We start from the raw sequence: 72,089 nt of genomic DNA, 5'->3' as shown, positions 1-72,089 counted from the left end.
TGTGAAGGTCCAAGGAATACATTGAATCTGCAGTGGTAAATCGGAAACTGATACTGGTCTCACAGGAAAGGATCAAAGCACAGACTCTAAGAAGTCACACTCCTATTGCACTTAAGGCGGCATTGTGCCTTTTGTATTTAATTCCGATGACATATCTGTGTTTCATCGTCAATTTGAAGGTCCAAGGAATACATTGAACCTGCAGTGGTGTATCGGAAACTAATACTGGTCTCACAGGAAAGGAACAAATCACAGACTCTAAGAAGTCTCACTCTTCTTGCACTTAAGGCGGCATTGTGCCATTTTAATTTAATTCCTATGCGATTTGTGTGTTTCATCGTCAATATGAAGGTTCAAGGAATACGTTGAATCTGCAGTGGTAAATCGGAAACTGATACTAGTCTAACAAGAAAGGATCATAGCACAGTCTCTAGAAAGTCACAATCCTCTTGCACTTAAGGCGGCATTGTGCGTTTTGTATTTAATTCCGATGGAATTTCTGTTTTTCATCATCAATGTGAATGTCCCAGAAATACATTGAACCTGCAGTGGTGTATCGGAAACTAATACTGGTCTCACAGGAAAGGATCATTGCACAGACTCTAAGAAGTCTCACTCTTCTTGCACTTAAGGCGGCATTGTGCCTTTTGTATTTAATTCCGATGCGATTTCTTAGTTTCATCGTCAATGTGAAGGTCCATGGAATACATTGAACCTGCAGCGGTGTATCAGAAACTAATACTGCTCTCACAGGAAAGGATCAAAGCACTGACTCTAAGAAGTCTCACTCTTCTTGCACTTTAGGCGGCATTATGCCTTTTGTATTTAATTCCGACCTTATTTCAGTGTTTCATCGTCAATGTGTATGTCCATGGAATACATTGAACCTGCAGTGGTGTATCGGAAACTAATACTGGTCTCACAGGGAATGCTCAAAACACAGACTGTGAGATGAGTCTCAAATCTTGTACTTAAGGCTGCATTGTGCCTTTTGTACTTAATTCCGACGCGATTTCTGAGTTTCATCGTCAATGTGAAGGTCCAAGGAAGACATTGAACCTGCAGTGGTGTGTCGGAAACTAATACTGGTCTCACAGGGAATGCTGAAAGCACCGACTGTAAGAAGAGTCTCTGTTCTTGTACTTAAGGTAGCATTGTGCCTTTTGTATTTAATTCCGATGCGATTTCTGTGTTTCATCGTCAATGTGAATGTCCAAGGAATACATTGAACCTGCAGTGGTGTGTCGGACACTAATACTGGTCTCACAGGAAAGGATCAAAGTACAGACTCAAAGAAGTCTCACTCTTCTTGCACTTAAGGTGGCATTGTGAGTTTTGTATTCAATTCCGATTTAATTTCAGTGTTTCATCGTCAATGTGTATGTCCAAGGAATACATTGAACCTGCAGTGGTGTGTCAGAAACTAATACTGGTCTCACAGGGAATGCTCAAAACACCGACTGTAAGAGGAGTCTCTATTCTTATATTTAAGGCGGCATTGTGGCTTTTGTATTTAATTCCGATCTAATTTCAGTATTTCATCCTTAACGTGTATGTCCAAGGAATACAATGAACCTGCAGTGGTGTATCGGAAACTAATACTGGTCACACAGGAAAGGATCAAAACTCAGACTCTTAGAAGTCTCTCTTTTCTTGCACTTAAGTCATATTGTCCTTTTGTATTTAATTCTGGTCTAATTTCAGTGTATCATCGTCAACGTGTATGTCCAAGGAATATATTGAACCTGCAGTGGTGTGTCGGTAACTAATACTGCTCTCACAGGGAATGCTCAAAGCACCGACCCCAAGAAGAGTCTCTATTCCTGTACTTAACGCGGCATTGTGCCTTTTGTATTTAATTGTGATGCGATTTCTGTGTTTCATCGTCAATGTGAAGGTCCAAGGAGTACATTGAACCTGCAGTGGTGTGTCGGAAACTAATACTGGTCTCACAGGAAAGGACCAAAGCACAGACTCTAAGAAGTCACACTCTTCTTGCACTTAATGCGTCATTGTGCCTTTTGTATTTAATACCGATGAGATATCTGTGTCTCATCGTCAATGTTAATGTCCAAGGAATACATTGAACCTGCAGTGGTGTATCGGAAACTAATACTGGTCTCACAGGAAAGGATCAAAGCACAGACTCTTAGAAGTCTCACTCTTCTTGCACTTAAGTCACATTGTGCTTTTGTATTTAATTCCGATCTAATTTCAGTGTTTCATCGTCAACGTGTATGTCCAAGGAATACATTGAACCTGCAGTAGTGTATCGGAAACTAATACTGGCCTCACAGGAAAGGATCAAAGCACAGACTCTAAAAAATCTCACTCTTTTTGCACTTAAGGCGGCATTGTGCCTTTTGTATTTAATTCCGATGCAATTTCTGTGTTTCATCGACAATGTGAAGTTCCAAGGAATACATTGAATCTGCAGTGGTAAATCGTAAACTGATACTAGTCTAACAAGAAAGGATCATAGCACAGTCTCTAGAAAGTCACAATCCTCTTGCACTTAAGGCGGCAGTGTGCGTTTTGTATTTAATTCCGATGCAATTTCTGTTTTTCATCATCAATGTGAATGTCCCAGAAATACATTGAACCTGCAGTGGTGTATCGGAAACTAATACTGGTCTCGCAGGAAAGGATCAAAACACAGACTCCAAGAAGTCTCACTCTTGTTGCACTTAAGGCGACAATGTGCCTTTTGTATATAATACCGATGAGATATCTGTGTTTCATCGTCAATGTTAATGTCCAAGGAATACATTGAACCTGCAGTGGTGTATCGGAAACTAATACTGGTCTCACAGGAAAGGATCAAAGCACAGACACTTAGAAGTCTCACTCTTCTTGCACTTAAGTCGCATTGTGCCTTTTGTATTTAATTCCCATCTAATTTCAGTGTTTCATCATCAACGTGTATGTCCAAGGAATACATTGAACCTGCAGTGGTGTATCGGAAACTAATACTGGTCACACAGGAAAGGATCAAAACTCAGACTCTTAGAAGTCTCTCTTTCCTTGCACTTAAGTCATATTGTCCTTTTGTATTTAATTCTGATCTAATTTCAGTGTTTCATCGTCAACGTGTATGTCCAAGGAATACATTGAACCTGCAGTGGTGTATCGGAAACTAATACTGCTCTCACAGGGAATGCTCAAAGCACCGACCCTAAGAAGAGTCTCTATTCCTGTACTTAACGCGGCATTGTGCCTTTTGTATTTAATTGTGATGCGATTACTGTGTTTCATCGTCAATGTCTAGGTCCAATGAATACATTGAACCTGCAGAGGAGTATCGGAAACTAATACTGGTCTCACAGGAAAGGATCAACGCACAGACTCTAAGAAGTCTCTCTCTTCTTGCACTTAAGGCGGCATTGTGAATTTTGTATTTAATTCCGATGCGATTTCTGTGTTTCATCATCAATATGAAGGTCCAAGGAATACATTGAACCTGCAGTGGTGCATCGGAAACTAATACTGGTTCACAGGAATGGATCAAATCACAGACTATAAGAAGTCCCACTCTTCTTGCACTTAAGGCGGCATTGTGCCTTTTGTATTTAATACCGATCTAATTTCAGTAGTTCATTGTCAGTGTGTATGTCCAAGGAATACATTGAACCTGCAGTGGTGTATCGGAAACTAATACCGGTCTCACAGGGAAAGCTCAAAGCACCGACTGTAAGAAGAATCTCTATTCTTGTACTTAAGGCTGCATTGTGCCTTTTGCATTTAATTCCGATGCGATTTCTGTGTTTCATTGTCAAAGTGAAGGTCCAAGGAATACATTGAACCTGCAGTGGTGTATTGGAAACTAATACTGGTCTCGCAGGAAAGGAACAAAGCACAGACTCTAAGAGGTCTCACTCTTCTTGCACTTAAGTCGCATTGTGCCTTTTGTATTTAATTCCGATCTAATTTCAGTGTTTCATCGTCAACGTGTATGTCCAAGGAATACATTGAACCTGCAGTGGTGTATCGGAAACTAATCCTGGCCTCACAGGACAGGATCAATGCACAGACTCTAAGAAATTTCACTCTTTTTGCACTTAAGGCGGCATTGTGCCTTTTGTATTTAATTCCGATGCGTTTTCTGTGTTTCATCGACAATGTGAAGGTCCAAGGAATACATTGAATCTGCAGTGGTAAATCGGAAACTGATACTGGTCTCACAGGAAAGGATCAAAGCACAGACTCTGAGAAGTCACACTCCTCTTGCTCTTAGGGCGGCATTGTGGCTTTTGTATTTAATTACGATGCGATTTCTGTGTTTCATCGTCTATGTGAGGTCCAACGAAAACATTGAACCTGCAGCGGTGTATCGGAAACTAATGCTGGTCTCACAGGAGAGGAACAAATCACAGACTCTAAGAAGTCTCACTCTTCTTGCACTTAAGTCATATTGTCCTTTTGTATTTAATTCTGATCTAATTTCAGTGTTTCATCGTCAACTAGTATGTCCAAGGAATACATTGAACCTGCAGTGGTGTATCGGAAACTAATACTTTTCACACAGGAAAGGATCAAAGCTCAGACCCTTAGAAGTCTCTCTTTTTATGCACTTAAGTCGTATTGTCCTTTTGTATTTAATTCTGATCTAATTTCAGTGTTTCATCGTCAACGTGTACGTCCAAGGAATACATTGAACCTGCAGTGGTGTATCGGAAACTAATACTGGTCTCACAGGGAATGCTCAAAGCACCGACCGTAAGAAGAGTCTCTATTCTTGTACTTAAGGCTGCATTGTGCCTTTTGTATTTGATTGTGATGCGATTTCTGTGTTTCATCATCAATTTCAAGGTACAAGGAATTCGTTAAACCAGCAGTGGTGAATCGGAAACTAATACTGGTTCACAGGAAAGGATCAAAGCACAGACTATAAGAAGTCCCACTCTTCTTGCACTTAAGGCGGCATTGTGCCTTTTGTATTTAATTACGATCTAATTTCAGTAGTTCATTGTCAGTGTGTAAGTCCAAGGAATACATTGAACCTGCAGTGTTGTATCGGAAACTAATACTGGTCTCACAGGGAAAGCTCAAAGCACCGACTGTAAGAAGAGACTCTAATCTTGTACTTAAGGCTGCATTGTGCCTTTTGCATTTAATTCCGATGCGATTTATGTGTTTCATCGTCAAAGTGAAGGTCCAAGGAATACATTGAACCTGCAGTGGTGTATCGGAAACAAATACTGGTCTCACAGGAAAGGAACAAAGCACAGACTCTAAGAAGTCTCACTCTTCTTGTACTTAAGTCGCATTGTGCCTTTTGTATTTAATTCCGATCTAATTTCAGTGTTTCATCGTCAACGTGTATGTCCAAGGAATACATTGAAACTGCAGTGGTGTATCGGAAACTAATACTGGTCTCACAGGGAATGCTCAAAGCACCGACCGTAAGAAGAGTCTCTATTCTTGTACTTAAAGCTGCATTGTGTCTTTTGTATTTGATTGTGATGCGATTTCTGTGTATCATCATCAATTTCAAGGTACAAGGAATTCGTTGAACCTGCAGTGGTGCATCGGAAACTAATACTGGCCTCACAGGAAAGGATCAAAGCACAGACTCTAAGAAGTCTCACTCTTCTTGCACTTAAGGCGGCATTGTGCCACTTGTATTTAATTCCGATGCGATTTCTGTGTTTCATCGACAATGTGAAGGTCCAAGGAATACATTGAATCAGCAGTGGTATATCGGAAACTGATACTGGTCTCACACGAAAGGATCAAAGCACAGACTCTAAGAAGTCACACTCCTCTTGCACTTAAGGCGGCATTGTGCTTTTGTATTTAATTCCGAAGCGATTTCTGTGTTTCATCGTCAATTTGAAGGTCCAAGAAATACAGTGAATCTGCAGTGGTGTGTCGGAAACTAATACTGGGCTCACAGGAAAGGAACAAATCACAGACTCTAAGGAGTCTCACTCTTCTTGCACTTAAGGCGGCATTGTGCCATTTGTATTTAATTCCGATGCGATTTCTGTGTTTCATCGTCAATGTGAAGTTTCAAGGAATACATTGAACCTGCAGTGGTATATCGGAAATTAATACTGGTCTCACAGGAAAGGATCAATGCACAGACTCGAAGAAGTCACACTCTTCTTGCACTTAAGGCGATATTCTGCCTTTTGTATTAAATTCAGATGCGATTTCTGTGTTTCATCGTCAATGTGATTGTGCAAGGAATACAATGAACCTGCAGTGGTGTGTCGGAAACTAATACTGGTCTCACAGGAAAGGAACATATCACAGACTCTAAGAAGTCTCACTCTTCTTGCACTTAAGGCAGCATTGTGCCTTTTGTATTTAATTCCGATGCGATTTCTTAGTTTCATCGTCAATGAGAAGGTCCATGGAATACATTGAACCTGCAGTGGTGTATCGGAAACTAATACTGCTCTCACAGGAAAGGATGAAAGCACTGACTCTAAGAAGTCTCACTCTTCTTGCACTTAAGGCGGCATTGTGCCTTTTGTATTTAATTCCGATCTAATTTCAGTGTTTCATCGTCAATGTGTATGTCAATGGAATACATTGAACCTGCAGTGGTGTATCGGAAACTAATACTGGTCTCACAGGGAATGCTCAAAACACCGACTGCGAGAAGAGTCTCAAATCTTGTACTTAAGGCTGCATTGTGCCTTTTGTACTTAATTCCGACGCGATTTCTGAGTTTCATCGTCAATGTGAAGGTCCAAGGAATACATTGAACCTGCAGTGGTGTGTCGGAAACTAATACTGGTCTCACAGGGAATGCTGAAAGCACCGACTGTAAGGAGAGTCTCTGTTCTTGTACTTAAGGTAGCATTGTGCCTTTTGTATTTAATTCCGATGCGATTTCTGTGTTTCATCGTCAATGTGTATGTCCAAGGAATACATTGAACCTGCAGTGGTGTATCGGAAACTAATACTGCTCTCACAGGAAAGGATCAAAACACAGACTCTAAGAAGTCTCACTCTTCTTGCACTTATGGCGGCATCGTGCCTTTGGATTCATCTCCGTTGTGATTTCTGTGTTTCATCGTCAATGTGAAGGTCCACGGAAAACAGTGGTGTATAGGAAACTAATACTGGTCACACAGGAAAGGATCAAAACTCAGACTCTTAGAAGTCTCTCTTTTCTTGCACTTAAGTCGTATTGTCCTTTAGTATTTAATTCTGATCTAATTTCAGTGTTTCATCGTCAACGTGTATGTACAAGGAATACATTGAACCTGCAGTGTTGTATCTGAAGCTAATACTGGTATCACAGGGAATGCACAAAGCACCGACTGTAAGAAGAGTCTCAATTACTGTACTTAACGCGGCATTGTTCCTTATGTATTTAATTGTGATGCGATTTCTGTGTTTCATCGTCAATGTGAAGGTCCAAGGAGTACATTGAACCTGCAGTGGTGTGGCGGAAACTAATACTGGTCTCACAGGAAGGACCAAAACTCAGACTCTAAGAAGTCACACTCTTCTTGCACTTAAAGCGGCATTGTGTCTTTTGTATTTATACCGATGAGATATCTGTGGTTCATCGTCAATGTTAATGTCCAAGGAATACATTGAACCTGCAGTGGTGTATCGGAAACTAATACTGGTCTCTCAGGCAAGGATCAAAGCACAGACTCTTAGAAGACTCACTCTTCTTGCACTTAAGTCGCGTTGTGCCTTTTGTATTTAATTCCGATCTAATTTCAGTGTTTCATCGTCAACGTGTATGTCCAAGGAATACATTGATCCTGCAGTGGTGTATCGGAAACTAATACTGGTCTCACAGGGAAAGCTCAAAGCACCGACTGTAAGAAGAGTCTCTATTCTTGTACTTAAGGCTGCATTGTGCCTTTTGCATTTAATTCCGATGCGATTTACGTGTTTCATCGTCAAAGTGAAGGTCCAAGGAACACATTGAACCTGCAGTGGTGTATCGGAAACTAATACTGGTCTCGCAGGAAAGGAACAAAGCACAGACTCTAAGAAGTCTCACTCTTCTTGCACTTAGGGCGGCATTGTGGATTTTGTATTTAATTCCGATGCGATTTCTGTGTTTCATCGTCTATGTGAAGGTCCAAGGAATACATTGAACCTGCAGTGGTGTATCGGAAACTAATACTGGTCTCACAGGAAAGGATCAATGCACAGACTCGAAGAAGTCACACTCTTCTTGCAGTTAAGGCGATAATCTGCCTTTTGTATTAAATTCCGATGCGATTTCTGTGTTTCATCGTCAATGTGATTATCCAAGGAATACAATGAACCTGCAGTGGTGTATCGGAAACAAATACTGGTCTCGCAGGAAAGAATCAAAGCACAGACTCTAAGAAGTCTCACTCTTGTTGCACTTAAGGCGGCATTGTGCCTTTTGTATTTAGTTCCGATGCGATTTCTGTGTTTCATCGTCAATGAGAAGGTCCAAGGAATACATTGAACCTGCAGTGGAGTATCGGAAACTAATACTGGTCTCACAGGAAAGGATCATTGCACAGACTCTAAGAAGTCTCACTCTTCTTGCACTTAAGGCGGCATTGTGCCTTTTGTATTTAATTCCGATGCGATTTCTTAGTTTCATCGTCAATGTGAAGGTCCTTGGAATACATTGAACCTGCAGTGGTGTATCGGAAACTAATACTGCTCTCACAGGACAATGTCAAAGCACTGACTCTAAGAAGTCTCACTCTTCTTGCACTTAAGGCGGCATTGTGCCTTTTGTATTTAATTCCGATCTAATTTCAGTGTTTCATCGTCAACTTGTATGTCCAAGGAATACATTGAACCTGCAGTGGTGTATCGGAAACTAATACTGGTCACACAGGAAAGGATCAAAGCTCAGACCCTTAGAAGTTTCTCTTTTCTTGCACTTAAGTCGTATTGTCCTTTTGTATTTAATTCTGATCTAATTTCAGTGTTTCATCGTCAACGTGTATGTCCAAGGAATACATTGAACCTGCAGTGGTGTATCGGAAACTAATACTGGTCTCACAGGGAATGCTCAAAGCACCGACCGTAAGAAGAGTCTCTATTCTTGTACTTAAGGCTGCATTGTGCCTTTTGTATTTAATTGTGATGCGATTTCTGTGTTTCATCATCAATTTCAAGGTACAAGGAATTCGTTGAACCTGCAGTGGTGCATCGGAAACTAATACTGGTTCACAGGAAAGGATCAAAGCACAGACTATAAGAAGTCCCACTCTTCTTGCACTTAAGGCGGCATTGTGCCTTTTGTATTTAATTACGATCTAATTTCAGTAGTTCATTGTCAGTGTGTAAGTCCAAGGAATACATTGAACCTGCAGTGTTGTATCGGAAACTAATACTGGTCTCACAGGGAAAGCTCAAAGCACCGACTGTAAGAAGAGACTCTAATCTTGTACTTAAGGCTGCATTGTGCCTATTGCATTCAATTCCGATGCGATTTATGTGTTTCATCGTCAAAGTGAAGGTCCAAGGAATACATTGAATCAGCAGTGATATATCGGAAACTGATACTGGTCTCACACGAAAGGAATAAAGCACAGACTCTAAGAAGTCTCACTCCTCTTGCACTTAAGGCGGCATTGTGCGTTTTGTATTTAATTCCGAAGCGATTTCTGTGTTTCATCGTCAATTTGATGGTCCATTGTGCCTTTTGTATTTAATTCCGATCTAATTTCAGTGTTTCATCGTCAACGTGTATGTCCAAGGAATACATTGAAGCTGCAGTGGTGTGTCGGAAACTAATACTGGTCTCACAGGAAAGGAACAAATCACAGACTCTAAGAAGTCTCACTCTTCTTGCACTTAAGGCGGCATTGTGCCATTTGTATTTAATTCCGATGCGATTTCTGTGTTTCAACGTCAATGTGAAGTTTCAAGGAATTAATTGAACCTGCAGTGGTATATCGGAAACTAATACTGGTCTCACAGGAAAGGATCAATGCACAGACTCGAAGAAGTCACACTCTTCTTGCACTTAAGGCGATATTCTGCCTTTTGTATTAAATTCAGATGCGATTTCTGTGTTTCATCGTCAATGTGATTGTGCAAGGAATACAATGAACCTGCAGTGGTGTGTCGGAAACTAATACTGGTCTCACAGGAAAGGAACATATCACAGACTCTAAGAAGTCTCACTCTTCTTGCACTTAAGGCAGCATTGTGCCTTTTGTATTTAATTCCGATGCGATTTCTTAGTTTCATCGTCAATGTGAAGGTCCATTGAATACATTGAACCTGCAGTGGTGTATCGGAAACTAATACTGCTCTCACAGGAAAGGATCAAAGCACTGACTCTAAGAAGTCTCACTCTTCTTGCACTTAAGGCGACATTGTGCCTTTTGTATTTAATTCCGATCTTATTTCAGTGTTTCATCGTCAATGTGTATGTCAATGGAATACATTGAACCTGCAGTGGTGTATCGGAAACTAATTCTGGTCTCACAGGGAATGCTCAAAGCACCGACTGTGAGAAGAGTCTCAAATCTTGTACTTAAGGCTGCATTGTGCCTTTTGTACTTAATTCCGACGCGATTTCTGAGTTTCATCGTCAATGTGAAGGTCCAAGGAGTACATTGAACCTGCAGTGGTGTGTCGGAAACTAATACTGGTCTCACAGGAAGGACCAAAACTCAGACTCTAAGAAGTCACACTCTTCTTGCACTTAAAGAGGCATTGTGCCTTTTGTATTTAATACCGATGAGATATCTGTGTTTCATCGTCAATGTTAATGTCCAAGGAATACATTGAACCTGCAGTGGTGTATCGGAAACTAATACCGGTCTCACAGGGAATGCTGAAAGCACCGACTGTTAGAAGAGTCTCTGTTCTTGTACTTTAGTTAGCATTGTGCCTTTTGTATTTAATTCCGATGCGATTTCTGTGTTTCATCGTCAATGTGTATGTCCAAGGAATACATTGAACCTGCAGTGGTGTATCGGAAACTAATACTGCTCTCACAGGAAAGGATCAAAGCACAGACTCTAAGAAGTCTCACTCTTCTTGCACTTAAGTCGCATTGTGCCTTTTGTATTTAATTACGATATAATTTCAGTGTTTCATCGTCAACGTGTATGTCCAAGGAATACATTGAACCTGCAGTGGTGTATCGGAAACTAATACTGGTCTCACAGGGAAAGCTCAAAGCACCGACTGTAAGAAGAGACTCTATTCTTGTACTTAAGGCTGCATTGTGCCTTTTGCATTTAATTCCGATGCGATTTATGTGTTTCATCGTCAAAGTGAAGGTCCAAGGAATACATTGAACCTGCAGTGGTGTATCGGAAACTAATACTGGTCTCACAGGAAAGGAACAAAGCACAGACTCTAAGAAGTCTCACTCTTCTTGTACTTAAGTTGCATTGTGCCTTTTGTATTTAATTCCGATCTAATTTCAGTGTTTCATCGTCAACGTGAATGTCCAAGGAATACATTGAAACTGCAGTGGTGTATCGGAAACTGATACTGGCCTCACAGGAGAGGATCAAAGCACAGACTCTAAGAAATTACACTCTTTTTGCACTTAAGGCGGCATTTTGCCTTTTGTATTTAATTCCGATGCGATTTCTGTGCTTCATCGACAATGTGAAGTTTCAAGGAATACATTGAACCTGCAGTGGTATATCGGAAACTAATACAGGTCTCACAGGAAAGGATCAATGCACAGACTCGAAGAAGTCACACTCTTCTTGCACTTAAGGCGATATTCTGCCTTTTGTATTAAATTCAGATGCGACTTCTGTGTTTCATCGTCAATGTGATTGTGCAAGGAATACAATGAACCTGCAGTGGTGTGTCGGAAACTAATACTGGTCTCACAGGAAAGGGACATATCACAGACTCTAAGAAGTCTCACTCTTCTTGCACTTAAGGCAGCATTGTGCCTTTTGTATTTAATTCCGATGCGATTTCTTAGTTTCATCGTCAATGTGAAGGTCCATGGAATACATTGAACCTGCAGTGGTGTATCGGAAACTAATACTGCTCTCACAGGAAAGGATCAAAGCACTGACTCTAAGAAGTCTCACTCTTCTTGCACTTAAGGCGGCATTGTGCCTTTTGTATTTAATTCCGATCTTATTTCAGTGTTTCATCGTCAATGTGTATGTCAATGGAATACATTGAACCTGCAGTGGTGTATCGGAAACTAATACTGGTCTCACAGGGAATGCTCAAAACACCGACTATGAGAAGAGTCTCAAATCTTGTACTTAAGGCTGCATTGTGCCTTTTGTACTTAATTCCGACGCGATTTCTGAGTTTCATCGTCAATGTGAAGCTCCAAGGAATACATTGAACCTGCAGTGGTGTGTCGGAAACTAATACTGGTCTCACAGGGAATGCTGAAAGCACCGACTGTAAGAAGAGTCTCAGTTCTTGTACTTAAGGTAGCATTGTGATTTTGTATTTAATTCCGATGCGATTTCTGTGTTTCATCGTCAATGTGTATGTCCAAGGAATACATTGAACCTGCAGTGGTGTATCGGAAACTAATACTGCACTCACAGGAAAGGATCAAAGCACAGACTCTAGGAAGTCTCACTCTTCTTGCACTTAAGGCGGCATCGTGCCTTTGGATTTATCTCCGTTGTGATTTCTGTGTTTCATCGTCAATGTGAAGGTCCAAGGAATACATTGAACCTGCAGTGGGGTATAGGAAACTAATACTGGTCACACAGGAAAGGATCAAAACTCAGACTCTTAGAAGTCTCTCTTTTCTTGCACTTAATTCGTATTGTCCTTTTTTATTTAATTCTGATCTAATTTCAGTGTTTCATCGTCAACGTGTATGTACAAGGAATACATTGAACCTGCAGTGTTGTTTCGGAAGCTAATACTAGTCTCACAGGGAATGCTCAAAGCACCGACTGTAAGAAGAGTCTCAATTACTGTACTTAACGCGGCATTGTGCCTTTTGTATTTAATTGTGATGCGATTTCTGTGTTTCATCGTCAATGTGAAGGTCCAAGGAGTACATTGAATCTGCAGTGGTGTGTCGGAAACTAATACTGGTCTCACAGGAAGGACCAAAACTCAGACTCTAAGAAGTAACACTCTTCTTGCACTTAAAGCGGCATTGTGCCTTTTGTATTTAATACCGATGAGATATCTGTGTTTCATCGTCAATGTTAATGTCCAAGGAATACATTGAACCTGCAGTGGTGTATCGGAAACTAATACTGGTCTCACAGGAAAGGATCAAAGCACAGACTCTTAGAAGACTCACTCTTCTTGCACTTAAGTCGCATTGTGCCTTTTGTATTTAATTCCGATCTAATTTCAGTCTTTCATCGTCAACGTGTATGTCCAAGGAATACATTGAACCTGCAGTGGTGTATCGGAAACTAATACTGGTCTCACAGGGAAAGCTCAAAGCTCCGACTGTAAGAAGAGTCTCTATTCTTGTACATAAGGCTGCATTGTGCCTTTTGCATTTAATTCCGATGCGATTTATGTGTTTCATCGTCAAAGTGAAGGTCCAAGGAATACATTGAACCTGCAGTGGTGTATCGGAAACTAATACTGGTCTCGCAGGAAAGGAACAAAGCACAGACTCTAAGAAGTCTCACTCTTCTTGCACTTAAGTCGCATTGTGCCTTTTGTATTTAATTCCGATCTAATTTCAGTGTTTCATCGTCAACGTGTATGTCCAAGGAATACATTGAAACTGCAGTGGTGTATCGGAAACTAATACTATCCTCACAGGAAAGGATCAAAGCACAGACTCTAAGAAATTTCACTCTTTTTGCACTTAAGGCGGCATTGTGCCTTTTGTATTTAATTCCGATGCGATTTCTGTGTTTCATCGACAATGTGAGGGTCCAAGGAATACATTGAACCTGCAGTGGTGTTTCGGAAACAAATAATGGTCTCACAGGTAAGGAACAAATCACAGACTCTAAGAAGTCTCACTCTTCTTACACTTAAGGCAGCATTTTGCTATTTGTACTTAATTCCGATGGGATTTCTGTGTTTCATCGTCAATGTAAAGGTTCAAGAAATACATTGAACCTGCAGTGGTATATCGGAAACTAATACTGGTCTCACAGGAAAGGATCAATGCACAGACTCGAAGAAGTCACACTCTTCTTGCACTTAAGGCGATATTCTGCCTTTCGTATTAAATTCCGATGCGATTTCTGTGTTTCATCGTCAACGCGATTGTCCAAGGAATACAATGAACCTGCTGTGGTCTATCGGAAACTAATACTGATCTCACAGGAAAGGATCATTGCACAGACTCTAAGATGTCTCACTCTTCTTGCACTTAAGGCGGCATTGTGCCTTTTGTATTTAATTCCGATGCGATTTCTTAATTTCATCGTCAATGTGAAGGTCCATGGAATACATTGAACCTGCAGTGGTGTATCGGAAACTAATACTGCTCTCACAGGAAAGGATCAAAGCACTGACTCTAAGAAGTCTCATTCTTCTTGCACTTAAGGCGGCATTGTGCCTTTTGTATTTAGTTCCGATCTTATTTCAGTGTTGCTTCGTCAATGTGTATGTGCATGGAATACATTGAACCTGCAGTGGTGTATCGGAAACTAATACTGGTCTCACAGGGAATGCTCGAATCACCGACTGTGAGAAGAGGCTCAAATCTTGCACTTGAGGCGGCTTTGTGCCTTTTGTATTTAATTCCGATGTGATTTCTGTGTTTCATCGTCAATGTGAAGGACCAAGGAATACATTGACCCTGCAGTGGAGTATCGGAAACTAATACTGGTCTCACAGAAAGGATCAAAGCACAGACTCTAAGAAGTCTCACTCTTCTTGCACTTAAGGTGGCACTGCGCCTATTGTATTTAATTCCGATGTAATTTCAGTGGTTTATCGTCAATGTGTATGTCCTAGGAATACATTGAACCTGCAGTGGTGTATCGGACACTAATACTGGTCCCACAGGAAAGGATCAAAGCACTGACTCTAAGAAGTATCACTCTTCTTGCACTTAAGGTGGCATTGTGAGTTTTGTATTCAATTCCGATTTAATTTCAGTGTTTCATCGTCAATGTGTATGTCCAAGGAATACATTAAACCTGCAGTGGTGTGTCAGAAACTAATACTGGTCTCACAGGGAATGCTCAAATCACCGACTGTGAGAGGAGTCTCTATTCTTATATTTAATTCAGCTTTGTGGCTTTTGTATTTAATTCCGACGCGATTTCTGTGTTTCATCGTCAATGTGAAAGTCCGAGGAGTACATTGAACCGGCAGTGGTGTATGGGAAACTAATACTGGTCACACAGGAAAGGATCAAACTCAGACTCTTAGAAGTCTCTCTTTTCTTGCACTTAAGTCGCATTGTGCCTTTTGTATTTAATTCCGATCTAATTTCAGTGTTTCATCCTCAACGTGTATGTCCAAGGAATACATTGAACCTGCAGTGGTGTATCGCAAACTAATACTGGTCACACAGGAAAGGATCAAACTCAGACTCTTAGAAGTCTCTCTTTTCTTGCACTTAAGTCGTATTGTCTATTTGTATATAATTCTGATCTAATTTCAGTGTTTCATCGCCAACGCGTATGTCCAAGGAATACATTGAACCTGCAGTGGTGCATCGGAAGCTAATACTGGTTCACAGGAAAGGATCAAAGCACAGACTCTAAGAAGTCTCACTCTTCTTGCACTTAAGGCGGCATTGTGAGTTTTGTATTATATTCCGTTTTTAATTTCAGTGTTTCATCGTCAATGTGTATGTCCAAGGAATACATTGTACCTGCAGTGGTGTGTCAGAAACTGGTACTGGTCTCACAGGGAATGCTCAAAAATCCGACTGTAAGAGAAGTCTCTATGCTTATACTTAAGGCGACATTGTGCCTTTTGTATTTAATTCCGACGAGATTTCGGTGTTTCATCGTCAATGTCAAGGTCCAATGAATACATTGAACCTGCAGTGGAGTATCGGAAACTAATACTGGTCTCACAGGAAAGGATCAACGCACAGACTCTAAGAAGTCTCTCTCTTCTTGCACTTAAGGCGGCATTGTGCCTTTTGTATTTAATTCCGATGCGATTTCTGTGTTTCATCGTCAATGTGAAGGTCCAAGGAATACATTGAACTTGCAGTGGTGTATCGGAAGCTAATACTGGTCTCACAGGAAAGGATCAAAGCACAGACTCTAAGAAGTCTCACTCTTCTTGCACTTAAGGCGGCATTGTGAGTTTTGTATTATATTCCGTTTTTAATTTCAGTGTTTCATCGTCAATGTGTATTTCCAAGGAATACATTGAACCTGCAGTGGTATGTCAGAAACTAATACTGGTCTCACAGGGAATGCTCAAAACACCGACTGTATGAAGAGTCTCTAATCTTATACCTACGGCGGCATTGTGCCTTTTGTATTTATTTCCGATGCGATTTCTGTGTTTTATCGTCAATGTGAAGGTCCAAGGAATACATTGAACCTGTAGTGGTGTATCGGAAACTAATACTGGTCTCACAGGAGAGGATCAAAGCACAGACTCTAAGAAGTCTCATTCTTCTTGCACTTAAGGCGGTAATGTGGCTTTTGTATTTAATTCCGATAAGATTTCTGTGTTTCATCGACAACGTGAAGGTCCAAGGAATACATTGAACCTGCAGTTGTGTATCGGAAACTAATACTGGTCTCACAGGAAAGGATCATAGCACAGACTCTAAGAAGTCTCACTCTTCTTGCACTTAAGGCGGCATTGTGTGATTTGTATTCAATTCCGATTTAATTTCAGTGTTTCATCGTCAATGTGTATGTCCAAGGAATACATTGAACCTGCAGTGGTGTGTCAGAAACCAATACTGGTCTCACAGGGAATGCTCAAAACACCGACTGTGAGAAGAGTCTCTACTCTTATACTTAAGTCGGCATTGTGCCTTTTGTATTTAATTCCGATGCGATTTCTGTGTTTTATCGTCAATGTGATGGTCCAAGGAATACATTGAACCTGCAGTGGTGTATCGGAAACTAATACTGGTCTCACAGGAATGGATCAAAGCACAGACTCTAAGAAGTCTCACTCTTATTGCACCTAAGGCGGCATTGTGCCTTTTGATTTATCTGCGATGTGATTTCTGTGTTTCATCGTCAATATGAAGGTCCAAGGAATACATTGAACCTGCAGTGGTTTATCGGAAACTAATACTGGTCTCACAGTAAAGGATCATAGCACAGACTCTAAGAAGTGTCACTCATCTTGCACTTAATGCGGCATTGTGCCTTTTGTATTTAATTCCGATGCGATTTCTGTGTTTCATCGTCAATGTGAAGGTCTAAGGAATACATTGACCCTGCAGTGGAGTATTGGAAACTAGTACTGGTCTCACAGGAATGGATCAAAGCACAGACTCTAAGAAGTCTCACTCTTCTTGCTCTTAAGACGCATTGTGGCTTTTGTATTTAATTCAGATCTAATTTCATTGTTTCATCGTCACCGTGTATGTCCGAGGAATACATTGAACCTGCAGTGGGGAATCGGAAACAAATACTGGTCTCACAGGAAAGGATCAAAGCACAGACTATAAGAAGTCCCACTCATCTTGCACTTAAGGCGGCATTGTGCCTTTTGTATTTAATTCCGATCTAATTTCAGTAGTTCATCGTCAGTGTGTATGTCCAAGGAATACATTGAACCTGCAGTGGAGTATCGGAAACTAATACTGGTCTCACAGGGAAAGCCCAAATTACCGACTGAAAGAAGAGTCTGTATTCTTGTACTTAAAACGTCATTGTGCCTTTTGTATTTAATTCCAGTGCGATTTCTGTGTTTCATCGTCAATGTGAAGTTCCAAGGAATACATTGAACCTGCAGTGGTGTATCGGAAACTAATACTGGTCTCACACGAAAGGAACAAATCACAGACTCTAAGAAGTCTCACTCTTCTTTCACTTAAGGCGGCATTGTGCCATTTGTATTTAATTCCGATGCGACTTCTGTGTTTCATCGTCAATGTGAAGGTTCAAGGAATACATTGAACTTGCAGTGGTATATCGGAAAGTAATACTGGTCTCACAGGAAAGGATCAATCCACAGACTCGAAGAAGTCACACTCTTCTTGCACTTAAGGCAATATTCTGCCTTTTGTATTAAATTCCGATGCGATTTCTGTGTTTCATCGTCAATGTGATTGTAAAGGAATACAATGAACCTGCAGTGGTGTATCGGAAACTAATACTGCTCTCACAGCAAAGGATTAAAGCACTGACTCTAAGAAGTCTCACTCTTGTTGCACTTAAGGCGGCATTGTGCCTTTTGTATTTCAATCCGATCTAATTGCAGTGTTTCATTGTCAAAGTGTATGTCCATTCAATACATTGAACCAGCAGTGGTGTATCGGAAACTAATACTGGTCTCACAGGGAATGCTCAAAACACCGACTGTAAGAAGAGTCTCTATTCTTGTACTTAAGGCTGCATTGTGCCTTTTGTATTAAATTCCGACGCGATTTCTGAGTTTCATCGTCAATGTGAAGGTCCAAGGAATACATTGAACTTTCAGTGGAGGATTGGAAACTAATACTGGTCGCACAGGATAGGATCAATACACAGACTCTGAGAAGTCTCACTCTTCTTGCACTTAAGGCGGCATTGTGCCTTTTGTATTTAATTCCGTTGCGATTTCTGTGTTTCATCGTCAATGTGAAGGTCCAAGGAATACATTGAACCTGCAGTGGTATATCGGAAACTAATACTGGTCTCACAGGAAAGGATCAAAGCACAGACTCTAATTAGTCAAACTCTTCTTACACTTAAGGCGGCATTGTGCCTTTTGTATTTAATTCCGATGCGATTTCTGTGTTTCATCGTCAATGTGAAGATACAAGGAATACATTGAACCTGCAGTGGAGTATCTGAAACTAATACTGGTCTCACAGGCTCACAGGAAAGGATCAATGCACAGACTCTAAGAAGTCTCACTCTTCTCGCACTTAAGGCGGCATTGTGCCTCTTGTATTTAATACCGATGCGATTTCTGTGTTTCATCGTCAATGTGAAGGCCCAAGGAACACATTGAACCTGCAGTGGTGTATCGGAAACTAATACTGGTCTCACAGAAAAGGATCAAAGCACAGACACTAAGAAGTCACACTCTTCTTGCACTTAAGGCGGCATTCTGCCTTTTGTATTAAATTCCGATGCGATTTCTATGTTTCATCGTCAATGTGAATGTCCAAGGAATACAATGAACCTGCAGTGGTGTATCGGAAACTAATACTGGTCTCGCAGGAAAGGATCAAAGCACAGACTCTAAGAAGTCTCACTCTTGTTGCACTTAAGGCGGCATTGTGCCTTTTGCATTTAATTCCGATGCGATTACTTTGTTTCATCCTCAATGTGAAGGTCCAAGGTATACATTGAACCTGCAGTGGAGTATCGGAAACTAATACTGGTCTCACAGGAGAGGATCAATGCACAGACTCTTAGAAGTCTCACTCTTCTTCCACTTAAGGCGGCATTGTGCCTTTTGAATTTAATTCCGATGCGATTTCTGTGTTTCATCGTCAATGTGAAGGTCCAAGGAATACATTGAACCGGCAGTGGTGAAACTGAAGCTAATACTGCTCTCACAGGAAAGGATCAAAGCACTGACTCTAAGAAGTCTCACAATTGTTGCACTTACGGCGGCATTGTGCCTTTTGTATTTAATTCCGATCTAATTTCAGTGTTTCATCGTCAATGTGAGGGTCCAAGGAATACATTGAACCTGCAGTGGTGTATTGGAAACTAATACTGGTCTCACAGTAAAGGATCAAAGCACAGACTCTAAGAAGTCTCACTCTTCTTGCACTTAAGTCGCATTGTGCCTTTTGTATTTAATTCCGATCTAATTTCAGTGTTTCACCGTCAACGTGTATATCCGAGGAATACATTGAATCTGCAGTGGGGAATCGGAAACTAATACTGGTCTCACAGGAAAAGATCAAAGCACAGACTCTAAGAAGTCTCACTCTTTTTGCACTTAAGTCGTGTTGTGCCTTTTGTATTTAATTCCGATCTAATTTCAGTGTTTCATCGTCAACGTGCATGTCCAAGGAATACATTGAACCTGTAGTGGTGTATCGGATACTAATACTGGTCTCACAGGGAATGCTCAAAGCACCGACTGTAAAAAGAGTATCTATTCCTGTACTTAAGGCGGCATTGTACCTTTTGTATTTGATTGCGATGCGATTTCTGTGTTTCATCATCAATGTGAAGGTCCAAGGAATACATTGAACCTGCAGTGGTGCATCGGAAACTAATACTGGTTCACAGAAAGGATCAAAGCACTAACTCTAAGAAGTCTCACCCTTGTTGCACTTAAGGCGGCATTGTGCCTTTTGTATTTTATTCCGATCTAATTTCACTGTTTCATCGACAAAGTGTATGTCCATCGAACACATTGAACCAGCAGTGGTGTATCGGAAACTAATTCTGGTCTCACAGGGAATGCTCAAAACACCGACTGTAAGAAGAGTCTCTATTCTTGTACTTAAGGCTCCATTGTGCCTTTTGTATTTATTTCCGACGCGATTTCTGAGTTTCACCGTCAATGTGAAGGTCCAAGGAATACATTGAACCTGTAGCGGTGAGTCGGAAACTAATACTGGTCTCACAGGGAATGCTCAAATCACAGACTGTTAGAAGAGTCTCTGTTCTTGAACTTAAGGTGGCATTGTGCTTTTATATTTAATTCCGATGCGATTTCTGTGTTTCATCGTCAATGTGAAGGTCCAAGAAATGCATTGAACCTGCAGTGGTGGATCGGAAACTAATACTGGTCTCACAGGGACGGATCAAAGCACCGACTCTAAGAAGTCTCACTCTTCTTGCACTTAAGGCGGCATTGTTCCTTTTGTATTTAATTCCGATCTTATTTAAGTGTTTCATCGTCAATGTGTATGACCAAGGAATACATTGAACCTGCAGTGGTGTATCGGAAACTAATACTGGTCTCACAGGGAATGCTCAAAACACCGATTGTAAGAAGAGTCTCTATTCTTGTACTAAAGGCGGCATTGTGCCTGTTGTATTTATCTCCGATGTGATATCTATGTTTCATCGTCAATGTGAAGGTCCAAGGAATACATTGAGCCTGCAGTGGAGTATCGGAAATTATTATTGGTCTCACAGGAGAGGATCAACGCACAGACTCTAAGAAGTCTCCCCCTTCTTGCACTTAAGGAGGCATTGTGCCTTTTGTATTTAATTCCGACGCGATTTCTGTGTTTCATCGTCTATGTGAAGGTCCAAGGATTACATTGAACCTGCAATGGTGTATCGGAAACTAATACTGGTCTCACAGGGAATGCTCAAAACAATAACTGTAAGAAGAGTGTCCATTCTTGTACTAAAGGCTGCATTGTGCCTTTTGTATTTAATTCTGACGCGATTTCTGAATTTCATCGTCACTATGAAGGTCCAAGGAATACATTGAACCTGCAGTGGTGTGTCGGTAACTAATACTGGTCTCACACGGAAAGCTCAAAACACCGACTGTAAGAAGAGTCTTTGTTCTTGCACTTAAGTCGGCATTGTGCCTTTTGTATTTAATTCCGATGCGATATCTGTGTTTCATCATAAATGTGAAGGTCCAAGGAATACATTAAACCTGCAGGGGAGTATCGGAAACTAATACTGGTCTCACAGGAAAGGATCAACGCACAGACTCTAAGAAGTCTCACTCTTCTTGCACTTAAGGCGGCATTGTGCCTTTTGTATTTAAATCCGATCTAATTTCTGTGTTTCATCGTCGATCTGAAGGTCCAAGGAATACATTGAACCTGCAGTGGTGTATCGCAAACTAATATTGGTCTCACAGGGAGTGCTCAAAACACCGACTGTAAGAAGAGTCTCTATTCTTGTACTTATGGAGGCATTGTGCCTTTTGTATTTAATTCCGACGCGATTTCTGTGTTTCATCGTCAATCTGAAGGTCCAAGGATTACATTGAACCTGCAGTGGTGTATCGCAAACTAATACTGGTCTCACAGGGAGTGCTCAAAACACCGACTGTAAGAAGAGTCTCTATTCTTGTACTTATGGAGGCATTGTGCCTTTTGTATTTAATTCCGACGCGATTTCTGTGTTTCATCGTCAATGTGAAGGTCCAAGGAATACATTAAACCTGCAGTGGAGTATCGGAAACTAATAATGGTCTCACAGGAAAGGATCAACGCACAGACTCTAAGAAGTCTCACTCTTCTTGCACTTAAGGCGGCATTGTGCCTTTTGTATTTAATTCCGATGTGATTTCTGTGTTTCATCGTCAATCTGAAGGTCCAAGGAATACATTAAACCTGCAGTGGAGTATCGGAAACTAATACTGGTCTCACAGGTAAGGATCAACGCACAGACTCTAAGAAGTCTCACTCTTCTTGCACTTAAGGCGGCATTGTGCCTTTTGTATTTAATTCCGATGTGATTTCTGTGTTTCATCGTCAATCTGAAGGTCCAAGGAATACATTGAACCTGCAGTGGTGTATCGCAAACTAATACTGGTCTCACAGGGAGTGCCCAAAACACCGACTGTAAGAAGAGTCTCTATTCTTGTACTTATGGATGTATTGTGCCTTTTGTATTTAATTCCGACGCGATTTCTGTGTTTCATCGTCAATCTGAAGGTCCAAGGAATACATTGAACCTGCAGTGGTGTATCGGAAACTAATACTGGTCTCACAGGGAGTGCTCAAAACACCGACTGTAAGAAGAGTCTCTATTCTTGTACTTATGGAGGCATTGTGCCTTTTGTATTTAATTCCGACGCGATTTCTGTGTTTCATCGTCAATCTGAAGGTCCAAGAAATACATTGAACCTGCAGTGGTGTATCGCAAACTAATACTGGTATCACAGGGAGTGCTCAAAACACTGACTGTAAGAAGAGTCTCTATTCTTGTACTTATGGAGGCATTGTGCCTTTTGTATTTAATTCCAATGCGATTTCTGTGTTTCATCGTCAACCTGAAGGTCCAAGGAATACACTGAACCTGCAGTGGTGTATCGGAAACTAATACAGGTCTCACAGGAAAGGATCAAAGCACAGACTATAAGAAGACTCACTCTTCTTGCACTTAAGTCGGCATTGTGCCTTTTGTATTTAATTCCGATGCGATTTCTGTGTTTCATCGTCAATCTGAAGGTCCAAGGAATACATTATACCTGCAGTGGTGTATCGGAAAATAATACTGGTCTCACAGGAAAGGATCATCGCACAGACTCTAAGAAGTCTCACTCATCTTGCACTTAAGGCGGCATTGTACCTTTTGTATTTAATTCCGATGTGATTTCTGTGTTTCATCGTCAATCTGAAGGTCCAAGGAATACATTGAGCCTGCAGTGGTGTATAGCAAATTAATACTGGTCTCACAGGGAGTGTTCAAAACACCGACTGTAAGAAGAGTCTCTATTCTAGTACTTATGGAGGCATTGTGCCTTTTGTATTTAATTCTGACGCGATTTCTGTGTTTCATCGCCAATGTGAAGGTCCAAGGAATACATTAAACCTGCAGTCGAGTATTGGAAACTAATACTGGTCTCACAGGAAAGGATCAACGCACAGACTCTAAGAAGTCTCACTCTTCTTGCACTTAAGGCGGCATTGTGCCCTTTGTATTTAATTCCAATGTGATTTCTGTGTTTCATCGTCAATCTGAAGGACCAAGGAATACATTGAACCTGCAGTGGTGTATCGCAAACTATTACTGGTCTCACAGGGAGTGCTCAAAACACCGACTGTAAGAAGAGTCTCTATTCTTGTACTTATGGAGGCATTGTGCCTTTTGTATTTAATTCCGACGCGATTTCTGTGTATCATCGTCAATCTGAAGGTCCAAGGAATACATTGAACCTGCAGTGGTGTATCGCAAACTATTACTGGTCTCACAGGGAGTGCTCAAAACACCTACTGTAAGAAGAGTCTCTATTCTTGTACTTATGGAGGCATTGTGCCTTTTGTATTTAATTCCGATGCGATTTCTGTGTTTCATCGTCAATGTGAAGGTCCAAGAATTACATTGAACCGGCAGTGGTGTATCGGAAACTAATACTGGTCTCACAGGAAAGGATCAAAGCACAGACTAAAAGAAGTCTCACTCTTCTTGCACTTAAGTCAGCATTTTGCCTTTTGTATTTAATTCCTATGTGATTTCTGTGTTTCATCGTCAATGTGTACGTCCAAGGAATACATTGAACCAGCAGTGGTGTATCTGAAACTGATACTGGTCTCACAGGAAAGGATCAAAGCACAGACTCTATGAAGTCTCACTCTTCTTTCACTTAAGGCGGCATTGTGCCTTTTGTATTTAATACCGATCTAATTTCAGTGTTTCATCGTCAATGTGTATGTCCAAGGAATACATTGAACCTGCAGTGGTGTATCGGAAACTAATACTAGTCTTACAGGGAATGCTCAAAACAATAAAAGTAAGAAGAGAGTCTATTCTTGTACTTACAGCTGCATTGTTCCTTTTGTATTTAATTCTGACGCGAATTCTGAGTTTCATCGTCAATGTGAAGGTCCACGGAATACAGTGAACCTGCAGTGGTGTGTTGGAAACTAATACTGGTCTCACAGGAAATGCTCAAAGCACCGACTGTAAGAAGAGTCCCTGTTCTTGTACTTAAGGTGGCATTGTGCCTTTTGTATTTAATTCCGATGCGATTCCTGTGTTTCATCGTCATTGTGAAGGTTCAAGGAATACATTGAGCCGGCAGTGGAGTATCGGAAACTAATACTAGTCTCACAAGAAAGGATCAATGCACAGACTCAAAGAAGTCTCTCTCTTCTTGCACTTAAGGCGGTATTGTGCCTTTTGAATTTAATTCCGATGCGATTTCTGTGTTTCATCGTCAATGTGACGGTCCAAGGAATACATTGAACCTGCTGTGGTGTATCGGAAACTAATACTGGTCTCACAGAAAAGGAACAAAGCACAGACTCTAAGAAGGCTCACTCTTCTTGCACTTAAGGCGGTATTGCGCCTTTTGTATTTAATTCCGATGTAATTTCAGTGTTTCTTCGTCAATGTGTATGTCCAAGGAATACATTGAAACAGCTGTGGTGTATCAGAAACTAATACTGGTCTCACAGGGAATGCTCATAACACCGACTTTAAAAAGAGTCTTTATTCTTGTACTTAAGGCGGCACTGTGCCTTTTGTATTTAATTCCGATGCGATTTCTGTCTTTTATCGTAAATGTGAAAGTCCAAGGAATACATTGAACCTGCAGTGGTGATTCGGAAACTAATACTGGTCCCACAGGAAAGGATCAAAGAACAGACACTAAGAAGTTCCACTCTTCTTGCCCTTAAGGCGGCATTGCGCCATTTGTATTTAATTCCGATGTAATTTCAGTGTTTCATCGTCAATGTGTATGTCCAAGGATTACATTAAACCTGCAGTGGTGTATCGGAAACCAATACTGGTCTCACAGGAAAGGATCAAAGCAGACACTCTAAGAAGTGTCACTCTTCTTGCACTTAAGGCGGCATTGTGCCTTTTGTATTTAATTCCGATGCAATTTTTGTGTTTCATCGTCAACGTGAAGGTCCAAGGAATACATAGATCCTGAAGAGGTGTATCGGAAACTAATACTGGTCCCACAGGAAAGGATCAAAGCACAGACTCTAAGAAGTGCCAGTCTTCTTGCACTTAAGGTGGCATTGTGCATTTGTATTTAATTCCGATGCGATTTCTGTGTTTCATCGTCAATGTGAAGGTCCAAGGAATACATTGAACCTGCAGTGGAGTATCGGAAACTAATTCTGGTCCCACAGGAAAGGATCAATGCACAGACTCTAAGAAGTCTCACTCTTCTTGCACTTAAGGCGGCATTGTGCCTTTTGTATTTAATTCCGACGCGATTTCTGTGTTTCATCGTCAATGCGAAGGTCATAGGAGTACATTGAACCTGCAGTGGTGTATCAAAAACTAATACTGGTCTCACATTGAATGCTCAAAGCACCGACTGTAAGAAGAGTCTCTATTCTTGTACTTAAGGCGGCTTCGTGCCTTTTGTATTTAATTCCGATGCGCTTTCTGTGTTTCATCGTCAATGTGAAGGTCCAAGGAATACATTGAACCTGCAGTGTAGTATTGGAAACTAATACTGGTCTCACAGGAAAGGATCAAAGGACAGACTCTAAGAAGTCTCACTCTTCTTGCACTTAAGGCAGCATTGTCCCTTTTGTATTTAATTCCGATGCGATTTCTGTATATCATGGCCAATTTGAAGGTCCAAGGAATACATTGAACCTGCAGTGGTGTATCGGATGCTAATACTGGTCTCGCAGGAAAGGATCAAAGCACACACTCTAAGAAGGCTCACTCTTCTTGCACTTAAAGCGGCATTGTGCCTTTTGTATTTAATTCCGATCTAATTTCAGTGTTTCTTCGTCAATGTGAATGTCGAAGGAATACATTGAACATGCAGTGGTGTATCGGAATCTAATACTGGTCTCACAGATAATGCTCAAAGCACCGACTGTAAGAAGAGTCTCTATTCTTATACTTAAGGCACCATTGTGGCTTTTGTATTTAATTCCGACGCGATTTCTGTGTTTCATCGTCAATGTGAGGGTCCAAGGAATACATTGCACCTGCAGTGGTGTATCGGAAACTAATACTGGTCTCACAGGGATTGCTCAAAACACCGACTGTAAGAAGAGTCTCTAAACTTATACTTAAGGCAGCATTGTGCCTTTTGTATTTAATTCCGATGCGATTTCTGTGTTTCATCGTCAATGTGAAGGTCCTAGGAATACATTGAACCATCAGTGGTGTATCGGAAACTAATACTGGTCTCACAGGAAAAAATCAAAGCACAGACTCTAAGAAGTATTACTCTTCTTGCACTTAAGCCGGCGTTGTGAGTTTTGTATTTAATTCCGATCTAATTTCAGTGTTTCATCGTCAATGTGTATGTCCAAGGAATACATTGAACCGGCAGTGGTGTATCGGAAACTAATACTGGTCTCACAGGGAATGCTAAAAAACCGACTGTAAGAAGAGTCTCTATTCTTATACTTAAGGCAGCATTGTGCCTTTTGTATTTAATTCCGACGCGATTTCTGTGTTTCATCGTCAATGTGAAGGTCCAAGGAAGACAATGAACCTGCCGTGGTGTATCGGAAACTAATACTGGTCTCACAGGAAAGGATCAAAGCACAGACTCTAAGAAGAGTCTCTCTTCTTGAACTTAAGGCGGCACTGTGCCTTTTGTATTTAATTCCGATGCGACTTCTGTGTTTCATCGTCAATTTGAAGGTCCAAGGAATACATTGAACCTGCAGTGGTGTATCGGAAACTAATACAGGTATTAGAAGGAAAGGATCAATGCACAGACTCTAAGAAGTCTCTCTCTTCTTGCACCTAAGCTGGCATTGTGCCCTTTGTATGTCATTCCGATGTAATTTCAGTGTTTCATCGTCAATGTGTATGTCCAAGGAATACATTAAACCTGCAGTGGTGTATCGGAAACTACGAATACTGGTCTCACAGGAAAGGATCAAAGCACAGACCCTAAGAAGTCTCACTCTTCTTGCACTTAAGGCGGCATTGTGCCTTTTGTATTTAATTCCGATGTAATGTCAGTGTTTCATCGTCAATGTGTATGTCCAAGGAACACACTGAACATGCAGTGGTGTATCGGAAACTAATACTGGTCTCACAGGGAATGCTCAAAACACCGACTTTAAGAGGAGTCTCTATTCTTGTACTTAAGGCGGCATTGTGCCTTATGTATTTAATTCCGATGCGATTTCTGTGTTACATCGCCAATGTGAAGGTCCAAGGAATACATTGAACCTGCAGTGGAGTATCGGAAACTAATACTGGTCCCACAGGAAAGGATCAATGCACAGACTAGATGATGTCTCAATCATCTTGTACTTAAGGCGGCATTGTGCCTTTTGTATTTAATTCCGATGCGATTTCTGTATTTCATCGTCAATGTGTATGTCCAAGGAATACATTGAACCAGCAGTGGTGTATCGGAAACTAATACTGGTCTCACAGGGAATGCTCAAAGCACCGACTGTAAGAAAAGTCTCTATTCTTATACTTAAGGCGCAATTCTGCCTTTTGTATTTAATTCCGACGCGATTTCTGTGTTTCATCGTCAATGTGTATGTCCAAGGAATACATTGAACCTGCAGTGGTGTATGGGAAACTAATACTGGTCTTACAGGGAATGCTCAAAACAATAACTGTAAGAAGAGTGTCTAATCTTGTACATACAGCTGCATTGTTCCTTTTGTATTTAAATCTGACGCGAATTCTGAATTTCATCGTCAATGTGAAGGTCCACGGAATACAGTGAACCTGCAGTGGTGTATCGGAAACTAATACTGGTCTCACAGGGAATGCTCAAAACACCGACTTTAAGAAGAGTCTTTATTCTTGTACTTAAGGCGGCACTGTGCCTTTTGTATTTAATTCCGATGCGATTTCTGTGTTTTATCGTAGATGTGAAGGTCCAAGGAATACATTGAACCTGCAGTGGTGTTTCGGAAACTAATACTGGTCCGACAGGAAAGGATCAAAGCACAGACACTAAGAAGTTCCACTCTTCTTGCACTTAAGGCGGCATTGCGCCTTTTGTATTTAATTCCGATGTAATTTCAGTGTTTCATCGTCAATGTGTATGTCCAAGGATTACATTAAACCTGAAGTTGTGTATCGGAATCCAATACTGGTCTCACAGGAAAGGATCGAAGCAGACACTCTAAGAAGTGTCACTCTTCTTGCACTTAAGGCGGCATTGTGCCTTTTTTATTTAATTCCGATGCAATTTCTGTGTTTCATCGTCAACGTGAAGGTCCAAGGAATACATAGATCCTGAAGAGGTGTATCGGAAACTAAGACTGGTCTCACAGGAAAGGATCAATGCACAGACTCTAAGAAGTCTCACTCTTCTTGCACTTAAGGCGGCATTGTGCCTTTTGTATTTAATTCCGACGCGATTTCTGTGTTTCATCGCAATGTGAAGGTCATAGGAGTACATTGAACCTGCAGTGGTGTATCGGAAACTAATACTGGTCTCACATTGAATGCTCAAAGCACCGACTGTAAGAAGAGTCTCTATTCTTGTACTTAAGGCGGCTTTGTGCCTTTTCTATTTAATTCCGATGCGCTTTCTGTGTTTCACCGTCAATGTGAAGGTCCAAGGAATACATTGAACCTGCAGTGTAGTATTGGAAACTAATACTGGTCTCACAGGAAAGGATCAAAGGACAGACTCTAAGAAGTCTCACTCTTCTTGCACTTAAGGCAGCATTGTCCCTTTTGTATTTAATTCCGATGCGATTTCTGTATATCATGGTCAATTTGAAGGTCCAAGGAATACATTGAACTTGCAGAGGTGTATCGGAAGCTAATACTGGTCTCGCAGGAAAGGATCAAAGCACACACTCTAAGAAGTCGCACTCTTCTTGCACTTAACGCGGCATTGTGCCTTTTGTATTTAATTCCGATCTAATTTCAGTGTTTCTTCGTCAATGTGTATGTCGAAGAAATACATTGAACCTGCAGTGGTGTATCGGAATCCAATACTGGTCTCACAGATAATGCTCAAAGCACCGACTGTAAGAAGAGTCTCTATTCTTATACTTAAGGCGCCATTGTGCCTTTTGTATGTAATTCCGACGCGATTTCTGTGTTTCATCGTCAATGTGAGGATCCAAAGAATACATTGCACCTGCAGTGGTGTATCGGAAACTAATACTGGTCTCACAGGGATTGCTCAAAGCACCGACTGTAAGAAGAGTCTCTAATCTTATACATAAGGCAGCATTGTGCCTTTTGTATTTAATTCCGATGCGATTTCTGTGTTTCATCGTCAATGTGAAGGTCCTAGGAATTCATTGAACCTGCAGTTGTGTATCGGAAACTAATACTGGTCTCACAGGAAAAAATCAAAGCACAGACTCTAAGAAGGCTCACTCTTCTTGTACTTAAGGCGGCATTGTGCCTTTTGTATTTAAATCCGATCTGATTTCAGTATTTCATCGTCAATGTGTATGTCCAAGGAATACATTGAACCTGCAGTGGTGTATCGGAAACTAATACTGGTCTCACAGGGAATGCTCAAATCACCGACTGTAAGAGGAGTCTCTATTCTTGTACTTAAGGCGGCCTTGTGCCTTTTGTATTTAATTCCGATGCGCTGTCTGTGTTTCATCGTCAATGTGAAGATCCAAGGAATACATTGAACCTGCAGTGTAGTATTGGAAACTAATACTGGTCTCACAGGAAAGGATCAAAGGACAGACTCTAACAAGTCTCACTCTTCTTGCACTTAAGGCAGCATTGTCCCTTTTGTACTTAATTCCGATGCAATTTCTGTATATCATGGTCAATTTGAAGGTGCAAGGAATACATTGAACCTGCAGTGGTGTATCGGAAACTAATACTGGTCTCACAGGAAAGGATCAAAGCACAGACTATAAGAAGGCTCACTCTTCTTGCACTTAAGGCGGCATTGTGAATTTTGTATTTAATTCCGATCTAATTTCAGTGTTTCATCGTCAATGTGTATGTCCAAGGAATAGATTGAACCTGCAGTGGTGTATTGTAATCTAATACTGGTCTCACAGGGAATGGTCGAAGCACCGACTTTAAGAATAGTCTCTATTCTTATACTTAAAGCGCCATTGTGCCTTTTGTATTTAATTCCGAGGCGATTTCTGTGTTTCATCGTCTATGTGAAGGTCCAAGGAATACATTGAACCTGCAGTGGGGTATCGGAAACTAATACTGGTCCCACAGGAATGGATCAATGCACAGACTCTAAGAAGTCTCACTCTTCTTGCACCTAAGGCAGCATTGTCCCTTTTGTATTTAATTCCGATGCGATTTCTGTGTATCGTGGTCAATTTGATGGTCCAAGGAATAAATTGAGCCTGCAGTGGTGTATCGGAAACTAATACTGGTCTCATAGGAAAGGATCAAAGCACACACTTTAAGAAGGCTCACTCTTCTTGCACTTAATGCGGCATTGTGCCTTTGTATTTAATTCCGATCTAATTTCAGTGTTTCATCGTCAATGTGTATGTCCAAGGAATACAACGAACCTGCAGTGGTGTATCGGAATCTAATACTGGTCTCACAGATAATGCTCAAAGCACCGACTGTAAGAAGAGACTCTATTCTTATACTTAAGGCGCCATTGTGACTTTTGTATTTAATTCCGACGCGATTTCTGTGTTTCATCGTCAATGTGAAGGTCCAAGGAATACATTACACCTGCAGTGGTTTATCGGAAACTAATACTGGTCTCACTGGGATTGCTCAAAACACCGACTGTAAGATGAGTCTCTAATCTTATGCTTAAGGCAGCATTGTGCCTTTTGTATTTAATTCCGATGCGATTTCTGTGTTTCATCGTCAATGTGAAGGTCCAAGAAATACATTGAACCTGCAGTTGTGTATCGGAAACTAATACTGGTCTCACAGGAAAAAATTAAAGCACAGACTCTAAGAAGTATCACTCTTCTTGCACTTAAGGCGGTGTTGTGAGTTTTGTATTTAATTCCGATCTAATTTCAGTGTTTCATCGTCAATGTGTATGTCCAAGGAATACATTGAACCGGCGGTGGTGTATCGGAAACTAATACTGGTCTCACAGGGAATGCTAAAAAACCGACTATAAGAAGAGTCTCTATTCTTACACTTAGGGCAGCATTGTGCCTTTTGTATTTAATTCTGACGCGATTTCTGTGTTTCATCGTCAATGTGAAGGTCCAAGGAAGACATTGAACCTGCCGTGGTGTATCGGAAACTAATACTGGTCTCACAGGAAAGGATCAAAGCACAGACTCTAAGAGGAGTCTCTCTTCTTGAACTTAAGGCGGCACTGTGCCTATTGTATTTAATTCCGATGCGATTTCTGTGTTTCATCGTCAATTTGAAGGTCCAAGGAATACATTGAACCTGCAATGGTGTATCGGAACTAATACAGGTCTCACAGGAAAAGATCAATGCACAGACTCTAAGAAGTCTCTCTCTTCTTGCACCTAAGCTGGCATTGTGCCCTTTGTATATCATTCCGATGTAATTTCAGTGTTTCATCGTTAATGTGTATGTCCAAGGAATACATTAAACCTGCAGTGGTGTATCGGAAACTACGAATACTGGTCTCACAGGAAAGGATCAAAGCACAGACTCTAAGAAGTCTCACTCTTCTTTCACTTAAGGCGGCATTGTGCCTTTTGTATTTAATTCCGATGCAATCTAGTGATTCATCGTCAATGTGTATGTCCAAGGAACACACTGAACATGCAGTGGTGTATCGGAAACTAATACTGGTATCACAGGGAATCCTCAAAGCACCGACTTTAAGAGGAGTCTCTATTCTTATACTTAAGGCAGCATTATTGCTTTTGTATTTAATTCCGACGCGATATCTATGTTTCATCGTCAATGTGAAGGTCCAAGGAATACATTGAACCTGCCGTGGTGTATCGGAAAGTAATACTGGTCTCACAGGGAATGCTCAAAGCACCGACCTTAAGAGGAGTCTCTATTCTTGTACTTAAGGCGGCATTGTGCCTAATGTATTTATTTCCGATGCGATTTCTGTGTTACATCGTCAATGTGAAGGTCCAAGGAATACATTGAACCTGCAGTGGAGTATCGGAAACTAATACTGGTCTCACAGGAAAAAATCAAAGCACAGGCTCTAAGAAGTCTCACTCTTCTTGCACTTAAGGCGGCGTTGTGAGTTTTGTGTTTAATTCCGATCTAATTTCAGTGTTTCATCGTCGATGTGTATGTCCAACGAATACATTAAACTGGCAGTGGTGTATCGGAAACTAATACTGGTCTCACAGGGAATGCTCAAAACACCGACTGTAAGAAGAGTCTCTATTATTATATTTAAGGCAGCATTGTGCCTTTTGTATTTAATTCTGACGCGATTTCTGTGTTTCATCGTCAATGTGAAGGTCCAAGGAAGACATTGAACCTGCCGTGGTGTATCGGAAACTAATACTGGTCTCACAGGAAAGGATCAAAGCACAGACTCTAAGAGGAGTCTCTCATCTTGAACTTAAGGCGGCACTGTGCCTATTGTATTTAATTCCGATGCGCTGTCTGTGTTTCATCGTCAATGTGAAGATCCAAGGAATACATTGAACCTGCAGTGTAGTATTGGAAACTAATACTGGTCTCACAGGAAAGGATCAAAGGACAGACTCTAACAAGTCTCACTCTTCTTGCACTTAAGGCAGCATTGTCCCTTTTGTACTTAATTCCGATGCAATTTCTGTTTATCATGGTCAATTTGAAGGTGCAAGGAATACATTGAACCTGCAGTGGTGTATCGGATACTAATACTGGTCTCACAGGGAATGCTCAAAACACCGACTGTAAGAAGAGTCTCTATTCTTGTACTTAAGGCAGCATTGTTGCTTTTGTATTTAATTCCGACGCGATTTCTGTGTTTCATCGTCAATGTGAAGGTCCAAGGAATACATTGAACCTGCCGTGGTGTATCGGAAACTAATACTGGTCTCACAGGGAACGCTCAAAGCACCGACCTTAAGAGGAGTCTCTATTCTTGTACTTAAGGCGGCATTGTGCCTTATGTATTTGTTTCCGATGCGATTTCTGTGTTACATCGTCAATGTGAAGGTCCAAGGAATACATTGAACCTGCAGTGGGGTATCGGAAACTAATACTGGTCTCACAGGAAAAAATCAAAGCACAGACTCTAAGAAGTCTCACTCTTCTTGCACTTAAGGCGGCGTTGTGAGTTTTGTGTTTAATTCCGATCTAATTTCAGTGTTTCATCGTCGATGTGTATGTCCAACGAATACATTGAACCTGCAGTGGTGTATCGGATACTAATACTGGTCTCACAGGGAATGCTCAAAACACCGACTGTAAGAAGAGTCTCTATTCTTGTACTTAAGGCAGCATTGTTGCTTTTGTATTTAATTCCGACGCGATTTCTGTGTTTCATCGTCAATGTGAAGGTCCAAGGAATAAATTGAAATTGCCGTGGTGTATCGGAAACTAATACTGGTCTCACAGGAAAGGATCAAAGCACAGACTCTAAGAAGTGTCTCTCTTCTTGAACTTAAGGCGGCATTGTGCCTTTTGTATTTAATTCGGAGGCGATTTCTGTATTTCATCGTCAATGTGAAGGTCCAAGGAATACATTGAACCTGCAGTGGTGTCTCGAAAACTAATACTGGTCCCACAGGAAAGGATCAATGCACAGACTCTAAGAAGTCTCTCTCTGCTTGCACCTAAGCCGGCATTGTGCCCTTTGTATTTCATTCCGATGTAATTTCAGTGTTTCATCGTCAATGTGTATGTCCAAGGAATACATTGAACCTGCAGTGGAGTATCGGAAACTAATACTGGTCCCACAGGAAAGGATCAATGCACAGACTCTAAGAAGTCTCACTCTTCTTGCACTTAAGGCAGCATTGTCCCTTTTGTATTTAATTCCGATGCGATTTCCGTATATCATGGTCAATTTGAAGGTCCAAGGAATACATTGAACCTGCAATGGTGTATCGGAAACTAATACTGGTCTCACAGGAAAGGATCAAAGCACACACTCTAAGAAGGCTCACTCTTCTTGCACTTAAGGCGGCATTGTGCCTTTTGTATTTAATTCCTATGTGATTTCTGTGTTTCATCGTCAATGTGTATGTCCAAGGAATACATTGAACCAGTAGTGGTGTATCTGAAACTGATACTGGTCTCACAGGAAAGGATCAAAGCACAGACTCTATGAAGTCTCACTCTTCTTTCACTTAAGGCGGCATTGTGCTTTTTGTATTTAATACCGATCTAATTTCAGTGTTTCATCGTCAATGTGTATGTCCAAGAAATACATTGAACCTGCAGTGGTGTATGGGAAACTAATACTGGTCTTTCAGGGAATGCTCAAAACAATAACTGTAAGAAGAGTGTCTATTCTTGTACTTACAGCTGCATTGTTCTTTTTGTATTTAATTCTGACGCGAATTCTGAATTTCATCGTCAATGTGATGGTCCACGGAATACAGTGAACCTGCAGTGGTGTATCGGAAACTAATACTGGTCCCACAGGAAAGGATCAAAGCACAGACACTAAGAAGTTCCACTCTTCTTGCACTTAAGGCGGCATTGCGCCTTTTGTATTTAATTCCGATGTAATTTCAATGTTTCATCGTCAATGTGTATGTCCAAGGATTACATTAAACCTGCAGTGGGGTATCGGAAACCAATACTGGTCTCACAGGAAAGGATCAAAGCAGACACTCTAAGAAGTGTCACTCTTCTTGCACTTAAGGCGGCATTGTGCCTTTTGTATTTAATTCCGATGCAATTTCTTTGTTTCATCGTCAACGTGAAGGTCCAAGGTGTACAAAGATCCTGAAGAGGTGTATCGGAAACTAATACTGGTCTCACAGGAAAGGATCAAAGCACAGACTCTAAGAAGTCTCACTCTTCTTGCACTTAAGGCAGCATTGTCCCTTTTGTATTTAATTCCGATGCGATTTCCGTATATCATGGTCAATTTGAAGGTCCAAGGAATACATTGAACCTGCAATGGTGTATCGGAAGCTAATACTGGTCTCGCAGGAAAGGATCAAAGCACACACTCTAAGAAGTCTCACTCTTCTTGCACTTAACGCGGCATTGTGCCTTTTGTATTTAATACCGATCTAATTTCAGTGTTTCTTCGTCAATGTGTATGTCGAAGGAATACATTGAACCTGCAGTGGTGTATCGGAATCTAATACTGGTCTCACAGATAATGCTCAAAGCACCGACTGTAAGAAGAGTCTCTATTCTTATACTTAAGGCGCCATTGTGCCTTTCGTATTTAATTCCGACGCGATTTCTGTGTTTCATCGTCAATGTGAGGGTCCAAGGAATACATTGCACCTGCAGTGGTGTATCGGAAACTAATACTGGTCTCACAGGGATTGCTCAAAACACCGACTGTAAGAAGAGTCTCTAATCTTATACTTAAGGCAGCATTGTGCCTTTTGTATTTAATTCCGATGCGATTTCTGTGTTTCATCGTCAATGTAAAGGTCCTAGGAATACATTGAACCTGCAGTTGTGTATCGGAAACTAATACTGGTCTCACAGGAAAAAATCAAAGCACAGACTCTAAGAAGGCTCACTCTTCTTGTACTTAAGGCGGCATTGTGCCTTTTGTATTTAATTCCGATCTAATTTCAGTGTTTCATCGTCAATGTGTATGTCCAAGGAATACATTGAACCTGCAGTGGTGTATCGGAAACTAATACTGGTCTCACAGAAAAGGATCAAAGCACAGACTATAAGAAGGCTCACTCTTCTTGCACTTAAGGCGGCATTGTGAATTTTGTACTTAATTCCGATCTAATTTCAGTGTTTCATCGTCAATGTGTATGTCCAAGGAATACATTGAACCTGCAGTGGTGTATTGTAATCTAATACTGGTCTCACAGGGAATGCTCAAAATACCGACTGTAAGAAGAGTCTCTAATCTTATACTTAAGGCAGCATTGTGCCTTTTGTATTTAATTCCGATGCGATTTCTGTGTTTCATCGTCAATGTGAAGGTCCAAGAAATACATTGAACCTGCAGTTGTGTATCGGAAACTAATACTGGTCTCACAGGAAAAAATCAAAGCACAGACTCTAAGAAGTATCTGCACTTATGGCGGCGTTGTGAGTTTTGTATTTGATTCCGATCTAATTTCAGTGTTTCATCGTCAATGTGTATGTCCAAGGAATACATTGAACCGGCAGTGGTGTACCGGAAACTAATACTGGTCTCACAGGGAATGCTAAAATACCGACTATAAGAAGAGTCTCTATTCTTATACTTAAGGCAGCATTGTGCCTTTTGTATTTAATTCCGACGCGATTTCTGTGTTTCATCGTCAATGTGAAGGTCCAAGGAAGACATTGAACCTGCCGTGGTGTATCGGAAACTAATACTGGTCTCACAGGAAAGGATCAAAGCACAGACTCTAAGAAGAGTCTCTCTTCTTGAACTTAAGGCGGCACTGTGCCTTTTGTATTTCATTCCGATGCGATTTCTGTGTTTCATCGTCAATTTGAAGGTCCAAGGAATACATTGAACCTGCAGTGGTGTATCGGAAACTAATACAGGTCTCACAGGAAAGGATCAATGCACAGACTCTAAGAAGTCTCTCTCTTCTTGCACCTAAGCTGGCATTGTGCACTTTGTATTTCATTCCGATGTAATTTCAGTGTTTCATCGTCAATGTGTATGTCCAAGGAATACATTAAACCTGCAGTGGTGTATCGGAAACTACGAATACTGGTCTCACAGGAAAGGATCAAAGCACAGACTCTAAGAAGTCTCACTCTTCTTTCACTTAAGGCGGCATTGTGCCTTTTGTATTTAATTCCGATGTAATGTCAGTGTTTCATCGTCAATGTGTATGTCCAAGGAACACACTGAACATGCAGTGGTGTATCGGAAACTAATACTGGTCTCACAGGGAATGCTCAAAGCACCGACTTTAAGTGGAGTCTCTATTCTTGTACTTAAGGCGGCATTGTGCCTTATGTATTTAACTCCGATGCGATTTCTGTGTTACATCGTCAATGTGAAGGTCCAAGGAATACATTGAACCTGCAGTGGAGTATCGGAAACTAATACTGGTCCCACAGGAAAGGATCAATGCACAGACTCTATGAAGTCTCACTCTTCTTGTACTTAAGGCGGCATTGTGCCTTTTGTATTTAATTCCGATGCGATTTCTGTGTTTCATCGTCAATGTGTATGTCCAAGGAATACACTGAACCAGCAGTGGTGTATCGGAAACTAATACTGGTCTCACAGGAAATGCTCAAAACACCGACTGTAAGAAGAGTCTCTATTCTTATACTTAAGGCAGCATTGTTGCTTTTGTATTTAATTCCGACGCGATTTCTGTGTTTCATCGTCAATGTGAAGGTCCAAGGAATACATTGAACCTGCCGTGGTGTATCGGAAACTAATACTGGTCCCACAGGGAATGCTCAAAGCACCGACCTTAAGAGGAGTCTCTATTCTTGTACTTAAGGCGGCATTGTGCTTTATGTATTTATTTCCGATGCGATTTCTGTGTTACATCGTCAATGTGAAGGTCCAAGGAATACATTGAACCTGCAGTGGAGTATCGGAAACTAATACTGGTCTCACAGGAAAAAATCAAAGCACAGACTCTAAGAAGTCTCACTCTTCTTGCACTTAAGGCGGCGTTGTGAGTTTTGTGTTTAATTCCGATCTAATTTCAGTGTTTCATCGTCGATGTGTATGTCCAACGAATACATTAAACCGGCAGTGGTGTATCGGAAACTAATACTGGTCTCACAGGGAATGCACAAAACACCGACAGTAAGAAGAGTCTCTATTCTTATACTTAAGGCAGCATTGTTGCTTTTGTATTTAATTCCGACGCGATTTCTGTGTTTCATCGTCAATGTGAAGGTCCAAGGAATACATTGAACCTGCCGTGGTGTATCGGAAACTAATACTGGTCTCACAGGAAAGGATCAAAGCACAGACTCTAAGAAGTGTCTCTCTTCTTGAACTTAAGGCGGCATTGTGCCTTTTGTATTTAATTCGGATGCGATTTCTGTGTTTCATCGTCAATGTGAAGGTCCAAGGAATACATTGAACCTGCAGTGGTGTCTCGAAAACTAATACTGGTCTCACAGGAAAGGATCAATGCACAGACTCTAAGAAGTCTCTCTCTGCTTGCACCTAAGCCGGCATTGTGCCCTTTGTATTTCATTCCGATGTAATTTCAGTGTTTCATCGTCAATGTGTATGTCCAAGGAATACATTGAACCTGCAGTGGAGTATCGGAAACTAATACTGGTCCCACAGGAAAGGATCAATGCACAGACTCTAAGAAGTCTCACTCTTCTTGCACTTAAGGCAGCATTGTCCCTTTTGTATTTAATTCCGATGCGATTTCTGTATATCATGGTCAATTTGAAGGTCCAAGGAATACATTGAACCTGCAGTGGTGTATCGGAATATAATACTGGTCTCACAGGGAATGCTCAAAGCACCGACAGTAAGAAGAGTCTCTATTCTTATCCTTAAGGCGCCATTGTGCCTTTTGTATTTAATCCGACGCGATTTCTGTGTTTCATCGTAAATGTGAAGGTCCTAGGAATACATTGAACCAGCAGTGGTGTATCGGAAACTAATACTGGTCTCACAGGGATTGCTCAAAGCACCGACTGTAAGAAGAGTCTCTATTCTTGTACTTAAGGCGGCCTTGTGCCTTTTGTATTTAATTCCGATGCGCTTTCTGTGTTTCATCGTCAATGTGAAGGTCCAAGGAATACATTGAACCTGCAGTGTAGCATTGGAAAATAATACTGGTCTCACAGGAAAGGATCAAAGGACAGACTCTAAGAAGTCTCACTCTTCTTGCACTTAAGGCAGAATTGTCCCTTTTGTATTTAATTCCGATGCGATTTCTGTATATCATGGTCAATTTGAAGGTCCAAGGAATACATTGAACCTGCTGTGGTGTATCGGAAACTAATACTGGTCTCACAGGAAAGGATCAAAGCACACACTCTAAGAAGGCTCACTCTTCTTGCACTTAAGGCGGCGATGTGAGTTTTGTATTTAATTCCGATCTAATTTCAGTGTTTCATCGTCAATGTGTATGTCCCACGATTACATTGTTTAGGCAGTGGTGTATCGGAAACTAATACTGGTCTCACAGGGAATGCTCAAAACACCGACTGTAAGAAGAGTCTCTATTCTTATACTTACGGCAGCATTGCTGCTTTTGTATTTAATTCCGACGCGATTTCTGTGTTTCCTCGTCAATGTGAAGGTCCAAGGAGTACATTGAACCTGCAGTGGTGTATCGGAAACTAATACTGGTCTCGCAGAAAAGGGTCAAAGCACAGACTCTAAGAAGTCTCACTCTTCATGCACTTAAGGCGGCATTGTGAGTTTTGTATTTAATTCCGATGTAATTTCAGTGTTTCATCGTCAATGTGTATGTCCAAGGAATACATTGAACCAGCAGTGGTGTATCGGAAACTAAGACTGGTCTCACAGGGAATGCTCAAAGCACCGACTGTAGGAAGAGTCTCTGTTCTTGTACTTAAGGCGGCCTTGTGCCTTTTGTATTTAATTCCGATGCGCTTTATGTGTTTCATCGTCAATGTGAATGTCCAAGGAGTACATTGAACCTGCAGTGTAGTATTGGAAACTAATACTGGTCTCACAGGAAAGGATCAAAGCACAGACTCCAAGAAGTCTTACTCTTCTTGCACTTAATGCGGCTTTGTGCCTTCTGTATTTAATTCCGATGCTATTTCTGTGTTTCATCGTCAATGTGAAGGTCTAAGGAATACATTGAAACGGCAGTGGTGTATCGGAAACTAATACTGGTCTCACGGGAAAGGATCAAAGCACCGACTGTAAGAAGAGTCCCTATTCTTGTACTTAAGGCGGCATTGTGCCTTTTGTATTTAATTGCGATGGGATTTCTGTGTTTCATCGTCAATGTGAAGGTCCAAGGAATGCATTGAACCTGCAGTGTAGTATTGGAAACTAATACTGGTCTCACAGGAAAGGATCAAAGCACAGACTCCAAGAAGTCTTACTCTTCTTGCACTTAATGCGGCTTTGTGCCTTTTGTATTTAATTCTGACGCGATTTCTGTGTTTCATCGTCAATGTGAAGGTCCAAGGAATACATTGAACCAGCAGTGGTGTATCGGAAACTAATACTGGTCTCACAGGGATTGCTCAAAACACCGACTGTAAGAAGAGTCTCTATTCTTGTACTTAAGGCGGCCTTGTGCCTTTTGTGTTTAATTCCGATGCGCTTTCTGTGTTTCATCGTCAACGTGAAGGTCCAAGGAATACGTTGAACCTGCAGTGGAGTATTGGAAACTAATACTGGTCTCACAGGAAAGGATCAAAGCACAGACTACAAGAAGTCTTACTCTTCTTGCACTTAATGCGGCTTTGTGCCTTTTGTATTTAAATCCGATGCGATTTCTGTGTTTCATCGTGAATGTGGATGTCCAAGGAACACATTGAACCTGCAGTGGTGTATCGGAAACTAATACTGGTCTCACAGGGAATGCTCAAAGCACCGACTGTAAGAAGAGTCTAAATTCCTGTACTTAAGGCGGCTTTGTGCTTTATGTATTTAATTCCGATGCGATTTCTGTGTTACATTGTCGATGTGAAGGTCCAAAAAATACATTGAACCTGCAGTGGTGTATCGGAAACTAATACTGGTCGCACAGGAGGGGATCAAACCACAGACTCTAAGAAGTCTCACTCTTCTTACACTTAAGGCGGCGTTGTGCCTTTTGTTTTTAATTCCGATGTAACTTCAGTGTTTCCTTGTCAATGTGTATGTCCAAGGAATTCTTTGAACCTGCAGTGGTGAATCGGAAACTAATACTGGTCTCACAGGAAAGGATCAAAGCACAGACAATAAGAAGTCTCACTCTTCTTGCACTTAAGTCGGCATTGTGCCTTTTGTATTTAATACCGATGCGGTATCTGTGTTTCATCGTCAATGTGTATGTCCAAGAAATACACTGAACCTGCAGTGCTGTATCGGAAACTAATACTGGTGTCATAGGAAAGGATCAAGGCACCGATTGTAAGAAGAGTCTCTATTCTTGTACTTAAGGTGGCATTGTGCCATTTGTATTTAGTTCCGATGCCATTTCTGTGTTTCATCGTCTATGTGAAAGTCCAAGGAATACATTAGACCTGCAGTGGTGTATCGGAAACAAATACTGGTGTCATAGGAAAGGATCAAAGCACCGACTGTAAGAAGAGTCTCAATTCTTTTACTTAAGGCGACATTGTGCCTTTTGTATTTAATTCCGATGCGATTTCTGTGTCTCATCGTCAATGTGAATGTCCAAGGAATACATTGATCCTGCAATGGTGTATCGGAAACTAACACTGGTCTCATAGGAAAGGATTAAATCACCGACTGTAAGAAGAGTCTCTATTCTTTTACTTAAAACGGCATTGTTCCTTTTGTGTTTAATTCCGATGCGATTTCTGTGTTTCATCGTCAATGTGAAGGTCCAAGGAATACATTGAACCTGCAGTGGTGTATCGGATACTAATAATGGTCTCACAGGAAAAGATGAAAGCACAGACTCTAAGTAGTCTCACTCCTCTTGCTGTTAAGAGTGCATTGTGCCTTTTGTATTTAATTCCGATGTAATTTAAGTGTTTCATCGTCAATGTGTATGTCCAAGGAATACATTGAACCAGCAGTGGTGTATCGGAAACTAAGACTGGTCTCACAGGAAAGGATCACAGCACAGACTCTAAGAAGTCTTACTCTTCTTGCACTTAATGCGGCTTTGTGCCTTTTGTATTTAATTCCGATGCGATTTCTGTGTTTCATCGTCAATGTGAAGGTGTAAGGAATACATTGAACCGGCAGTGGTGTATCGGAAACTATTACTGGTCTCACAGGAAAGGATCAAAGCACCGACTGTAAGAAGAGTCCCTATTCTTGTACTTAAGGCGGCATTGTGCCTTTTGTATTTATTTGCGATGGGATTTCTGTGTTTCATCGTCAATGTGAAGGTCCAAGGAATACATTGAACCAGCAGTGGTGTATCGGAAACTAATACTGGTCTCACAGGAAAGGATCAAAGCACAGACTCTAAGAAGTGTCTCTCTTCTTGCACCTAAGCCGGCATTGTGCCCTTTGTATTTAATTGCGATGTAATTTCAGAGTTTCATCGTCAATGTGTACGTTCAAGGAATACATTGAACCTGCAGTGGTGTATCGGAAACTAATACTGGTCTCACAGGAAAGGATCAAAGCACAGACTCTAAGAAGTCACACTCTTCTTGCACTTAAGGCGGCATTGTGCCTTTTGTATTTAATTCCGATGTAATGTCAGTGCTTCATCGTCAATGTGTATGTCCAAGGAACACATTGAACCTGCAATGGTGTATCGGAAACAAATACTGGTCTCACAGGGAATGCTCAAAGCACCGACTGTAAGAAGAGTCTATATTCCTGTACTTAAGGCGGCATTGTGCTTTATGTATTTAATTCCGATGCGATTTCTGTGTTACATTGTCAATGTGAAAGTCCAAGAAATACATTGAACCTGCAGTGGTGTATCGGAAACTAATACTGGTCGCACAGGAGGGGTTCAAACCACAGACTCTAAGAAGTCTCACTCTTCTTGCACTTAAGTCGGCATTGTGCCTTTTGTATTTAATACCGATGCGATATCTGTGTTTCATCGTCAATGTGAAGGTCCACGGAATACATTAGAATTGCAGTGGTGTATCGGAAACAGGTACTGGTCTCACAGGAAAGGATCAAAGCACCGACAGTAAGAAGAGCCTCTATTCTTGTACTTAAGGCGGCATTGTGCCTTTTGTATTTAATTCCGATGCGATTTCTGTGTTTCATCGTCAATGTGAAGGTCCAAGGAATACATTGAACCTGCAGTGGTGTATCGGAAACTAATACTGGTGTCATAGGAAAGGATCAAAGCACCGACTGTAAGAAGAGTTTCAATTCTTTTACTTAAGGCGACATTGTGCCTTTTGTATTTAATTCCGATGCGATTTCTGTGTTTCCTCGTCAATGTGAATGTCCAAGGAATACATTGAACCTGCAATGGTGTATCGGAAACTAACACTGGTCACATAGGAAAGGATTTAATCAGCGACTGTAAGAAGAGTCTCTATTCTTGTACTTAAAACGGCATTGTTCCTTTTGTGTTTAATTCCGATGCGATTTCTGTGTTTCATCGTCAATGGGAAGGTCCAAGGAATACATTGAACCTGCAGTGGTGTATCGGAAACTAATACTGGTGTCAAAGGAAAGGATCAAGGCACCGACTGTAAGAAGAGTCTCTATTCTTGTACTTAAGGCGGCATTGTGCCATTTGTATTTAGTTCCGATGAGATTTCTGTGTTTCATCGTCTATGTGAAGGTCCATGAAATACATTAGACCTGCAGTGGTGTATCGGAAACAAATGGTCTCACAGGAAAGGATCAAAGCACCGAGAGTAAGAAGAGTCTCTATTCTTGTACCTAAGGCGGCATTGTGCCTTTTGTATTTAATTCCGAAGCGATTTCTGTGTTTCATCGTCAATGTGAAGGTCCAAGGAATACATTGAACCTGCAGTGGTGTATCGGAAACTAATAATGGTCTCACAGGAAAAGATGAAAGCACAGACTATAAGAAATCTTACTGTTCTTGCACTTCATGCGGCATTGTGCCTGTTGTATTTATCTCCGATGTGATTTCAATGTTTCTTTGCCAATGTGAAGGTCCAAGGATTACATTGAACCTGCAGTGGTGTATCAGAAACTAATACTGGTCTCACAGGAAAGGATCAAAGCACAGACTCTAAGAGGTGTCACTCTTCTTGCACTTAAGGCGGCATTGTGCATTTCGTATTTAATTCCGATGCGATTTCTGTGTTTCATCGTCAACGTGTATGTCCAGGGAATACATTGAACCAGCAGTGGTGTATCGGAAACTAATACTGGTCTCACAGTTAAGGATCAAAACACAGACTCTAAGAACTCTCACTCCTCTTGCACTTAAGGCGGCATTGTGCCTGTTGTATTTATCTCCGATGTGATTTCTGTGTTTCATCGTCAATGTGAAGGTCCAAGGAATACATTGAACCTGCAGTGGTGTATCGGAAACTAATACTGGTCTCACGGTTAAGGATCAAAGCACAGATCCTAAGAAGTCTCACTCTTCTTGCACTTAAGGCGGCATTGTGCCTTTTGAATTTAATTCCGATGTAAATTCAGTGTTTCAGCGTCTATGTGTATGTAAAAGGAATACATTGAACCTGCGGTGGTGTATCGGAAACTAAAACTGGTCTCATAGGAAAGGATCAAAGCACCGACTGTAAGAAGAGTCTCTATTCTTGTACTTAAGGCGGCATTGTGCAATTTGTATTTAATTCCGATGCGATTTCTGTGTCTCATCGTCAACGTGAAGGTCCAAGGAATACATTGAACCTGCAGTGGTGTGTCGGAAACTAATACTGGTGTCATAGGAAAGGATCAAAGCACCGACTGTAAGAAGAGTCTCTATTCTTGTACTTAAGGCGGCATTGTGCCTTTTGTATTTAATTCCGATGCGATTTCTATGTTTCATCGTCAATGTGAAGGTCGAAGGAATACATTGAACCTGCAGTGGTGTATCGGAAACTAATACTGGTCTCACAGGAAAGGATCAAAGCACCGACTGAAAGAGGAGTCTCTATTCTTGTACTTAAGGCGGCATTGTGCCTTTTGTATTTAATTTCGATGCGATTTCTGTGTTTCATCGTCAAATTGAAGGGCGAAGGAATACATTGAACCTGCAGAGGTGTATCGGAAACTATTACTGGTCTCACAGGAAAGGATCAAAGCACAGACTCTAAGAAGTCTCACTCTTCTTGCAGTTAAGGCGGCATTGTGCCTTTTGTATTTAATTCCGATGCGATTTCTGTGTTTCATCGTCGATGTGAAGGTCCAAGGAATACATTGAACCTGCAGTGGTGTATCGGCAACTAAAACTGGTCTCATAGGAAAATTATTAAGTCACCGACTGTAAGAAAAGACTCTATTCTTGTACTTAAAGCGGCATTGTTCATTTTGTATTTAATTCCGATGCGATTTCTGTGTTTCATCGTCAACGTGAAGGTCCAAGGAATACATTTAACCTGCAGTGGTGTGTCGGAAACTAATACTGGTGTCATAGGAAAGGATCAAAGCACCGACTGTAAGGAGAGTCTCTATTCTTGTACTTAAGGCTGCATTGTGCCTTTTGTATTTAATTCCGATGCGATTTCTGTGTCTCATCGTCAATGTGAAGGTCCAAGGAATACATTGAACCTGCAGTGGTGTATCGGGAACTAATACTGGTCTCACATGAAAGGATCAAACCACAGACTCTAAGAAGTCTCTCTCTTCTTGCACCTAAGCCGGCATTGTGCACTTTGTATTTAATTCCGATGTAATTTCAGTGTTTCATCGTCAATGTGTATGTTCAAGGAATACATTGAACCTGCAGTGGTGTATCGGAAACTAATACTGGCCTCACAGGAAAGGATCAAAGCACAGACTCTAAGAAGTCTCATTCTTCTTGTACTTAAGGCGGCATTGTTGCTTTTGTATTTAATTCCGATGTAATGTCAGTGTTTCATCGTCAATATGTATGTCTAAGGAACACATTGAACCTGCAGTGGTGTATCGGAAACTAATACTGGTCTCACAGGAAAGGATCAAAGCACAGACTCTAAGAAGTCTCACTCTTCTTGCACTTAAGGCGGCATTGTGCCTATTGTATTTAATTCCGATGTAAAGTCAGTGTTTCATCGTCAATGTGTATGTCCAAGGAACACATTGAACCAGCAGTGGAGTATCGCAAACTAATACTGGTCTCACAGGGAATGCTCAAAGCACCGACTGTAAGAAGAGTCTCTATTCCTGTACTTAAGGCGGCATTGTGCTTTATGGATTTAATTCCGATGCGATTTCTGTGTTACATCGTCAATGTGAAGGTCCAAGGAATACATTGAACCTGCAGTGGTGTATCGGAAACTAATACTGGTCGCACAGGAGGGGATCAAACCACAGACTCTAAGAAGTCTCACTCTTCTTACACTTAAGGCGGCAGTGTGCCTTTTGTATTTAATTCCGATGTAACTTCAGTGTTTCCATGTCAATGTGTATGTCCAAGGAATTCATTGAACCTGCAGTGGTGTATCGGAAACTAATACTGGTCTCACAGGAAAGGATCAAAGCACAGACTATAAGAAGTCTCACTCTTCTTGCACTTAAGTCGGCATTGTGCCTTTTGTATTTAATACCGATGCCATATCTGTGTTTCATCGTCAATGTGTATGTCCAAGGAATACATTGAACCTGCAGTGTTGTATCGGAAACTAATACTGGTGTCATAGGAAAGGAGCAAAGCACCGACTGTAAGAAGAGTCTCTACTCTTGTACTTAAGGCGGCATTGAGCCATTTGTATTTAGTTTCGATGCGATTTCTGTGTTTCATCGTCAATGTGAAGGTCCACGGAATATATTAGACTTGCAGTGGTGAATCGGAAACAAATACTGGTCTCACAGGAAAGGATAAAAGCACCGACAGTAAGAAGAGTCTCTATTCTTGTACTTAAGGCGGCATTGTGCCTTTTGTATTTAATTCCGATGCGATTTCTGTGTTTCATCGTCAATGTGAAGGTCCAAGGAATACATTGAACCTGCAGTGGTGTATCGGAAACTAATACTGGTCTCATAGGAAAGGATTAAATCACCGACTGAATGAAAAGTCTCTATTCTTGAACTTAAAGCGGCATTCTTCCTTTTGTGTTTAATTCCGATGCGATTTCTGTGTTTCATCGTCAATGTGAAAGTCCAAGGAACACATTGAACCTGCAGTTGTGTATCGGAAACTAATACTGGTGTCATAGGAAAGGATCAAAGCACCGACTGTAAGAAGAGTCTCTATTCTTGTACTTAAGGCGGCATTGTGCAATTTGTATTTAGTTCCGATGCGATTTCTGTGTTTCATCGTCTATGTGAAGGTCCAAGGAATACATTAGAACTGCAGTGGTGTATCGGAAACAAATACTGGTCTCACAGGAAAGATCAAAGTACCGAGAGTAAGAAGAGTCTCTATTCTTGTACCTAAGGCGGCATTCTGCCTTTTGTATTGAATTCCGAAGCGATTTCTGTGTTTCGTCGTCAATGTGAAGGTATAAGGAATACATTGAACATGCAGTGGTGTATCGGAATCTAATACTGGTGTCATAGGAAAGGATCAAACCACCGACTGTAAGCAGTGTATCTATTCTTTTACTTAAGGCGGCATTGTGACTTTTGAATTTAATTCCGATGCGATTTCTGTGTTTCATCGTCAATGTGAATGTCCAAGGAATACATTGAACCTGCATTGGTGTATCAGAAACTAAAACTGGTCTCATTGGAAAGGATTAAATCACCGACTGTAAGAAGAGTCTCTATTCTTGTGCATAAAGCAACATTGTTCCTTTTGTACTTAATTCCGATGCGATTACTGTGTTTCATCGTCAATGTGAAGGTCCAAGGAATACATTGAACATGCAGTGGTGTATCGGAAACTAATAATGGTCTCACAGGAAAAGATGAAAGCACAGACTCAAAGAAGTCTCACTCTTCTTGCTGTTAAGAATGCATTGTGCCTTTTGTATTTAATTCCGATGTAATTTCAGTGTTTCATCGTCAATGTGTATGTCCAAGGAATACATTGAACCAGCAGTGGTGTATCGGAAACTAAGACTGGTCTCACAGGGAATGCTCAAAGCACCGAGTGTAAGAAGAGTCTCTAATCTTGTACTTAAGGCGGCCTTGTGCGTTTTGTATTTAATTCCGATGCGCTTTCTGTGTTTCATTGTCAATGTGAAGGTCCAAGGAATACATTGAACCTGCAGTGTAGTATTGGAAACTAATACAAGTCTCACAGGAAAGGATCAAAGCACAAACTGTAAGAAGTCTCACTCTTCTTGCACCTAAGGCGGCATTGTGAGTTTTGTATTTAATTCCGATCTAATTTCAGTGTTTCATCGTCAATGTGTATGGCCAAGGAATACATTGAACCTGCAGTGGTGTATCGGAAACTAATACTGGTCTCACAGGGAATGCTCAAATCACCGACTGTAAGAATAGTCTCTAATCTTATACCTAAGGCAGCATTGTGGCTTTTGTATTTAATTCCGACGCGATTTCTGTGTTTCAGCGTCAATGTGAAGGTCCAAGGAATACATTGAACCTGCAGTCGTGTATCGGAAACTAATACTGGTCTAACAGGAAAGGATCAAAGCACAGACTATAAGAAGTCGTACTGTTCTTGCACTTAATGCGGCATTGTGCTTTTTGTATTTAATTCCGATGTGATTTCTGTGTTTCATCGTCAATGTGAAGGTCGAAGGAATACATTGAACCTCCAGTGGTGTATCGGAAACTAATACTGGACTCTCAGGAAAGGATCAAAGCACAGACTCGAAGAAGTCTTCCTCTTCTTGAACTTAAGGCGGCATTGTGCCTTGTGTATTTATCTCCGATGTGATTTCAATGTTTCATAGCCAATGTGAAGGTCCAAGGAATACATTGAACCAGCAGTGGTGTATCGGAAACTAATACTGGTCTCACAGGAAAGGATCAAAGCACAGACTCCAAGAGGTGTCACTCTTCTTGCACTTATGGCGGCATTGTGCCTTTCGTATTTAATTCCGATGCGATTTCTGTGTTTCATCGTCAACGTGTATGTCCAAGGAATACATTGAACCAGCAGTGGTGTATCGGAAACTAATACTGGTCTCACAGTTAAGGATCAAAGCACAGACTCTTAGAACTCTCACTCCTCTTGCACTTATGGCTTCATTGAGCCTGTTGTATTTATCTCCGATGTGATTTCTGTGTTTCATCGTCAATGTGAAGGTCCAAGGAATACATTGAACCTGCAGTGGTGTATCGGAAACTAATACTGGTCTCACAGGAAAGGATCACAGCACAGACTCTAAGAGGTGTCACTCTTCTTGCACTTAAGGCGGCATTGTGCCTTTCGTATTTAATTCCGTTGTAAATTCAGTGTTTCATCGTCAATGTGTATGTAAAAGGAATACATTGTACCTGCAGTGGTGTATCGGAAACTAATACTGGTCTCACAGGAAAGGATCAAAGCAGAGACACTAAGAAGCATTACGCTTCTTGCACTTAAGAAATCATTGTGCCTGTTGTATTTATCTATGATGTTATTTCTTTGTTTCATCGTCAATGTGGAGGTCCAAGGAATACATTGAACCTGCAGTGGTGTATCGGAAACTAATACTGGTCTCACAGTTAAGGATCAAAGCACAGACCCTAAGAAGTCACACACTTCTTGCACATAAGGCGGCATTGTGCCTTTTGTATTTAATTCCGATGTAAATTCAGTGTTTCATCGTCTAAGTGTATGTAAAAGGAATACATTGAACCTGCGGTGGTGTATCGGAAACTAAAACTGGTCTCATAGGAAAGGATCAAAGCACCGACTGTAAGAAGAGTCTCTATTCTTGTACTTAAGGCGGCATTGTGCCTTTTGTATTTAATTCCGATGCGATTTCTGTGTTTCATCGTCAACGTGAAGGTCCAAGGAATACATTGAACCTGTAGTGGTGTGTCGGAAACTAATACTGGTGTCATAGGAAAGGATCAAAGCACCGACTGTTGAAGAGTCTCTATTCTTGTACTTAAGGGGAGTTGGAATGCCGGAAAATGGAAAAAATTCACATTTTCAGTTTTTAACCTTATAACTTAATTTGAAATTTTCTGCTTAAAATGGTGCAAAATTTGTTAAGAAATTCCAATTGGAAGTATTTTTATTTAATTTTTCAAAATTACATGTGCGCCCAGCAAAGTTACCCATCTTGTGATTTGTACACATTTAAATCTTCGCATTTCCGAAAACATTACATATAGAAGGCTGTGGATTTCACTCTTCAGTTGTAGAATCTTTGATCCTTCCATAGGTACCATTGTTTTTACGACTAGCTGTGTTTATTGTTCAGTTTTTGATCTGTGAGTGTTTGTTTTGAGCCTCGAGTTTAGTTTGTCGCTCATTTGGAGTTTGTTATCTGTCTTGTTTTGACTTTCAGTGGTGAGTGCGTAGTTTCTACGATGCCTAGGAGTGCATCATTATTTAAAAAGCGAAAGTTTCGCGGTAATAGATTTACAAATAACGTTTGTTCAAGTGATTCTGCTTCAGCACCTGTTGATGCTGGTGAAAGTTCTGACGTTTGTACAGCTGAGATGTGTGAAGGAGACACGCCCACCAGTGCATCAAAAAAGAAGTTATCAAACTGTGCAAGTGAAATTACAGATGAAGCTTCTAATGAACAATATGTTTTAGTCGACTTTCCTGTTTTTACTGAGTTTATGAAGAAATGTTTGTGTTGTAATCTTTGTGGAGGTTCTTTTGATATGAACATAACAAAATCTATAGGACTTTCCTGCAAAATTGCTATAGTTTGTGCCAGTTGTGAAAATGAGACCTGTTTTTGGAGCTCTAAAACATGCAGTAGCAATTTGTTTGAGAGTAATATCAGGCTAATGTATGCAATGAGAGCAATTGGTAAAGGACATACTGCTGCTCAAACATTTTGTGCCATAATGAATCTTCCACCTCCACCTGCTAAAATTGACAATTACACTGAAGTGATAGGAGATGCTGTTCAGTCTGTAGCAGATTTATCAATGAAAGCTGCTGCCAGTGAAGCAAAATATATAAATGAAGGAAACCCAGATATCCCTGTTGCTTTTGATGGAACCTGGCAGAAAAGGGGTCACACATCCAAAAATGCTGTTGCTACTGTTACTAGTGTGGACAGCGGTAAAGTTTTGGACTATGAAGTGCTCACTAAACATTGTTACCATTGTGCATCCGGTAAGATAGAAGCAGCTCACATATGTAGCAAGAATTATGAAGGTACGAGTGGAGGCATGGAGGCTGCCGCTGCTGTGAAAATGTTTAGCAGATCAGAAAAAGAACGGGGAGTATTTTACACAAAATTCCTTGGAGATGGGGACTCCAAGGCATACAAAAGTGTTACAGAATCCATGCCATATGTCAATAAGACAATAACTAAACTAGAATGTGTCGGTCATGTTCAGAAACGAATGGGCACTCGTCTAAGGAAACTGAAACAGAATCTGAAGGACAAAATTTTGTCAGATGGTAAAACCATTAGAGGTCGCCTGTCAGATAAAATTATAAATGAATTACAACAATACTATGGTATGGCAATAAGAAATAATGCAAATAATTTGCAGGAAATGAGACAAGCTGTATGGGCCACATATTTACATCGATCATCAACTGATGATAATCCTCAACATTTTGCTTGTCCAGATGGTCCTCAGTCATGGTGCAATTATAGAAAATCTCAAGCTACTGGGGATCCTTATCACCATAAAAATTATATTCCATTGGCTGTTATGGAAGTAATTAAACCAATATATAGAGACTTGGGGCATCCTGATCTTCTGCGAAAATGTCTTCATGGTTGTACCCAGAATCAAAACGAGTCGTTCAACAACCTCATTTGGACTCGTGTACCTAAGAATGTATTTGTTGGGATAAAAACATTGAAATGGGGAGTCAGTGATGCTGTTATTTCATTCAATGATGGTCATATGGGTAGGCTAAAGGTCATGGCAAGGCTCGGCATTGCTCCTGGTATCAACACCATCAGAGGTCTTCAGCTTCTGGACAGCGTGCGAGTAAGGAAGGCTCAGTATGCAGCTGAATTTAATACAAAAAAAGCAAGGGCAGCAAGGAGAAGAAAGCTTCTAGGTGAAGAAGAAGAACTAGAAGATGACCCTGATTACTCTGCTGGACACTTTTGATAATAGAATAAAAGGTATTTGTGAATTTTCATAATAAATTACTTTAATCGCATTTTCTGGCATTTGACATTTTTAGTGTTACATGTACCTTTATCTCATAAACCACTCAACCAACAACATTCAAATTTTCAGAAATGCTGCAAAACAGTTCAAAGAGGCCACTGAACTAGAATCATGACAAGAACTGGCTTATTCTCTGAACTAGGGAAGTTTATGTTATACTTTTTCCAATAAAAAATGGCTTAATGGTAAAAAATTCATAAATACTATACCAACAAAAAGAAAACATTGGTTCTAGTTCAGTGGGCTCACAATATATGCTGAAAACCTCTGCCAGAATTTCAAAGTTCTGAAGATAATAGTTCCAAAGAAAAAGGTACACAAAGTTAGCAAATTTAACATTGGCGAGATAGGGCATTCCAACTCCCCTTAAGGCGGCATCGTGCCTTTTGTATTTAATTCCGATGCGATTTCTGCGTTTCATCGTCAATGTGAAGGTCAAAGGAATACATTGAACCTGCAGTGGTGTATCGGAAACTAATACTGGTCTCACAGGAAAGGATCAAAGCACCGACTGAAAGAAGAGTCTCTATTCTTGTACTTAAGGCGGCATTGTGCCTTTTGTATTTAATTCCAATGCGATTTCTGTGTTTCATCGTCAATGTGAAAGTCGAAGGAATACATTGAACCTGCACTGGTGTATCGGAAACTAATACTGGTCTCACAGGAAAGGATCAAAGCACAGACTCTAAGAAGTCTCACTATTCTTGCACCTAAGGCGGCGTTGTGCCTTTTGTATTTAATTCTGATGTAATTTCAGTGTTTCATCGTCAATGTGTATGTAAAAGGAATACATTGAACCTGCAGTTGGGTATCGGAAACTAAAACTGGTCTCATAGGAAAGGATCAAAGCACCGAGTGTAAGAAGAGTCTCTATTCTTGTACTTAAGGCGGCATTGTGCCTTTTGTATTCAATTCCGATGCGATTTCTGTGTTTCATCGTCAATGTGAAGGTCCAAGGAATACATTGAACCTGCTGTGGTGTATCGGCAACTAAAACTGGTCTCATAGGAAAATTATTAAGTCACCGACTGTAAGAAGAGTCTCTATTCTTGTACTTAAAGCGGCATTGTTCCTTTTGTATTTAATTCCGATGCGATTTCTGTGTTTCATCGTAAATGTGAAGATCCAAGGAATACATTGAACCTGCAGTGGTGTATCGGAAACTAATACTGGCCTCATAGGAAAGGATCAAAGCACCGACTGTAAGAAGAGTCTCAATTCTTGTACTTAAGGTGGCATTGTGCCTTTTGTATTTAATTCCGATGCGATTTCTGTGTTTCATGGTCAATGTGAAGGTCCAAGGAATTCATTAGAACTGCAGTGGTGTATCTGAAACAAATACTGGTCTCACAGGAAAGGATCATAGCACCGACTGTAAGAAGAGTCTCTATTCTTTTACTTAAGGCGGCAGTGTGCCTTCTGTATTTAGTTCCGATGTAAATTCAGTGTTTCATCGTCAATGTGTATGTAAAAGGAATACATTGAACCTGCGGTCGTGTATCGGAAACTAAAACTGGTCTCATAGGAAAGGATCAAAGCACCGACTGTAAGAAGAGTCTCAATTCTTGTACTTAAGGTGGCATTGTGCCTTTTGTATTTAATTCCGATGCGATTTCTGTGTTTCATGGTCAATGTGAAGGTCCAAGGAATTCATTAGAACTGCAGTGGTGTATCTGAAACAAATACTGGTCTCACAGGAAAGGATCATAGCACCGACTGTAAGAAGAGTCTCTATTCTTTTACTTAAGGCGGCAGTGTGCCTTCTGTATTTAGTTCCGATGTAAATTCAGTGTTTCATCGTCAATGTGTATGTAAAAGGAATACATTGAACCTGCGGTCGTGTATCGGAAACTAAAACTGGTCTCATAGGAAAGGATCAAAGCACCGACTGAAAGAGGAGTCTCTATTCTTGTACTTAAGGCGGCATTGTGCCTTTTGTATTTAATTTCGATGCGATTTCTGTGTTTCATCGTCAAATTGAAGGGCGAAGGAATACATTGAACCTGCAGAGGTGTATCGGAAACTAATACTGGTCTCACAGGAAAGGATCAAAGCACAGACTCTAAGAAGTCTCACTCTTCTTGCAGTTAAGGCGGCATTGTGCCTTTTGTATTTAATTCTGATGTAATTTCAGTGTTTCATCGTCATGTGTATGTAAAAGGAATACATTGAACCTGCAGTGGTGTATCGGAAACTAATACTGGCCGCATAGGAAAGGATCAAAGCACCGAGTGTAAGAAGAGTCTCTATTCTTGTACTTAAGGCGGCATTGTGCCTTTTGTATTTAATTCCGATGCGATTTCTATGTTTCATCGTCAATGTGAAGGTCGAAGGAATACATTGAACCTGCAGTGGTGTATCGGAAACTAATACTGGTCTCACAGGAAAGGATCAAAGCACCGACTGAAAGAGGAGTCTCTATTCTTGTACTTAAGGCGGCATTGTGCCTTTTGTATTTAATTTCGATGCGATTTCTGTGTTTCATCGTCAAATTGAAGGGCGAAGGAATACATTGAACCTGCAGAGGTGTATCGGAAACTAATACTGGTCTCACAGGAAAGGATCAAAGCACAGACTCTAAGAAGTCTCACTCTTCTTGCAGTTAAGGCGGCATTGTGCCTTTTGTATTTAATTCTGATGTAATTTCAGTGTTTCATCGTCATGTGTATGTAAAAGGAATACATTGAACCTGCAGTGGTGTATCGGAAACTAATACTGGCCGCATAGGAAAGGATCAAAGCACCGAGTGTAAGAAGAGTCTCTATTCTTGTACTTAAGGCGGCATTGTGCCTTTTGTATTTAATTCCGATGCGATTTCTGTGTTTCATCGTCGATGTGAAGGTCCAAGGAATACATTGAACCTGCAGTGGTGTATCGGCAACTAAAACTGGTCTCATAGGAAAATTATTAAGTCACCGACTGTAAGAAAAGACTCTATTCTTGTACTTAAAGCGGCATTGTTCATTTTGTATTTAATTCCGATGCGATTTCTGTGTTTCATCGTCAACGTGAAGGTCCAAGGAATACATTTAACCTGCAGTGGTGTGTCGGAAACTAATACTGGTGTCATAGGAAAGGATCAAAGCACCGACTGTAAGGAGAGTCTCTATTCTTGTACTTAAGGCTGCATTGTGCCTTTTGTATTTAATTCCGATGCGATTTCTGTGTCTCATCGTCAATGTGAAGGTCCAAGGAATACATTGAACGTGCAGTGGTGTATCGGAAACTAATACTGGTCTCACATGAAAGGATCAAACCACAGACTCTAAGAAGTCTCTCTCTTCTTGCACCTAAGCCGGCATTGTGCCCTTTGTATTTAATTCCGATGTAATTTCAGTGTTTCATCGTCAATGTGTATGTTCAAGGAATACATTGAACCTGCAGTGGTGTATCGGAAACTAATACTGGCCTCACAGGAAAGGATCAAAGCACAGACTCTAAGAAGTCTCATTCTTCTTGTACTTAAGGCGGCATTGTTGCTTTTGTATTTAATTCCGATGTAATGTCAGTGTTTCATCGTCAATATGTATGTCTAAGGAACACATTGAACCTGCAGTGGTGTATCGGAAACTAATACTGGTCTCACAGGGAAGGATCAAAGCACAGACTCTAAGAAGTCTCACTCTTCTTGCACTTAAGGCGGCATTGTGCCTTTTGTATTTAATTCCGATGTAAAGTCAGTGTTTCATCGTCAATGTGTATGTCCAAGGAACACATTGAACCAGCAGTGGAGTATCGCAAACTAATACTGGTCTCACAGGGAATGCTCAAAGCACCGACTGTAAGAAGAGTCTCTATTCCTGTACTTAAGGCGGCATTGTGCTTTATGGATTTAATTCCGATGCGATTTCTGTGTTACATCGTCAATGTGAAGGTCCAAGGAATACATTGAACCTGCAGTGGTGTATCGGAAACTAATACTGGTCGCACAGGAGGGGATCAAACCACAGACTCTAAGAAGTCTCACTCTTCTTACACCTAAGGCGGCAGTGTGCCTTTTGTATTTAATTCCGATGTAACTTCAGTGTTTCCATGACAATGTGTATGTCCAAGGAATTCATTGAACCTGCAGTGGTGTATCGGAAACTAATACTGGTCTCACAGGAAAGGATCAAAGCACAGACTCTAAGAAGTCTCACTCTTCTTGCAGTTAAGGCGGCATTGTGCCTTTTGTATTTAATTCTGATGTAATTTCAGTGTTTCATCGTCATGTGTATGTAAAAGGAATACATTGAACCTGCAGTGGTGTATCGGAAACTAATACTGGCCGCATAGGAAAGGATCAAAGCACCGAGTGTAAGAAGAGTCTCTATTCTTGTACTTAAGGCGGCATTGTGCCTTTTGTATTTAATTCCGATGCGATTTCTATGTTTCATCGTCAATGTGAAGGTCGAAGGAATACATTGAACCTGCAGTGGTGTATCGGAAACTAATACTGGTCTCACAGGAAAGGATCAAAGCACCGACTGAAAGAGGAGTCTCTATTCTTGTACTTAAGGCGGCATTGTGCCTTTTGTATTTAATTTCGATGCGATTTCTGTGTTTCATCGTCAAATTGAAGGGCGAAGGAATACATTGAACCTGCAGAGGTGTATCGGAAACTAATACTGGTCTCACAGGAAAGGATCAAAGCACAGACTCTAAGAAGTCTCACTCTTCTTGCAGTTAAGGCGGCATTGTGCCTTTTGTATTTAATTCTGATGTAATTTCAGTGTTTCATCGTCATGTGTATGTAAAAGGAATACATTGAACCTGCAGTGGTGTATCGGAAACTAATACTGGCCGCATAGGAAAGGATCAAAGCACTGAGTGTAAGAAGAGTCTCTATTCTTGTACTTAAGGCGGCATTGTGCCTTTTGTATTTAATTCCGATGCGATTTCTGTGTTTCATCGTCGATGTGAAGGTCCAAGGAATACATTGAACCTGCAGTGGTGTATCGGCAACTAAAACTGGTCTCATAGGAAAATTATTAAGTCACCGACTGTAAGAAAAGACTCTATTCTTGTACTTAAAGCGGCATTGTTCATTTTGTATTTAATTCCGATGCGATTTCTGTGTTTCATCGTCAACGTGAAGGTCCAAGGAATACATTTAACCTGCAGTGGTGTGTCGGAAACTAATACTGGTGTCATAGGAAAGGATCAAAGCACCGACTGTAAGGAGAGTCTCTATTCTTGTACTTAAGGCTGCATTGTGCCTTTTGTATTTAATTCCGATGCGATTTCTGTGTCTCATCGTCAATGTGAAGGTCCAAGGAATACATTGAACGTGCAGTGGTGTATCGGAAACTAATACTGGTCTCACATGAAAGGATCAAACCACAGACTCTAAGAAGTCTCTCTCTTCTTGCACCTAAGCCGGCATTGTGCCCTTTGTATTTAATTCCGATGTAATTTCAGTGTTTCATCGTCAATGTGTATGTTCAAGGAATACATTGAACCTGCAGTGGTGTATCGGAAACTAATACTGGCCTCACAGGAAAGGATCAAAGCACAGACTCTAAGAAGTCTCATTCTTCTTGTACTTAAGGCGGCATTGTTGCTTTTGTATTTAATTCCGATGTAATGTCAGTGTTTCATCGTCAATATGTATGTCTAAGGAACACATTGAACCTGCAGTGGTGTATCGGAAACTAATACTGGTCTCACAGGAAAGGATCAAAGCACAGACTCTAAGAAGTCTCACTCTTCTTGCACTTAAGGCGGCATTGTGCCTTTTGTATTTAATTCCGATGTAAAGTCAGTGTTTCATCGTCAATGTGTATGTCCAAGGAACACATTGAACCAGCAGTGGAGTATCGCAAACTAATACTGGTCTCACAGGGAATGCTCAAAGCACCGACTGTAAGAAGAGTCTCTATTCCTGTACTTAAGGCGGCATTGTGCTTTATGGATTTAATTCCGATGCGATTTCTGTGTTACATCGTCAATGTGAAGGTCCAAGGAATACATTGAACCTGCAGTGGTGTATCGGAAACTAATACTGGTCGCACAGGAGGGGATCAAACCACAGACTCTAAGAAGTCTCACTCTTCTTACACCTAAGGCGGCAGTGTGCCTTTTGTATTTAATTCCGATGTAACTTCAGTGTTTCCATGACAATGTGTATGTCCAAGGAATTCATTGAACCTGCAGTGGTGTATCGGAAACTAATACTGGTCTCACAGGAAAGGATCAAAGCACAGACTATAAGAAGTCTCACTCTTCTTGCACTTAAGTCGGCATTGTGCCTTTTGTATTTAATACCGATGCCATATCTGTGTTTCATCGTCAATGTGTATGTCCAAGGAATACATTGAACCTGCAGTGTTGTATCGGAAACTAATACTGGTGTCATAGGAAAGGAGCAAAGCACCGACTGTAAGAAGAGTCTCTACTCTTGTACTTAAGGCGGCATTGAGCCATTTGTATTTAGTTTCGATGCGATTTCTGTGTTTCATCGTCAATGTGAAGGTCCACGGAATATATTAGACTTGCAGTGGTGAATCGGAAACAAATACTGGTCTCACAGGAAAGGAAAAAAGCACCGACAGTAAGAAGAGTCTCTATTCTTGTACTTAAGGCGGCATTGTGCGTTTTGTATTTAATTCCGATGCGATTTCTGTGTTTCATCGTCAATGTGAAGGTCCAAGGAATACATTGAACCTGCAGTGGTGTATCGGAAACTAATACTGGTCTCATAGGAAAGGATTAAATCACCGACTGAATGAAAAGTCTCTATTCTTGAACTTAAAGCGGCATTCTTCCTTTTGTGTTTAATTCCGATGCGATTTCTGTGTTTCATCGTCAATGTGAAAGTCCAAGGAACACATTGAACCTGCAGTTGTGTATCGGAAACTAATACTGGTGTCATAGGAAAGGATCAAAGCACCGACTGTAAGAAGAGTCTCTATTCTTGTACTTAAGGCGGCATTGTGCAATTTGTATTTAGTTCCGATGCCATTTCTGTGTTTCATCGTCTATGTGAAGGTCCAAGGAATACATTAGACCTGCAGTGGTGTATCGGAAACAAATACTGGTCTCACAGGAAAGATCAAAGTACCGAGAGTAAGAAGAGTCTCTATTCTTGTACCTAAGGCGGCATTGTGCCTTTTGTATTGAATTCCGAAGCGATTTCTGTGTTTCGTCGTCAATGTGAAGGTATAAGGAATACATTGAACATGCAGTGGTGTATCGGAATCTAATACTGGTGTCATAGGAAAGGATCAAACCACCGACTGTAAGCAGTGTATCTATTCTTTTACTTAAGGCGGCATTGTGACTTTTGAATTTAATTCCGATGCGATTTCTGTGTTCCATCGTCAATGTGAATGTCCAAGGAATACATTGAACCTGCATTGGTGTATCAGAAACTAAAACTGGTCTCATTGGAAAGGATTAAATCACCGACTGTAAGAAGAGTCTCTATTCTTGTGCATAAAGCAACATTGTTCCTTTTGTATTTAATTCCGATGCGATTACTGTGTTTCATCGTCAATGTGAAGGTCCAAGGAATACATTGAACATGCAGTGGTGTATCGGAAACTAATAATGGTCTCACAGGAAAAGATGAAAGCACAGACTCAAAGAAGTCTCACTCTTCTTGCTGTTAAGAATGCATTGTGCCTTTTGTATTTAATTCCGATGTAATTTCAGTGTTTCATCGTCAATGTGTATGTCCAAGGAATACATTGAACCAGCAGTGGTGTATCGGAAACTAAGACTGGTCTCACAGGGAATGCTCAAAGCACCGAGTGTAAGAATAGTCTCTAATCTTATACCTAAGGCAGCATTGTGGCTTTTGTATTTAATTCCGACGCGATTTCTGTGTTTCAGCGTCAATGTGAAGGTCCAAGGAATACATTGAACCTGCAGTCGTGTATCGGAAACTAATACTGGTCTAACAGGAAAGGATCAAAGCACAGACTATAAGAAGTCGTACTGTTCTTGCACTTAATGCGGCATTGTGCTTTTTGTATTTAATTCCGATGTGATTTCTGTGTTTCATCGTCAATGTGAAGGTCGAAGGAATACATTGAACCTCCAGTGGTGTATCGGAAACTAATACTGGACTCTCAGGAAAGGATCAAAGCACAGACTCTAAGAAGTCTTACTCTTCTTGAACTTAAGGCGGCATTGTGCCTTGTGTATTTATCTCCGATGTGATTTCAATGTTTCATAGCCAATGTGAAGGTCCAAGGAATACATTGAACCAGCAGTGGTGTATCGGAAACTAATACTGGTCTCACAGGAAAGGATCAAAGCACAGACTCCAAGAGGTGTCACTCTTCTTGCACTTATGGCGGCATTGTGCCTTTCGTATTTAATTCCGATGCGATTTCTGTGTTTCATCGTCAACGTGTATGTCCAAGGAATACATTGAACCAGCAGTGGTGTATCGGAAACTAATACTGGTCTCACAGTTAAGGATCAAAGCACAGACTCTTAGAACTCTCACTCCTCTAGTACTTATGGCTTCATTGAGCCTGTTGTATTTATCTCCGATGTGATTTCTGTGTTTCATCGTCAATGTGAAGGTCCAAGGAATACATTGAACCTGCAGTGGTGTATCGGAAACTAATACTGGACTCACAGGAAAGGATCACAGCACAGACTCTAAGAGGTGTCACTCTTCTTGCACTTAAGGCGGCATTGTGCCTTTCGTATTTAATTCCGTTGTAAATTCAGTGTTTCATCGTCAATGTGTATGTAAAAGGAATACATTGTACCTGCAGTGGTGTATCGGAAACTAATACTGGTCTCACAGGAAAGGATCAAAGCAGAGACACTAAGAAGCATTACGCTTCTTGCACTTAAGAAATCATTGTGCCTGTTGTATTTATCTATGATGTTATTTCTTTGTTTCATCGTCAATGTGGAGGTCCAAGGAATACATTGAACCTGCAGTATTGTATCGGAAACTAATACTGGTCTCACAGTTAAGGATCAAAGCACAGACCCTAAGAAGTCACACACTTCTTGCACATAAGGCGGCATTGTGCCTTTTGTATTTAATTCCGATGTAAATTCAGTGTTTCATCGTCTAAGTGTATGTAAAAGGAATACATTGAACCTGCGGTGGTGTATCGGAAACTAAAACTGGTCTCATAGGAAAGGATCAAAGCACCGACTGTAAGAAGAGTCTCTATTCTTGTACTTAAGGCGGCATTGTGCCTTTTGTATTTAATTCCGATGCGATTTCTGTGTTTCATCGTCAACGTGAAGGTCCAAGGAATACATTGAACCTGTAGTGGTGTGTCGGAAACTAATACTGGTGTCATAGGAAAGGATCAAAGCACCGACTGTTGAAGAGTCTCTATTCTTGTACTTAAGGCGGCATCGTGCCTTTTGTATTTAATTCCGATGCGATTTCTGCGTTTCATCGTCAATGTGAAGGTCAAAGGAATACATTGAACCTGCAGTGGTGTATCGGAAACTAATACTGGTCTCACAGGAAAGGATCAAAGCACCGACTGAAAGAAGAGTCTCTATTCTTGTACTTAAGGCGGCATTGTGCCTTTTGTATTTAATTCCAATGCGATTTCTGTGTTTCATCGTCAATGTGAAAGTCGAAGGAATACATTGAACCTGCACTGGTGTATCGGAAACTAATACTGGTCTCACAGGAAAGGATCAAAGCACAGACTCTAAGAAGTCTCACTCTTCTTGCAGTTAAGGCGGCATTGTGCCTTTTGTATTTAATTCTGATGTAATTTCAGTGTTTCATCGTCATGTGTATGTAAAAGGAATACATTGAACCTGCAGTGGTGTATCGGAAACTAATACTGGCCGCATAGGAAAGGATCAAAGCACCGAGTGTAAGAAGAGTCTCTATTCTTGTACTTAAGGCGGCATTGTGCCTTTTGTATTTAATTCCGATGCGATTTCTATGTTTCATCGTCAATGTGAAGGTCGAAGGAATACATTGAACCTGCAGTGGTGTATCGGAAACTAATACTGGTCTCACAGGAAAGGATCAAAGCACCGACTGAAAGAGGAGTCTCTATTCTTGTACTTAAGGCGGCATTGTGCCTTTTGTATTTAATTTCGATGCGATTTCTGTGTTTCATCGTCAAATTGAAGGGCGAAGGAATACATTGAACCTGCAGAGGTGTATCGGAAACTAATACTGGTCTCACAGGAAAGGATCAAAGCACAGACTCTAAGAAGTCTCACTCTTCTTGCAGTTAAGGCGGCATTGTGCCTTTTGTATTTAATTCTGATGTAATTTCAGTGTTTCATCGTCATGTGTATGTAAAAGGAATACATTGAACCTGCAGTGGTGTATCGGAAACTAATACTGGCCGCATAGGAAAGGATCAAAGCACCGAGTGTAAGAAGAGTCTCTATTCTTGTACTTAAGGCGGCATTGTGCCTTTTGTATTTAATTCCGATGCGATTTCTGTGTTTCATCGTCGATGTGAAGGTCCAAGGAATACATTGAACCTGCAGTGGTGTATCGGCAACTAAAACTGGTCTCATAGGAAAATTATTAAGTCACCGACTGTAAGAAAAGACTCTATTCTTGTACTTAAAGCGGCATTGTTCATTTTGTATTTAATTCCGATGCGATTTCTGTGTTTCATCGTCAACGTGAAGGTCCAAGGAATACATTTAACCTGCAGTGGTGTGTCGGAAACTAATACTGGTGTCATAGGAAAGGATCAAAGCACCGACTGTAAGGAGAGTCTCTATTCTTGTACTTAAGGCTGCATTGTGCCTTTTGTATTTAATTCCGATGCGATTTCTGTGTCTCATCGTCAATGTGAAGGTCCAAGGAATACATTGAACCTGCAGTGGTGTATCGGAAACTAATACTGGTCTCACATGAAAGGATCAAACCACAGACTCTAAGAAGTCTCTCTCTTCTTGCACCTAAGCCGGCATTGTGCCCTTTGTATTTAATTCCGATGTAATTTCAGTGTTTCATCGTCAATGTGTATGTTCAAGGAATACATTGAACCTGCAGTGGTGTATCGGAAACTAATACTGGCCTCACAGGAAAGGATCAAAGCACAGACTCTAAGAAGTCTCATTCTTCTTGTACTTAAGGCGGCATTGTTGCTTTTGTATTTAATTCCGATGTAATGTCAGTGTTTCATCGTCAATATGTATGTCTAAGGAACACATTGAACCTGCAGTGGTGTATCGGAAACTAATACTGGTCTCACAGGAAAGGATCAAAGCACAGACTCTAAGAAGTCTCACTCTTCTTGCACTTAAGGCGGCATTGTGCCTTTTGTATTTAATTCCGATGTAAAGTCAGTGTTTCATCGTCAATGTGTATGTCCAAGGAACACATTGAACCAGCAGTGGAGTATCGCAAACTAATACTGGTCTCACAGGGAATGCTCAAAGCACCGACTGTAAGAAGAGTCTCTATTCCTGTACTTAAGGCGGCATTGTGCTTTATGGATTTAATTCCGATGCGATTTCTGTGTTACATCGTCAATGTGAAGGTCCAAGGAATACATTGAACCTGCAGTGGTGTATCGGAAACTAATACTGGTCGCACAGGAGGGGATCAAACCACAGACTCTAAGAAGTCTCACTCTTCTTACACCTAAGGCGGCAGTGTGCCTTTTGTATTTAATTCCGATGTAACTTCAGTGTTTCCATGACAATGTGTATGTCCAAGGAATTCATTGAACCTGCAGTGGTGTATCGGAAACTAATACTGGTCTCACAGGAAAGGATCAAAGCACAGACTATAAGAAGTCTCACTCTTCTTGCACTTAAGTCGGCATTGTGCCTTTTGTATTTAATACCGATGCCATATCTGTGTTTCATCGTCAATGTGTATGTCCAAGGAATACATTGAACCTGCAGTGTTGTATCGGAAACTAATACTGGTGTCATAGGAAAGGAGCAAAGCACCGACTGTAAGAAGAGTCTCTACTCTTGTACTTAAGGCGGCATTGAGCCATTTGTATTTAGTTTCGATGCGATTTCTGTGTTTCATCGTCAATGTGAAGGTCCACGGAATATATTAGACTTGCAGTGGTGAATCGGAAACAAATACTGGTCTCACAGGAAAGGAAAAAAGCACCGACAGTAAGAAGAGTCTCTATTCTTGTACTTAAGGCGGCATTGTGCGTTTTGTATTTAATTCCGATGCGATTTCTGTGTTTCATCGTCAATGTGAAGGTCCAAGGAATACATTGAACCTGCAGTGGTGTATCGGAAACTAATACTGGTCTCATAGGAAAGGATTAAATCACCGACTGAATGAAAAGTCTCTATTCTTGAACTTAAAGCGGCATTCTTCCTTTTGTGTTTAATTCCGATGCGATTTCTGTGTTTCATCGTCAATGTGAAAGTCCAAGGAACACATTGAACCTGCAGTTGTGTATCGGAAACTAATACTGGTGTCATAGGAAAGGATCAAAGCACCGACTGTAAGAAGAGTCTCTATTCTTGTACTTAAGGCGGCATTGTGCAATTTGTATTTAGTTCCGATGCCATTTCTGTGTTTCATCGTCTATGTGAAGGTCCAAGGAATACATTAGACCTGCAGTGGTGTATCGGAAACAAATACTGGTCTCACAGGAAAGATCAAAGTACCGAGAGTAAGAAGAGTCTCTATTCTTGTACCTAAGGCGGCATTGTGCCTTTTGTATTGAATTCCGAAGCGATTTCTGTGTTTCGTCGTCAATGTGAAGGTATAAGGAATACATTGAACATGCAGTGGTGTATCGGAATCTAATACTGGTGTCATAGGAAAGGATCAAACCACCGACTGTAAGCAGTGTATCTATTCTTTTACTTAAGGCGGCATTGTGACTTTTGAATTTAATTCCGATGCGATTTCTGTGTTTCATCGTCAATGTGAATGTCCAAGGAATACATTGAACCTGCATTGGTGTATCAGAAACTAAAACTGGTCTCATTGGAAAGGATTAAATCACCGACTGTAAGAAGAGTCTCTATTCTTGTGCATAAAGCAACATTGTTCCTTTTGTATTTAATTCCGATGCGATTACTGTGTTTCATCGTCAATGTGAAGGTCCAAGGAATACATTGAACATGCAGTGGTGTATCGGAAACTAATAATGGTCTCACAGGAAAAGATGAAAGCACAGACTCAAAGAAGTCTCACTCTTCTTGCTGTTAAGAATGCATTGTGCCTTTTGTATTTAATTCCGATGTAATTTCAGTGTTTCATCGTCAATGTGTATGTCCAAGGAATACATTGAACCAGCAGTGGTGTATCGGAAACTAAGACTGGTCTCACAGGGAATGCTCAAAGCACCGAGTGTAAGAATAGTCTCTAATCTTATACCTAAGGCAGCATTGTGGCTTTTGTATTTAATTCCGACGCGATTTCTGTGTTTCAGCGTCAATGTGAAGGTCCAAGGAATACATTGAACCTGCAGTCGTGTATCGGAAACTAATACTGGTCTAACAGGAAAGGATCAAAGCACAGACTATAAGAAGTCGTACTGTTCTTGCACTTAATGCGGCATTGTGCTTTTTGTATTTAATTCCGATGTGATTTCTGTGTTTCATCGTCAATGTGAAGGTCGAAGGAATACATTGAACCTCCAGTGGTGTATCGGAAACTAATACTGGACTCTCAGGAAAGGATCAAAGCACAGACTCTAAGAAGTCTTACTCTTCTTGAACTTAAGGCGGCATTGTGCCTTGTGTATTTATCTCCGATGTGATTTCAATGTTTCATAGCCAATGTGAAGGTCCAAGGAATACATTGAACCAGCAGTGGTGTATCGGAAACTAATACTGGTCTCACAGGAAAGGATCAAAGCACAGACTCCAAGAGGTGTCACTCTTCTTGCACTTATGGCGGCATTGTGCCTTTCGTATTTAATTCCGATGCGATTTCTGTGTTTCATCGTCAACGTGTATGTCCAAGGAATACATTGAACCAGCAGTGGTGTATCGGAAACTAATACTGGTCTCACAGTTAAGGATCAAAGCACAGACTCTTAGAACTCTCACTCCTCTTGTACTTATGGCTTCATTGAGCCTGTTGTATTTATCTCCGATGTGATTTCTGTGTTTCATCGTCAATGTGAATGTCCAAGGAATACATTGAACCTGCAGTGGTGTATCGGAAACTAATACTGGTCTCACAGGAAAGGATCACAGCACAGACTCTAAGAGGTGTCACTCTTCTTGCACTTAAGGCGGCATTGTGCCTTTCGTATTTAATTCCGTTGTAAATTCAGTGTTTCATCGTCAATGTGTATGTAAAAGGAATACATTGTACCTGCAGTGGTGTATCGGAAACTAATACTGGTCTCACAGGAAAGGATCAAAGCAGAGACACTAAGAAGCATTACGCTTCTTGCACTTAAGAAATCATTGTGCCTGTTGTATTTATCTATGATGTTATTTCTTTGTTTCATCGTCAATGTGGAGGTCCAAGGAATACATTGAACCTGCAGTGGTGTATCGGAAACTAATACTGGTCTCACAGTTAAGGATCAAAGCACAGACCCTAAGAAGTCACACACTTCTTGCACATAAGGCGGCATTGTGCCTTTTGTATTTAATTCCGATGTAAATTCAGTGTTTCATCGTCTAAGTGTATGTAAAAGGAATACATTGAACCTGCGGTGGTGTATCGGAAACTAAAACTGGTCTCATAGGAAAGGATCAAAGCACCGACTGTAAGAAGAGTCTCTATTCTTGTACTTAAGGCGGCATTGTGCCTTTTGTATTTAATTCCGATGCGATTTCTGTGTTTCATCGTCAACGTGAAGGTCCAAGGAATACATTGAACCTGTAGTGGTGTGTCGGAAACTAATACTGGTGTCATAGGAAAGGATCAAAGCACCGACTGTTGAAGAGTCTCTATTCTTGTACTTAAGGCGGCATCGTGCCTTTTGTATTTAATTCCGATGCGATTTCTGCGTTTCATCGTCAATGTGAAGGTCAAAGGAATACATTGAACCTGCAGTGGTGTATCGGAAACTAATACTGGTCTCACAGGAAAGGATCAAAGCACCGACTGAAAGAAGAGTCTCTATTCTTGTACTTAAGGCGGCATTGTGCCTTTTGTATTTAATTCCAATGCGATTTCTGTGTTTCATCGTCAATGTGAAAGTCGAAGGAATACATTGAACCTGCACTGGTGTATCGGAAACTAATACTGGTCTCACAGGAAAGGATCAAAGCACAGACTCTAAGAAGTCTCACAATTCTTGCACCTAAGGCGGCATTGTGCCTTTTGTATTTAATTCTGATGTAATTTCAGTGTTTCATCGTCAATGTGTATGTAAAAGGAATACATTGAACCTGCAGTTGGGTATCGGAAACTAATACTGGTCTCACAGGAAAGGATCAAAGCACCGACTGAAAGAAGAGTCTCTATTCTTGTACTTAAGGCGGCATTGTGCCTTTTGTATTTAATTCCAATGCGATTTCTGTGTTTCATCGTCAATGTGAAAGTCGAAGGAATACATTGAACCTGCACTGGTGTATCGGAAACTAATACTGGTCTCACAGGAAAGGATCAAAGCACAGACTCTAAGAAGTCTCACTATTCTTGCACCTAAGGCGGCATTGTGCCTTTTGTATTTAATTCTGATGTAATTTCAGTGTTTCATCGTCAATGTGTATGTAAAAGGAATACATTGAACCTGCAGTGGTGTATCGGAAACTAATACTGGCCTCATAGGAAAGGATCAAAGCACCGACTGTAAGAAGAGTCTCAATTCTTGTACTTAAGGTGGCATTGTGCCTTTTGTATTTAATTCCGATGCGATTTCTGTGTTTCATGGTCAATGTGAAGGTCCAAGGAATTCATTAGAACTGCAGTGGTGTATCTGAAACAAATACTGGTCTCACAGGAAAGGATCAAAGCACCGACTGTAAGAAGAGTCTCTATTCTTTTACTTAAGGCGGCAGTGTGCCTTCTGTATTTAGTTCCGATGTAAATTCAGTGTTTCATCGTCAATGTGTATGTAAAAGGAATACATTGAACCTGCGGTCGTGTATCGGAAACTAAAACTGGTCTCATAGGAAAGGATCAAAGCACCGACTTTAAGAAGAGTCTCTATTCTTGTACTTAAGGTGGCATTGTGCCTTTTGTATTTAATTCCGATGCGATTTCTGTGTTTCATCGTCAACGTGAAGGTCCAACGAATACATTGAACCTGCAGTGGTGTGTCGGAAACTAATACTGGTGTCATAGGAAAGGATCAAAGCACCGACTGTAAGAAGAGTCTCTATTCTTGTACTTAAGGCGGCATTGTGCCTTTTGTATTTAATTCCGATGCGATTTCTGTGTTTCATCGTCAATGTGAAGGTCGAAGGAATACATTGAACCTGCAGTGGTGTATCGGAAACTAATACTGGCCTCACAGGAAAGGATCAAAGCACCGACTGAAAGAGGAGTATCTATTCTTGTACTTAAGGCGGCATTGTGCCTTTTGTATTTCATTCCGATGCGATTTCTGTGTTTCATCCTCAAATTGAAGGGCCAAGGAATTCATTGAACCTGCAGTGGTGTATCGGAAACTAATACTGGTCTAGCAGGAAAGGATCAAAGCTCAGACTCTAAGAAGTCTCACTCTTCTTGCACTTAAGGCGGCATTGTGCCTTTTGTATTTAATTCTGATGTAATTTCAGTGTTTCATCGTCAATGTGTATGTAAAAGGAATACATTGAACCTGCAGTTGTGTATCGGAAACAAAAACTGGTCTCATAGGAAAGGATCAAAGCACCGAGTGTAAGAAGAGTCTATTCTTGTACTTAAGGCGGCATTGTGCCATTTGTATTTAATTCCGTTGCGATATCTGTGTTTCATCGTCAATGTGAAGGTCCAAGGAATACATTAGACCTGCAGTGGTGTATCGGAAACTAATACTGGTCTCACAGGAAAGGATCAAAGCACAGACTCTAAGAGGTGTCACTCTTGTTGCACTTAAGGCGGCATTGTGCCTTTCGTATTTAAATCCTATGCGATTTCTGTGTTTCATCGTCAACGTGTATGTGCAAGGAATAAATTGAACCTGCAGTGGTGTATCGGAAACTAATACTGGTCTCACAGTTCAGGATCAAAGCACAGACTCTAAGAAGTCTAACTCCTCTTGCACTTCAGGCGGCATTGTGCCTGTTGCATTTACCTCCGATGTGATTTCTGTGTTTCATCGTCAATGTGAAGGTCCAAGGAATACATTGAATCTGCAGTGATGTTTCGGAAACTAATACTGGTCCCACAGGAAAGTATCAAAGCACCGACTGTAAGAAGAGTCTCTATTCTTTTACTTAAGGTGGCATTGTGCCCTTTGTATTTAATTCCGATGCGATATCTGTGTTTCATCGTCAATGTGTATGTCCATGGAATACATTGAACCTGCAGTGGTGTATCGGAAACTAATAGTGGTCTAACAGGAAAGGATCAAAGCACAGACTCTAAGAAGTCTTAATCTTCTTGCACTTAACACGGCATTGTGCCTGTTGCATTTATCTCCGATGTAATTTCTGTGTTTCATCGTCAATTTGAAGGTCCAAGGAATACATTGAACCTGCAGTGGTGTATCGGAAACTAATACTGGTCTCACAGGGAATGCTCAAAACACCGACTGTAAGAAGAGTCTCTATTCTTATACTTAAGGCGGCATTGTGCCTTTTGTATTTAATTCCGACGTGATTTCTGTGTTTCATCGTCAATGTGACGGTACAAGGAATACATTGAACCGGCAGTGGTGTATGGGATTCTATTACTGGTCTCACAGGATTGGATCAATGCACAGACCATAAGAAGCCTCACCCTTCTTGCACTTAAGGCGGCATTGTGCCTTCTGTATTTAATTCCGATGCGATTTCTGTGTTTCATCGTCAATGTGAAGGTCCAAGGAATACATTGAACCTGCGGTTGTGTATCGGAAACTAATACTGGCCTCACAGGAAAAAATCGAAGCACAGACTCTAAGGAGTCTCACTCTTCTTGCACTTAAGGCGGCATTGTGAGTTTTGTATTTAATTCCGATCTAATTTCAGTGTTTCATCGTCAATGTGTATGTCCAAGGAATACATTGAACCTGCAGTGGTGTATCGGAAACTAATACTGGTCTCACAGGAAAGGATCAAAGCACAGACTCTAAGAAGTCTCACTCTTCTTGCAGATAAGGCGGCATTGTGCCTTTTGTATTTAATTCTGATGTAATTTCAGTGTTTCATCGTCATGTGTATGTAAAAGGAATACATTGAACCTGCAGTGGTGTATCGGAAACTAATACTGGCCGCATAGGAAAGGATCAAAGCACCGAGTGTAAGAAGAGTCTCTATTCTTGTACTTAAGGCGGCATTGTGCCTTTTGTATTTAATTCCGATGCGATTTCTGTGTTTCATCGTCAATGTGAAGGTCCAAGGAATACATTGAACCTGCAGTGGTGTATCGGAAACTAATACTGGCCGCATAGGAAAGGATCAAAGCACCGAGTGTAAGAAGAGTCTCTATTCTTGTACTTAAGGCGGCATTGTGCCTTTTGTATTTAATTCCGATGCGACTTCTGTGTTTCATCGTCAATGTGTATGTCCAAGGAACACATTGAACCAGCTGTGGTGTATCGCAAACTAATACTGGTCTCACAGGGAATGCTCAAAGCACCGACTGTAAGAAGAGTCTCTATTCCTGTACTTAAGGCGGCATTGTGCTTTGTGTATTTAATTCCGATGCGATTTCTGTGTTACATCGTCAATGTGAAGGTCCAAGGAATACATTGAACCTGCAGTGGTGTATCGGAAACTAATACTGGTCGCACAGGAGGGGATCAAACCACAGACTCTAAGAAGTCTCACTCTTCTTACACTTAAGGCGGCAGTGTGCCTTTTGTATTTAATTCCGATGTAACTTCAGTGTTTCCTTGTCAATGTGTATGTCCAAGGAATTCATTGAACCTGCAGTGGTGTATCGGAAACTAATACTGGTCTCACAGGAAAGGATCAAAGCACAGACTATAAGAAGTCTCACTCTTCTTGCACTTAAGTCGGCATTGTGCCTTTTGTATTTAATACCGATGCCATATCTGTGTTTCATCGTCAATGTGTATGTCCAAGGAATACATTGAACCTGCTGTGTTGTATCGGAAACTAATACTGGTGTCATAGGAAAGGAGCAAAGCACCGACTGTAAGAAGAGTCTCTACTCTTGTACTTAAGGCGGCATTGAGCCATTTGTATTTAGTTTCGATGCGATTTCTGTGTTTCATCGTCATTGTGAAGGTCCACGGAATATATTAGACTTGCAGTGGTGTATCGGAAACAAATACTGGTCTCACAGGAAAGGATAAAAGCACCGACAGTAAGAAGAGTCTCTATTCTTGTACTTAAGGCGGCATTGTGCCTTTTGTATTTAATTCCGATGCGATTTCTGTCTTTAATCGTCAATGTGAAGGTCCAAGGAATACATTGAACCTGCAGTGGTGTATCGGAAACTAATACTGGTCTCATAGGAAAGGATTAAATCACCGACTGAATGAAAAGTCTCTATTCTTGAACTTAAAGCGGCATTCTTCCTTTTGTGTTTAATTCCGATGCGATTTCTGTGTTTCATCGTCAATGTGAAAGTCCAAGGAACACATTGAACCTGCAGTTGTGTATCGGAAACTAATACTGGTGTCATAGGAAAGGATCAAAGCACCGACTGTAAGAAGAGTCTCTATTCTTGTACTTAAGGCGGCATTGTGCAATTTGTATTTAGTTCCGATGCGATTTCTGTGTTTCATCGTCTATGTGAAGGTCCAAGGAATACATTAGAC

The sequence above is a fragment of the Schistocerca americana genome, unplaced genomic scaffold, assembly GCF_021461395.2.
Source record: "Schistocerca americana isolate TAMUIC-IGC-003095 unplaced genomic scaffold, iqSchAmer2.1 HiC_scaffold_13, whole genome shotgun sequence".
In the NCBI taxonomy this organism is placed as follows: domain Eukaryota; kingdom Metazoa; phylum Arthropoda; class Insecta; order Orthoptera; family Acrididae; genus Schistocerca; species Schistocerca americana.
Note: the sequence above shows the minus strand (reverse complement) of the source record.